The following is a 69310-nucleotide window of genomic DNA, read 5'->3' as shown; positions in this document are numbered from 1 at the left end:
ACAGATATGCTCATAGAGGCAGTCCATAAAATGCACACAGAGACACACATCCCTTACTGTCACCACACTCACATTCACACAAATGAGTACCCGGAACTACACGTTGGTCCTGCCAGAAATACACACACAGGAAAATACCCACAGTGTCACAAACAGACATTCCCCTGTTTTAGACAGAGCTAGAGCCACACGGGGGCTTCCCTGGCAGCTCAGACAGTAAAGAATCTACCTGCAGTGCAGAGACCTGGGCTCGATCCCTGGGTCGGGAAGATCCCCTGGAGAAGGGCATGGCAACCCAGTCCGGTATTCTTGCCTGGAGAACCCCCGTGGACAGAAGAGCCTGGCGGGCTGCAGTCCATAGGGTCACAGAGAGTCAGACACGACTGAGCAACTTGAACAGCACGGCACAGGTTGGCACAGACAACCAGACCCACAGTGACACTCACGTGTACAGTCTGGGCATGTAGACACCCAGCTCAGTACTCTTAGGATTCCAGGTGCATATGGCATCTGCCCTCCTTTGATGTCCACCTTGCAGAGGGTCATGCGTAGTGGATGAGAGCTGTGGCCGGGCATTGGTCTGAGAGAACCGTAGTGAGGGTCGGAAAGGACAGAACATATGTGAATACATATGTAAGCATGTCTGTGTGCATGTACCTCTAAGCATGTGTATCCTTGCAAGAGTGTGTTTTACCAGTGTATGTTTCTGTATGTGAGTGTACATGTGTCTACATCTAAATACCTGTGGGGTGTTGGCCTGCCGTGATGTGTGCACAGGTACATGTGCACCTTCTCGTGTCCAGCGGATCTGTGACTGCACACGTGGGCTTCCAGTTCCTGCGTGATGCTGTGCCGGTGCCCAGGTCTGGGTAATTGTGTGGCTGTTCCTCTGAGTGGCTTTATGTCTGTCCTGTCTCTGTGCTGGGGCAGATGAGGGAATTCTCTCTAGGATGCTTCCCAGGGAGCCTGCGAATTCTGATGATCCCGGGGTCTACCTCCAGGGGTTTGGGTTCAAGGACAGTCCAGCACCCTCCAGAACTCCTTGGTTTTCCTCCCAGGAACTTCCAGCCCCTGAAGTGGGACTCAGCACCATCGGGCCTGACCCAGGTAGGAGGAGAGGAATGAGAACAGTTCCTAAAGAAATAGACTTGAAGGGTAATTTCTCCTGGTTGAAAGTCGAGCCAGGGTTTCCCTGAAACCTTTCTCTCAAGGCCACAGCTCCAGTCCCCAAGGGGCTCTTCCCACTCCTGCCTCCACCTTGGAGCTTCTCATGGAAAACCCCCAGACCCAAGACTCACACACTTAGCCTACAGTCTGGGACATACTCCATCATGCACAAAAGCTCCCAGACTGCAAGGATATGGTCATGCAGACACACAAACCTAGATGGTCATGAATATAAACACATGACTATAAACACCTATTCACGGTCACACCCAGACCTGGCTGCCCACTCACCGTCTCCTAGCACACACAGAAAATCACACACTCATGGGTACACACTCATGGGTACACACACCTGCGCTCCCACACGCCCCCACTCCCATCACTGTCTGAAATGAGCTCAGTGCCAAGCCCAAGGGCCCAGAGGGTGAGCCTGAGACAGATTTCCCCTGCTTCTTCTAAGGTTAGCCTGGTTAGATGGCCCCAGGAGAGTTCTCCATCACTGCTCACCCACAGCTGACAGGCGGGGATGCTGAGGCCTGGCTTTGCCAGAGGGGGTACAGTGTAAATAAGGAGGTAATGAGGCTCACCAACATCCCCCACCTCCCCATCAGAGACCCAGATGCAGCCTGCCCAGGGCCTCTCATTGTTGGGCAGGGAGGAGCTTCTGAGCAGAGACAAAGACACAGGGATTCACAGGGAGCCATCCACACACACTCAGACCTCCACAGGACACCAAAGGACCCAGGCACAGGCCTTGTCTGGCACTCCCCCTTTGGCACCTCCCCCGCCTGCAGAGGCACCCCCTCACCGGGCGTGAGCCACTCGCCAAAGCCAGGGCTAACCTTTCAGAGTGTCTGGCTAGACCCCTCACTCCCCAGCAGCCACCCACCATCTAATGAAAGCAGACAGGAAACAGATCTGAGGGCCCCCGAAGCCAAAACATCCACATGTCAGTTTCTCCTTCTGTCAGTCAATCCAGCCTTCTGTTGGACTTTTATTCATTCAGTCTCTGTTTTTCATTTGTTCGTGTGTTCACTCATTCATTTTCAACCAAGAAGGATGTTAAACAAATCATTACTTTCAGGCTAATGACCTGGCTGCCCTTCTGGCATCCTGGCTTCCTGGCCTGGGGGCACAGTAGCTGGGTAGGGAGCAAAGTGGGGGCCCAGGGCTCTGAGGGAGAAAGGATAGGAGCGGAAAGGGTATCCCATCCCCTACTTCTTCCTCAGACCCTCAAAGTGAAAAGAAAAGGTGCTGCTTCTGCAGCTGGAAGGAAAAACTAAGTCCCAGGATAATAGATAATAATAGCTAACACAGGCTCTTACTCTGTGCCAGGCACTGTTCTAAGTGCTTTCCATGAATTAACTCAGTTCATCCTCATAACATCTCTATGAGGCAGTTACTATTATTAACCCCACTTAGGCGCACAGGGAGGTTAAGTAACTTGCCCAAGGTCAAACAGCTTGTCAGAGCCACCCCAAGCGTTTAGAGAGCCTAGGGCGGAGTATAAAGGGAGGCCTCTAGCCATCCAACGGTTCCCCTTTTCTCCCACCCTGCTCCCTGCGGCAGCACGAGGGGCCTTGTGTGCAATGCCTGTTGATGCCCCAACACTTGAGTTCCTGCTTGCCGTGGCCCTGGCAAAGAGCCACGCTTCTGCAACCCTTCAGCCTTGAGGAGAAAAGACATGGGAAGAGACCACTAGGCCCCGGAAGCTGGCTTAGGGCTGTTTGGGGAAGGAATTCCAGGATCCTAGGTTGGGGGTATGGTCTCGAAGTGGGCTGGAGTTTCAGATGGGCACAACCGTGTGAGCCTGTGGACCTTTACTTTTTTCTTTTTTAATATCTCTTTATTGAATTTATTTATTTGACTGTGCTGGGTCTTAATGTGGGCTTCCCTGGTGGCTCAAGACAGAGGATTCAGGTTCAATCCCTGGCTCAGGAGGATCCCCTGGAGGAGGGCATGGCAATCCATTCCAGTATTCTTGCCAGGAGAGTACCGTGGACAGAGGAGTCTGGCAGCTTTACAGTCCATAGCGTCGCGAAGAGTCAGACACAACTGAACCAATTGAACATGCAGCCACGCGCAGGTCTTAGTGTGGCATGCAGGATCTTCAGTCTTCGTTAGGCAGGCAGGTACTTTTATTAGTTGCGCATACGGAATTGTTTTTTTTTTAGTTGCAGTATGTGGAATCTTTAATTATGACATGTGGGATCTAGTTCCCTGAACAGGGATCAAACCTGGGCCCTCTGCATTGGGAGCACAGAGTCTTAACCACTGGAGCACCAGGGAAGTCCTGAGCCTGTGGACATTTAAATTCTTCACCCTGTGCAGAAGAGGGCCTAAGTGGGGTCATCTAAAATGGGGGGTTCAGGGCAAGGGCCTCGCTTGCCGAGGTCTGAAAATATAGGAGCTGGTAAACAACAGACCCAGGCTATGATCCTAGGCTTTCTGGCTGGAGTCAGCTCTTACACATGGGGGCTGAGGAGGGCAGGGGGCTGACAGGAGGGGCAGAGGTTGCTGAGTTCTACTTCCCCACCCCAACTCCCAACCCTGCCCTGATCAAATCCAGGCCCTTCCCACCATGGGAATGCTCTGTGCCCGGCTCTGTCTGGATGCTGCGGCTCCCAAGGATGACTTGATTCTTAACCTTGTTATCCCTCCCACCCCATTCTCATTGACACCCCCGCCCCTCCTGCTGCAGGGATTAGGGAAGGAATGGAGGCTCTGGGATTGAATGGGTACCAGTACATCGACACATCCAGCTCCCTGCCTCTGTTTCCCTGGCCCCAGGATTCCTGCTGGTCTCCAGAGGCTTTTTCACATAATTACCCAGGCTAGGAATTTCAATTTCTGGTGCCAGCCAGGTCCTTGTTATGCAAATATAGGCAAATGAGATGCAAACGGAGCAGTCCCAGATTAACAGAGAAATCCCCAGCAGCTGGAGGAGTCACCATAAAGTCAGCTCGCTGGAGCTTCCCCAAGTTCCCCGCATCCAGTCACTGTCCACCTGGGTGTGACTGGTCCCTCCAGTCCTTGCTGCCACTCTCGCACCCCTTCCCCGCCAGAAGCTATCTGCCCAGACTTGGGGAGGGTCTGGACAAGAGGAGACAACACGGCCCAAGCCCTCCGCCACCATTCCAGCTGAGGTCTGTGCCTTCTCCCCATTTTCAAGAGATCCAGACAAGGATGGAAGTTAGGGTGGGGGTGGTGAGTGGGCTGGGAGAGAAGGAGAACTCTGCTTTGCCCCTGCAGAAGAGAGAACTCACGCACACACACATACCCACGGACACGTGGGGTTGACGGTGAGAATCACCCCTAAGATGTACACAGGTGCACACTATTCAGACACAAGCCTCACACGCAGCACCACACAAATCTGGCCAAGCTCCATCTTTCTTCCCCCTATGCTGTGCTCAGTCACTTCAGTCGTGTCCGGCTCTTTGCGATCCCATGGACTGTAGCCCACTAGGCTCCTCTGTCCATGGGATTTTCCCCAAAAGAATACTGGAGTGGGTTGCCATGCCTTCCAGGGGAATCTTCCTGATCCAGGGATCGAATCTGTATCTCCTGTGTCGCGGGCGGATTCTTCACTGCCCCGGGGAAGCCTGTCTTTCTTCCCAGCATGCCGTAAATTAAGCCATAGATGCCAACAGGCTGAGATAGGAGGGCAGGCTGTGTCCCCATCCTGGGACCTGAGGTTAGAGGCTGGGCTGGTGGAAGGACCTGGGGTCTGTGTGAAGACAGAAGGGAGTAGAAGATCCTGCCCAGGGCCTGTCCCTGTGGAAGAGGCTGGGGGTGTGTGAAGGTCTCCGCAGGAGCAATGCCCACCTGAACCCCTGGGGACAGGGTAGAGGCTGGTGTCTATACCCTCAGGCACTGCCTGGGGAAGCCTGGCCCGCTGGCTGGCCCAACCAGTCCAGGCCCAACTTCTAAAAATAAGAGTCGAGAATCTAAGCCCCTGGTTGGTTCTGCAGGAGCCTGTTGCCTTGGCAACCCCTTCTTAGAGGCCTCCCTCCCAGCTGCCCCGTTTGGCTGCTGGTCGCTGTGCCAGTCCCCTATGCTGGCCCCTCTGTCCTGTCCTCCTGGGCAGGAAGGAGCGGGTGTGGGGCTGGGGGCAGAAGCCCTCGGGGGCTCGGGCTGAGCACAATAGCCTGAGTGTGCAACCTGTCTGGGACTGGCTGTGTCGGAGGCTGGCTGAGTGTGGGTGTGCGGCTGTGTGCGACAGGACCCGTGTCTGACAGCCTACGTCAGGCTGTGCCTCTGTGCGTCTCTTCTGCCTGTGCCTTGACTCTCAGAGTCCCTGCGGACGACTGTGTGGACGACTGTGTGGATCCTGGTCCGCGTGCGGCCGCGTGTACCTGTCCGAGGGAAGGCCTAGCCTTGGCCTTTCTGTGCCCGCCCCTGCCCACGGCTCCCCTCCACGTGGGCTCCCCCTTAGCCCTGCCCACCCCCGCTTCCCAGTGCAGCAGACCGGGAGCCCACATGTGCAGGGGGTCCCAGAATGAACCAGAGGTCAGGTGGTGACTGGACCAAGGTCGGCTTCTTCCAGGGTCTGCAGCCAAATGTGATTAAGGCCTGAATCTGCTCCTTTGGGAGAATGGGGAGAGAGCCACTCGTGAAGCCATGCAATCTAAATCTGAGCGCCTGCACGTGTGCTCCATAGTCGCTGTCAGAGGCAGCGCCTCCCCTCCCCCACCCCGCCTCCCCTCTCCAATTAATCACCGGGTCCTGTCAAATCTCCTCATAATCACTGCTCCAGCCCGCCCTTCCTCTCTTCTTCTCTGTCACTACCGCCCAGCCCAGGCCAGCCCCCTCTCACCCAGATGATGCAACAGACTGCTCGCGGCTCTCCCGGGTTCCCAGTTTCTATATCTTGCCTCCCCGTATCTCCCACGCCCCATGCTGTGGCCACGATGGTGATCTTTGTAAAACACAACTTGGATCCTGTTATGTTACACAACCACCACCACCCCCCACCCCCCGCAACTCCCCGCAGGGGAACATCCACTTTATTCTCAGGGCGAAGTGCCAGCTCCTCAACCTGCTCAAGGTCTCTGCTCACTGACTGGGCTTACCTGTTGCCCCTTCACTCAGCTCCACAAACTACCAAGAGTTTCCAGGAGAGGTCAGGATCTCTCTTGCCTCTGTGCTTTGCACATAATGTTTCTTAGCCTAGGACCAATCCTCCCTCCTATGGATAAACTTATGCATTCTGAGACTCAGCATAGGCATCACCTCCAGTAGGAAGCCCTCCCTGACTGTCCAGGCTGTGTTCTCATGACATCCTGAGCTGCCTAGCCCCCCAGCCTCCACCACCACACACGCTACATGTATTTCTAATGACTTTTGCCCCAAAATTTTGTAAAAAATTTAGAAGAAACACAAAAGTATTAATTGAAACAAAAGTCACTGATAATCCTCTCAGACTTAACTAATTTCTTCCAGACTTTCTTTAAGTGAATTGATTAAATATTTTTGTTATAAAATTAAGAATATCCTATAGGTATAGTTTCTTTTCCTGCTTTGTTTCATTTATCATTATATAATGAACCTTTCCCCAGGTTATTAAAGTTCTTTAAGAACATGACTTTTATTGTTTGCCTAATATTCTTATATATGGATATATTGTATTTTATTTAACCAGCCCTCTATTGCTAGACATTTATGGTGGTTGTGATTTTTTACAGTTACAAATAATTATAATAAGCATCCTTCTGCGTGGTTCTTTTTCAGCATCTTTGGTTATTTCTTGGATTGAGTTCCTAAGAGTAGATTAAGAGGGCCAAGGGGTCTGTCCTTTTTAAAAGCTCCTGACACCACAGCCCAATGGACTTCACCCTTCCATTGGGAGTCTGAGAATGCTCCAGATTTCAGTTCTCATCAACACTGATGCTATCTTTGGGAAAAAAAACAAAAAACTATTAATTTCAATAGGTAAAATTGCATTGTATTGTTGTTTTAATTTGCATGTCTTTGATTACTGGTGAGGATAAAGCTTTTATATCTCCTCTTTCGTGTCATGCACAGATCACGCTGAGCTATAATTATATTTTTACATCCTGCCTCTCCCTCACCAACCTTGGCTTCTGAGGGCAGAGTCTGTTTGGGTCCAATTCTCTGTATCAGGAGCAGGGACTGAGGAGGTGTTCCCAGAGGGCTGGATGGGTTTAATTGAAGACGTGTCTTCAGCCTACGCTTTGACATTGGGCAGACCTGGAGTCAAGCTTAACTTAGAGGATTGAACTTGGGCAAATTACTTCGCCTCTCCGGGCCTCAGCTTCTGTGTATGATAAGTGGGTTTGAGTGAGGCTTCAATGTGAAGAAGCATGTGAAGAGGCATATGAGCTGTTATTCGAGTTCTGCTCATGTTCACGTTCAGGGGGCTGAGGGAGGGAGGAATGTGCAGGAATGGCCAACTCTCCCCTCCCAGACACAAGATGGGGCCCAGATGCCTCTTGGTCCAGAGGTGGACAGGGAGCTAAGAGCCAAGGGTCCAGGTGGGCTGGGAAGGGCTGTGGCAGCAGTCAGGCCTGAGCTCCAGTTCAGTTGAGTAGGGCATTTGTGTCCTTGTGTTAAGTCCCAGAGGGGAATTGTTGGCACTGTTCCCATCTGGGAGGGTTTCTGTGTTGTGAGCTGCTACCCACACCATTGTGTGATATGGTTAAATCACCAGCACCAGAGAGGGACAGCACCTCTGCCCTGATGGCACAGCATCTCTTCCTGAGATTGGACCCCTGCCGCGGGAAGTGTCTTAGAGACAAGCCCTTTCGCTGGGAACACCCTCACCCATTCTGGCTCAGGACATGTTCCAAGACAGACACGCACAATTTCTCTGAACATTACCAGCCTAATGATACTGTCATTTGAAGTCTGGAAATGAGGAGAAATCGGCTTTTTCTCGGTAATTAACGTGAGTGATGGGCCTTGAGATGGAGTGGCAACCCCCTTTAAGTGAGAACCAAGCTCTTACGAAAGTCAGCCAGGTCATCCCTCTGCCTCCAGGAAGCTCCACATATCTACCCCTGGCCTCTGTTTGGTCTTTTTGGATGGGCCAAGGCCCCCTTACCCCTTCCCCTTTGCTATTCCTTTAGGGATCACTTTAGGGGCTGAGCCCTCATGGTCAGGAAGTTCCTCCTTTAGTCTTCCCACAGTCCTTCATGCTGCAGTTCAGTTTACTCTGCCATTGTCCTCCTGAGAGCTGCCTTTATTTTGGGGGGAGTATCCTTGGCTTAGTAGGGGCTTTCTTTATCTCATTTTTTGTAGAAAGCAGAGGTAAAAACACTTGGATAAGACTGGATTGAAATGAGGTACTCCAAGCTTTGCAGCAATATTCCAGAGAAGAACCTGGAGGGATGGGGTAGGGCTTAGCTCTAGTTAAGAGAGAGTTGAAAGCTGACCCAGCTCTTCTAAGTGAAACATCACCAGAGTCATGAATACTTCTCTGGGTGCCTGCCTCAGTTTCCCTACTACCCTCAGGGGAAAATGTTTTTATCCCATCCCTTTGTCTTCTTTGTTCACTTTTGGTGCTGAGGAAGGAGACACAGAGTAAATCAGCTTGAGGCCCTGCCCATGAACATCTCTGAGTCCAGTGGGACAAGAGACGCTGATACTAACGCTGGGAAACAGATCTACAGTGTCACAGAAGAAGGAGGTTACAAAGGGAGCCCAGAAGAGAGAATGGAGGAATCTGGGAGATAGAGGAGGGGCTCTGGAAGGATGCATTTGATAACAAAGGTGGGGTGTTGGAAGAGCAATCCAGGTAGAAGGAATAGTGTGGTCAAAGGCTGGGAGGTGAGCCAAGAACCTGGCACAATCAGGAAATGGGTCCTAGATCCTGGGACACAGGGTGGGTATAGAGGCTGGAAGAAAGGGAAAGCTGGGAGGTTTCCAGGGGTCAGAGGGTACAAGGCAGTGAATGCTGAGATAGGGCGTTTGAACTTTATCCTGAGGGCACCAGGGAGCCACTGAGGGTTTAACCAAAAGCGATATGGTTGAATTTGTTCCTTAGGTTGATCATTTGGGGAAAATATGGACAGAGCATACAGGACAGGACTAGCAGCCACTCTTACAGTGTCTGTGGTCCTGAGCAAGGGCAGCGGGTTCCAGAGATATTAAGAGGGAAGATCAGATGGGACCCCACAGCACCTGCAGGTGAGATAGGTGGTTGCTGGTGGTCCAAGGTCAGGAACCCAAGATGACTCTCAGCACAGTCTCCTCCTCCTCCCCTCATCCCCCAGTGGCTCCTTAGGCCTCCAGGAAAATGTTTCAGCTCCCCAGAATGGCATTCCCAGTCTGGCCCTACCTACATCTTTGAACTCAGCTCCTCCCACCTCCTGGTCCTCTGGCCCAACTGGTTTCTCCACTAGTCATGAGCTCACATCACCCATTCTAGCATCCAAGCCTTTGTTCATGTTAATTACTGTCACCCCCTACCCCATGTCTTCCCTCCTCCCTGCCTCCCCAAATTCTCCCCACCTCCTCAGTGAAGGAGGCCTTGTCTGCCTCTGCTCCCGCCACCCCCGACACCCCTCCGCGCCCCCCGCCTCGTCAGCCCACTTTCCCTCCTTTCCTCTGTAACCTTCACTTAGCAAAGGTCTGAGCAAACCGCGTCCTCAGCACAAACAGTTGTTCAAAGATCTTTAAAGGAGAACTGCAGGCTTTGGCTCAGGTCAGGGAGGAGAGCCGGCTCCCACCCTGCAGGGGCTCTGAGGGGGCCAGGCCAGCAGAGCGGCCTCCTTTGCAGCTATCTCCACTCGGCCAATGGAGTTGTCGTTATTGCTCCAAATTAGGCACCAATTTGCCCGTGTAATTGTTTGCTAATTGGCATGAAATCCTTATGTAATTAGTTGGGCCCCTTATCAGGGAGCCTGGGGAGCCAGAGGTGTTGGTGGGGGGCCACTGGAGCAGGGAGGGTCTAGAAGTCTGGGGAAATGTGTCTGAGGGAGGAGGCCCTGAGCTGCCATTGGGGTTGAGACAAGGAAAGGTAGAGACTGCAGAATCTCACAGTGGAAAGAACCTTTGGAGAGCCCGGGACTTGCAGCCCATCTTACAGATGGGGAAACTGAGGACAGGGGCAGGAGGAAACTCCTGGGAGCTGGTGGGAGAGCTGGACCGTTTATCTGGGTCAGCTGTCTACAGTGAGCATGGCTGTGGCCTGACTGTGGGTTTTTATGGCATGGCCCATGGCTGGCTGGCCTGTTTCCAAGTAAAGTTACCCCTTTGAGAGGGAGGAAGGGAAAGGGTAGAGGTTGTGGGTACCAGATCCCTTTTGAGTAGGAAATGCATTAGGTAGAAGGCCTAGGAAGGATGTCAAATGGTTAAAGTCGGAGGAGTGATGGGGGCAGACAGGAGGCTCTGAGCCTCCCCCTGGGGAACGACTTTGGTATTGAGAGGAAAGATGGGGAGGCTAGAAAACTCAGCTTTTTTCCCCCCTCCTCACTTGCCGGCAGATACCCCCATATCCCACCCCAGGCTTTTTGCTTCTCCGTCTCTGGAAATGGTCCAGCAAAGGTGCTGGAGCCAGCTCATCCCAGCTTATGAGAGCCCATTGTTAAATGTTTAGGAATTTTGCCAACCAGTTGACTTGGTGGTGGTGGTTGAAATTGGCCATCACGGGAGGATTTACACCACGGAAATGGATAAATGCTATAAATCAAGACCACACCTCCCTACACCCTACTCAAAGCCAGTTGGACAGTTACCAGTGGACCACTGAATTCATCTGAAATGTGATGAAAGAGCCTCAGAGACTCTAATCATGTTAGGGCTCGAAGGTCTCTCCAGATCCCAATACAAGGGGAAACTGAGGCTTAGAAGCCACCGAGGAAGTCTGCGGGTCTCCAGATTTTCAGTCCACGCTCCCCTATGCCCCAGGACTGATAACAGCAGAGGGGGCCGCAGAGTTGCTTGAGGATTTGGCTTCCAGAGAGAGGAAGGAGGCACTAAAAATGGACAGGCTGGGTGTGATGGCCAGGAAGGGGGCAGAGGGAGCCAGGGGACCACAGGAAGTCATGTTTAAAGGGGCTCCTATAAACAACCCAGCCTGTTTCCCTGACTCTCTCCCAGGTAGCCAGGTAGTTTGGCAAGTGAGAGGCTGTGGGCCCAGGCAGGATCAGGAGGAGGGGCAGCTAGTACCGGGACCGTTCTGAGGATGCCATTTTAATCACATGGTCCCACCCCCACACCCTATCTCTAGCAGCCAGTCTCCCCCAGAATTGACTCTCACGCCCCAGGTTGCTCTTCATCCTCTTCCCTGAAGTCTGTCCTTAATCTCTCCAGCTGCATCAGCTCCCAAAGTTCCATTCTCTCTAATCCCTATCTTTACCCAAATCTCTCCTGTTTCCTGGTCACCATCCCCAGATGTCCTGAAGGCACCTCAATGCAGTGTGTCCAAAATAGAAATCATCGACTTCCCACGAGTCTTTCCCCATCTGAGTAAATGGCACGCTTCCCCTTAGGGCTTTTGCACTTGCAATTCCCCCTATTTAGACAGCTCTTCCTCCCAATATCCCTCACCTCCTTCAGGTCTCTGCTCGGATGTCACCTTCCCAGAGACACCTTACCCCAAATTGACCTCATTCACCTCTACCTCTCCTGCCTGCTCACTCAACACTGTCTTCCTTCTTTGTACTTATCAACACTCACATCCCATATACTTATCCTTGTGTGTCTAGCTTTCCTCCCCCACTAGAAGGTCGTCAGTTCCACATAGCACAGCAGTTATGTGGTCAGGTTCTAGAAGTCCCTTGAGATCCTAGATTGTATCCGTTTCACTCTCTTAGTACCATACACTTTTAGTAAGCTCTCACTAAGTATTTGTTGAATGAATGAATGATTGAGCCTCTAACCAGTCACCTTCTCCAATCCTGGCTCTTCAAATCCACCTTCCAGTTGACCATTGTCATTCCTTTAACAAACTTGACTATGATTCTAAAATCTAGCTCTAGTTTACCTTAAAAGACCCTCAGTGATATATTTTCATTTTAACCTCCAGTTTCACACATCCTTCCCCAAACAACTGCACACACAGGCACTGGCACAGAGCCTAGATACACCGTTTCTGCCTGTGTATAGAGCTCCCTCGGCCCTTAGGTGGTCCTCTACTTTCTCCGACTCATTTACTGCTTTTCTTCCTTCAGTCCCTAGTGTTTCTGGAGCAGCCCCTTGGTGCCAGTCCCTTGCTGAGCCTTACTGGGAGGAGTCAGCCCCTACCCTCCTCAAAATTCTCCCCATCTCTCCGGGAATTCGTGTGTGTGAATGCTCAGCCTTGTCCAATTCTTTGCGATGCCATGGACTGAAGCCCACCAGGCTCCTCTGTCCATGGGATTTCCCAGGGAAGAATACTGGCATGGGTAGCCATGTCCTCCTCCAGGGGATCTTCCCAATCCAGGGATCAGGCCCATGTCTCCTGCATCTCCTGCATTGGCAGGCGGATTCTTTACCACTTGAGCCACCTAAGAAATAGGACCTGAAATCTTCTCATCCCTAGTTTCTCTTTTATTGTCATTTGGAGCCCCTGTCCCCAGGCAAGCCCCTGGAGGGCCCTCAGAGGAGGCAACCCCTGGCTCTCATCTGCCTCTTGCTATGGGATCACACATTATTAGAATGATCAAGAATAACTGGATCTGGGGTTGTTGTGCCCCTCCTGCCGGCTTCAGGGAGGCAGGATGCAGGGTGAACCCTCCCTGTCAGGGCCCAGCTTAGGGCCTAAGTGAGTAAAGGGAACAAGGAGTGATTCAGGCTACTTCTCTTCCCTAGGACTTCTGAACCTGGGTGCTCTTCACCCCACAGGGTGCGAAACCCAGGAAGAGCTGCGGTTCAAGGGAGTGAAATGTGCACACAAACTTGCCGGTCTCTGGAGCCTGGCCTCTTAGCCGGGTGTCAGGGGCCTGTCTCACACTCCTGTCTGTGTCAGGCGTGTTAGGAATGTGTCCAGTGCCTTTGCATTAGTGTTGTGTGCGCCTGGCCTGTTAGGAGCCGGCCCGCCTTGGTACCCCCGTGGTCCTTCCTGCGCTCTAGCTTGAGCCTCAGGGCAGCCACAGGTCGGCGGCAGCTCGAGACTGATGAGCTGCCCCTGCGCCCTCAGAAAAGCGCCAGCGTCAAACAGGCGCCGCTCCGCCCTTCGGGCTAATAGCCCATCCTCTCCAGCCGTTGCCTCCGAGAGCCCATTGAGCGCCCACGGGTCAGAGAGCCCGAAGGCCGGCGGTGAAGGGAGGAGCAGGGCTCGGGCGGGCAGTGCCGGGCGGCGGCCTGCCCGGGATCCTCCCGCAGGCGCCCAGAGACACACAGCGCTGCGGGAGGCGGTGGCCGGCGGCCGGGCCTGCTCCCGGAGCCCTGCGCCCTCAGCCCAGCTCACGGACACCCACTTCTGCACCCTCGCACGGACGCACCGACACTCGAGGGCGCCAACCCCGGCGGAGACGCAGTGACACAGACACCCGAGTGCGCAAACGCAAGGACCTGATCGCAGCTTCATGCGGGGGCTGGACGCGAACACACGGGGACCAACACATTCAGACAGACTCCTTACTGCAAACGCCCGCCCCCTAGGCTCATCAGACCAAACGCGGGACCACACAGGCGAGCAGACACACCAACACACCCTCAGTGACATAGCGAGCCCCCAGTCGCACTGGCACACTCGCAGACGCACGCAGGACCGAGACCACGGACACACACACGCGGGGGCGGACTCGTCCTAGAAACCACGCTCACAGAGGCGGAGGCGTGCCCACAGTGCGCACAAACATCCGACACAGCCCGGTGGATGTTCACGCAGTGACGGAGACCCCGACCCCCGGGCTCCCGGTCACTGGATCGCAGCCAACGCCGGGCTCGTCCCGGCCCCACAGAGACCCAGTCCCAAAGCGCGTCCACCCAGACTGCACGCCACACATGCAGGCGCGCGTGAGCAGACACACCAGCGCCACACACACAATCGCACAACGCAGACGCACTTGGGCCCCAGCTGCCTTTGAAATTCAAATCGGCGCTGTCTTCTGCCGGCTCTGCGACCCTGCGGCCCGGCCCCCCAGCCGCGTTATCACCACCCGCCCCCCATCCCGATCCCCAGCGGAAATTAAAATTCATTTCAGGGGAGACCTGGGCGGAGCTCAGGTCGCTGCAGCCTCTGCGGGGAGTGCCCTTTCTAAGTGAAGGGGTGCCTGGCTCCGAGGGACCAGGAACCCCTGCCCCTGCAGCTATGTGACCTTGACCTGGTGGCCAGCAGTTTCTGGGGCCCCTCAGGAGGTGTCTCCCTTCAAAAGGCAAGCACAAAGCTCACCGAGTTTGTTGAGAGTGAGGGGCACTGCCAAGGTCTCAGCGTGAGAGTGAGTACTTCCCCCGGGGGCTTCTTGGGAAGAATTAGTTCAAAAAGTCCCCCAAGACAAGAATCACCATGTCACGTGTCTAGATCTGCAGACACACAAAACACATATCCACACATAATCTACACTGCTCATCTAGACACACACACACACACATACATTTATAACACCCAGGTCCACAACCAGCCACAGACACACACCAAATAGTATCACACACACACACAGGCCCCCTGCAGGGAACCGAAGGCCTGCCAACAACCCCAAGCACACACAGGAACACACACCACAGGCTGGTACAGACAGGTACCAAATACTGATGCACAGACACACACAGGCCTGCAAATTGCACACACCCTAACTCATATGCCACCCCAAGGCACAGATACTCACAGGCCTCAAAACACTTTCTCCTACACCCACGTACACACACACACACACTGAACAGAAGCACCATACACTCTGATTGCACACAAACCAAACACTGCCCTGTCAACACCCAACACGTTCACCCAGGCTCTGGGTGCACAGATCCTAGTATCAGACACAGGTACCCATTCTATATCATATATATACCCAAACCAAAAAAAAAAAAAATCAGTGCACAGAAACACCACACACTCCGCATGCAAAAACATACACACACACACACACACACACACACACACACACACAGCAGAGATCCCCAGAGCCAGGCCCAGGCTTCTGACGTACAAGGCCTGGGCAGACACACCGTATACACACACAGATTCTGCCCCCACGCATTGACGCACACAACCACCCACTCGTGTACCCAAGCTCAGCCCCACTCACTCCTACTCTGACATGCAGAACACGGGCTTAGTGATGCGCCCTGGGGCCTCTCCCCTCCAAACACAACACTGGGGAGCCTTCTTGGCCCCCTCCCCTGAGCCCCAACCCCCTGCCTCAGTCACAGGGCTAGCCTCCAAGTCTGAGACCCCCAGAGGTGAGCGTTGCCAGGGTTGGCATTGAGCTGGCCCCAGCCCCTCACCTGGCAGTAGTCATTGCCTTCCTGCCAGCATGATGTGGCGTATGTTAAAGATGAGTGATGTCCTCCTGGGTTGTGTCCTTGTGCAGTGGTATCTGAGGGGACTGTGGTTGTACCAGCCAGGGAAGTGTGTAGGTGTCAGCCGGCATGTGGCATGTGTCATGTCCTTCCCAACACCCTCAGCAAAACCCTGGTTGTCTCCCCCAAATATAGGCAATCCAGCTTCAGCCTCTCTTTTCAGTTAGCAGGCCTTGGGAGTCAGACCCCTCTCAGATCTCTCACCCTGAGGGAGCTGGTCTTCTCCGGAAGATCATCTCTAATCCTGAAATAAATTATTTTCCACAGTTGGCCGTTGGTCTGTCCTCTGGGGGGCGAGGGGTAGCAAGGAGGCCGAAGATGAGGCAGGATTAACACAGGACGTTCCTGGGTGAGGGGAGGTACAAGTTCTCTCTCTGCCTCTCTCTGTAAGCCACAGTTTCCTCATCTGTGAAATGGGAGTGACCCTACCAACTTAAGGGGTTGTTCAGATCCCCTGGAGAAGGGAAAGGCTACCAACTCCAGTATTCTGGCCTGGAGAACTCCATGGACTATACAGTTCATGGGGTCGCATAGAGTTGGACTCGGCCGAGTGACTTTCACTTTCACTTTCCAGGGGCTAATTGTGACAAGAAGTTACAAATAGCCGGCACAGTGTCAGGCCCAAGCGGCTGAGCGGGTCCCTCTAGGTCACCGCCCCCGCCCCCGCCCCCGCCTGCTCTGCTCGTGTCCTGCTTGGCAGGAGCCCAGTTCAGCAGGATCCAGGTGGCATAGAGCCCACCTTGGGTGGGGGGTGGGTAGAGAGAAAATACGGTATCCCAGATGGTGGGAACACTCGTGTCCCCTGACTGCCAGTGTGCCCCATGCCTGCCAGTTATCCCAGGCCCTCCCCAAGGGACTTTCCCCCACACTCTGGAGCGGCTGCCAGGGCTCTTAGCCCCTAAGGCCTGCAGCAGCGGGTCGGTGTGGGGGGGAGGGGGGTGGGATTAGACCTCAGAGAGAATTTACCAAGGGAGTGCCCGGGCTGCCTCCTGTCACCCTGGAGGGACTGTGTCTGAACACAGCCTTGATCCGGAGGTGACAGGACTGATAGGTAAGCCAGACAGGTCTCTACTGCACCAGAAAAGTGGAGGGGGTCGCGTCCTGGGGTTGGGTGTGTGTGGTTAATTATATACCTGCGTGCCCTGGGCAAGTGTGTATGTCTGCGTGTCAGTGACTGTGTGTGGATGTAGTTTTGTCCGTATGTGCGTCTGTGTGTGCGTGTGTATGTTTACAGAGACAAGGATGGCAGAAAAGGAACCAGGTCTTCCAAATAAGGAGAGGAGGTGCTACGGAGACGTGGATCTGGACTCAGTTTCTCTACAGGACTCACACGTGCACACTGTCTTGGTCACACGCTGGCTCCAGCCACCTCCTTCGCTGCAACGATTTTAGCAGATAAGAACTTCAGCTGGTGTGGGGCAGCGGAGGGGGGCACTGGGAAGGCCTCAAGGTCAGGGCCCCATTCTGTGTCATCTCCATGACCCAGAACCTAGCACAGCCCACAGCCCAGAGTAAGCCTGAAAGGGGCCCATATTCACGAAGACGACACCTCCCTGCATCCGGCACTTTGTCTTTATTGTCTCACGTGACTTACATCAGTTGTCTTAGGTTAAGATCATTATTTCCATTTTACAGAAAAGAAAACTGAGGCTCGGAGAGCATAAGTGACTTGGCCAAGGTCACACAACCAGTGAGGAACAGAGGCAAGAGTCTAGATCTGTGTGATCCAAGGGCCTGACCTCCTTCTGGTTCATCACGTGGGAAACTGTTAAACACTTGTTTTATTGGTCAAGCGTTGATTGAAGATCTCAGATTGGAAGCTCTTTGAAGGTGGGGTCTATGCTTGTCCTTTCATCATTCACTCCCTCAACATTTATTATCTCCTATGTATCTGGCATCATGCTTTGTGCCAGGAGATCCAATGGTGAATGGATGGACAAGGTCCCTGCCTTTATAGGACTCATAGTCCAGTGGGGAAAACAGATGACATGAGGGGAAACAGACAACATATTTTCAGAGTAATGAGTGCTAGGAAGGAAATGCAGCAAGGCAATGGTCTCAAACGAATGGAGTGGGGTGGACAGGGGCCAGGAGGCAGGTGGGGGCGGGGAGGGGACCTGCTTTAGAAGTGTCATCACAGAGGCCTCCAGGAGGAGGTGATAATAGAACCATGATCTTCCTGATGAGGAGTCAGCCATGGGAAGTGCTGGGAGGAGGAGAGTTTGGAGTTTTCCAAGAGCAGCAAGGAGACCTGTGTCACCTGAGCTTTCTGTGGGGGTGAGGTAGTGGCTCTGGAGAGGCTTAAGGGCCAGGTCATGCAGGGCCTAGAAGGTCACAGTGTTCAGGGAGGTGGGAAGTCATTGGAGGCTTTAAGAAGGGGTACCCTGATTTACATGTTAAAAAGATGGCTCAAGGACTTCCTTGGAGGCCCAAAGGTTAAAACTCCATGCTTCCACTGCAGGGTGCATGGGTTCAATCCCTGGTTGGGGAACATGGCCAAAAAAAAAAAAAAAGATGGTTCGGTGAGCTCCAGAAGAATGAGAAGTAGAAGTGGAAACCTGGAAATTAAATAAGAGAGAGTTCAGGTACCAGATATTGGCAACTTGAACTCTGGTGTTGGCAGTGGGGATGTGAAGAGTGAATAAATAGATTTAAGACATTCTGGGAGGTAGAAACAATAGGACTTGCTGATGGTCTGTATCTTGATGCCTGAAGTGAAAGTGTTAGCTGTTCAGTTGTATCTGACTCTGCAGCCCCATGGACTGTATGTAGCCTGCCAGCCTCCTCTGTCCATGGATTCCCTAGGCAAGAATATTGGAGTCTGTAGCCATTCCCTTCTCCAGGGGATCTTTCTGACCCAGGGATCAAAGCTGGGTCTCCTGCATTGCAAGCAGATTCTTTACCATCTGAGCCACCAGGGAATAATCCCATCTTGGTACCTAGTACATAGTAAACACTCAATAAATACTTGTTGAATGAGTGAAGGCATCTTCTTCATGCCAGGCTCTTGTCCACATCCTCCAGTATAAGACATGTGTAAAGATCCCCCAGGACCCTAACATTCTTCTCTATCCTCCGCCCCAGGGCCTAGGGGCCAGAGAATGCAACCCCCAGGGTTGTACACAAACCAGACACTGACCTTCTGGGAAGATTTAGTTGTGTTGTGCTAAGTTGCTTCAGTTGTGTCTGACTCTTTGTGACTCCATGGCCTGTAGCCCGCCAGGCTCCCCTGTCCATGGGATTCTCCAGGCAAGAATACTGGAGTGGTTGCCATTTCCTCCTCCAGGGGATCTTCCCAACCCAGGGATCAAACCTGCATGTCTTACATCTCCTGCATTGGCAGGTGGGTTCTTTACCACCGGCACCACCTGGGATTTAGGTAGGCAGCAACGAATCCTCCCTTTTCTCCCTAACTCATAGTACCAAGAAAATGACAAACATTCAGCCTGGGTTGCCCCAGGATCCTAACTCTTTTGGCATCTGCAGCAGGAGGAATGGGAGCTAGATATGCAGGACATCCTGCAGGCTGAGAGGGCTGGCCCATCCATCTTTTCCAGGATACCCCGCCAGGATCCATGACAGCCAGAACACTGAGGTATTTGTCACATGAGCTCTGGGACAGATCCTGGTAGAAGACTGTCATATAGAAGTGGGTGTCTTTGGGGACATGTTATGAGCTTCTGATAAGTGTCTGAGGTGGGTGTGGGTGTCTGGAAGGAGACTTTGGTACCCAGAATTCTGGGTTGCTGTAGGTGCCTGGCTGGGTGGCAGTGAAGAGCAGAGGCTGAGGGAGGGGTGCTCCTAGGTCCCACTGGCTAGAAGGAAACCTGCCCAGGCTCTGGGCCAAATAAATCATTGGGAAGGGAAGAAGAACATTTTCTCATCTGTTTAAAGGGCAACGAAGCATAGCGGTTGCTAGCCCAGTGGGAGGCAGGGCTGAGACCCAGCGCACAAGGCTGGGGTTGTTCCCCCCTCGACCCACTGTCCCCTCCCGTGCTGTTCCACTAAGGACTATGCTGTCTCTTGCCTGGGCCACTGGTGATGCTTACTGTTAACAAAGATATATATTAATTGGTAATCAAAACTATTTAAAAAAGGCCCTCTTCAGGGGCATAGCTCTTGCTAATCCATGTTTTTTAATCCGAGCTCATTTATACCATTTCACAGATAAGGAAACAGAGGCTCAGAAAGCTGAAGGATTTTCTCAAGGTTCTCCATAGGAGAGCAAGCAGACAGTGTGACTGCTAGGTGCCCTTATGGGATCAGCCCCCTCCATGCCATCAGAGGTCCCAGAAGGGGGGTCCCAATGGGACTAAAGGGCTGGAGTCATTGTCCTTGTCCAGTCTGTGGAGTGGGGACCCATGGGAGATATCTTTTCACCCCCCACAAGCCCTCTGTGCTCAAGCTCTGGCTGATACCCCTTACCCGGCCCAGGTTCTGAGCCAGGTTCCCTGCAGGCCCTCCTGCGGCTAAGACTTGTTGTTCCCACCCCTGCCAGGGCTATCAGAGAAGTAATTTCTCTTCAACCAGCTGGATTTGAATATGGAAACGATTTGTAATTACTCCAAGTCCTCCTGGGTGGCATTATCACCAGAGTGAGTATAGAAGGGCAGGGGCTCCTGGAAAAGGAGGTGGGGAAGCCCCAGTGCAGAGACGCACCTTGAGAGAGCCTTCTGGAGGTTCCGCCTAACTCAGCCTGCTTCTGCACAACCCCTGGGAGGTCCTGCTCCCTCCACCCTGCTCCCACAGCCCCTCCTGCCTTGCTGATCTCCCCACCCTGCCCCAATGAACCCCCCAAGTGTGGAATACCATCTCTGCCAGTCCCTCTCTCTGTCTGACCACCTGTCTCTCCTACGGCATGCGTTTTTGTAACTGAAAGAACGGGGTCAAGAACTCTGAGGACTACCAAGGCACAGAGAAATAGACAAAAGCCTGCTGTCTCTCAGGAGCCAGGCCTCCCAATCCCCTGCACCCAGCTGCATCCTAGGGGAAGGGGGAGGGCCTCAGGGATCCAGCTGCATCACATCTGCAAGAGACCTTCCCCGGGTTTCTCTGGGCTCTGGGGCTCCAGTATGCTAATGTCATGAATATTCATAGGGAGGAAGGCAGGCTCTGGGTAGGAGTGGAAGGGGCTGGAGCCGTGAAGGACAGGGTCCTTACCTCGTCGTGGGCATCCCATGTCCTGAGGACTCTCTTCATTTGCCCATCTCCTTAGGACCTCAACTCCAGCCACCCCACTGTCCCTCTCAGTGCCCAAGTAAGGAGGCCCAGGATTGCCCACTGTCCTTGGGATTTCTCTCAACACACCATGCAGATGGCAAGGCCCACTTGGGCATAGCTTTCCCCACCGCAGCTGAACCTCCAAACCTAGAGACTTGGGGTGTGCTTGAAGGTGCCCAGTAAGAACCCAGGAGCCCTGCCTGCCGGTGCTAGGCCCAAGGCACAGGCCTCCTTGGGCTCTCGTTGGGAGAGGAAAGGTGCCAGCCCTCCTGCCTGCTTCATCCAACCTCATAAATTGCCTTAAGGTGACAGGTGAGATTCCTTCATTGCTCCTTATTACCTCCTTCTATTAAAGTCGATAATCTCTCACAATCACTCACAACAAATGTCACGGAGACTGCTGGAGAGGCGAGAGATGGAGGGAGGGAATGGGGGGGGGGGCTTTTTCTCTGGTACTGACCCTGGGAAGAGGTGGTCTTATCCTGCCCCATATCACAGGAGACACAAATTCAAGGTGCTCCCGTAGAGAGGTGGGGTTGGGATTGGATGGACTGGGGACTTCCTTGCTTCCCAGGTTTGGCCTCCTCCTGGTCAGAGAACCTTCAAGAAGTAGAGTTCCTGAAACCATCCCACCCTCACTGCAAAGCTGCCCCCTGCTGGCTACTCCTCTGACCAGAGCCCTCCGATTAACCTACTTGTCTTTGGCGGAAGTGGTGTGTCCCTGGTCTGCCCACCTTCCTGGTGGCAACAAGCCCAGGCCACAAACCGCCCCACCAGGGCCCGGAGCCATGGGCATCTCCCTGAGTGCTGTCTTTACTGTGTGGGCTCTGGCCCCACCCAACTGTTCCTGGGTGCATTGCCAGGATGGGGAGGGGGTGGGCCTGTAGGTTTCTGCTGCTTCTACACAAACAGATGCAACATGGGGGCGCCCCTGGCACATGGAAAGGCACTTGGGGGAATAGACAGGCACTCAGGAAAACATGTAACACACCGCACACGTGTAGCATCCCCGTGCCGAGGGACATGCAACACGGCCCAGTTTACACAGGAGTATGCACCAAACAGCACACTGCAGTGAACATGTGTGGCTCCTACATACAAGTGATGCGCAGCATTCGGCACATATGTGGCACTTGGAAGCGTGCACATCTATAGCATCCTTACCCACAGGAACAAGCAACATGCATGCAGGATCTGAGCACACACTAACGCACCGTGCATGTGTGTGGCGGTTGCATGCAGAGCCAGGCTACGTTGCAGGGCACACAGGGCACCTGTATGCATAAGCATATGCAAAGTTCAGTGCACAGTGAGGGGCACCTGCACGCACAGGGGTATGCAATTTGCCGTGCACACGGGGAAAGGGGGGTGGGAACGCTTCAGCCCTCAGGGCCCCAGAGACCCTGGTTGCGCGAGATGCCTCGGGCCTGGGGTATCTCCGGAGTGGTGTCGCGGATCGCCTCATCCTGCGGTCCAGGAGGCCGAGGGAGGGGCGGGGGCTTACCCGGGGCTTCTCCCGCGCCGGCGCCGGCGCCGGGGGCCCAGGGCGGGGAGGGGGAGGGTGCGCTTGGCTCGGCTGGCGCTGCTCCCCCTTTAACAGGAGGCGGCGCGCGTCGCCCCCACCCCCGTCACCCCCCTCCCGCCCCTTCTCCCGCGGCTCCTAGCGCCCAGCCCGGCGCGCGCCCCCTCCCGGGCCCGGCCCGCGCAGGCGCCGCGTCCCGCCTCGGCCGTCACTCGGCCCGGCGCGCGCTGCGGGCAGCGGCCGGAGCGGCCGGAGGAACCCGGTTTGGCGGCGGCGGCGTTCGGAGACCGAGGAGGATGCGGCGCCGGCTTCTAGAGCCCTGGGCTGCGGCCGCCGCCCGCGAATAGGAGGCGGCGCGCAGCGCGGGCGGTGCTCGGGGCGGAGGAGCGGGGAGCCGGGGGGTGGGGGGCGGCGTGGCGAGGAGGCGGCGGCAGGAGCCCGCGCCCGGCCCGGCGCCCGCCCGCCCCGCGCGGCTCCGCGGCGCCTTTTCTGCACCCGCCGCTCGGCGGAGCGGGAGCCTCGGCCCTCCGCGCGGCTGCAGCGAGCTGCCCCGCGCCCGGCCAAGCCCCCGCCTTAGGGATGGCAAACTTGCGCCCCGTGGCCGCCTCCGCCAGCGCCGGCCCCCGCTCCTGCTGCTGACGGCGCCCAGGTGAGTGCTCGGCCCCAGACCGCGCCCGGGCCCGCACTGAGCCCTCCCGGCGCGGTCCGATTTCCTCACCGGACCGGACTAGGGGCGCTCCCCCAGCCCACCTCTGCCGAATTCTCCCCCGCCCGAACTGAGTTCGTTCAGCATCTATTTACCCACTCGCATCTCTTTGGGAACTTACAAGCCTGGGGCCGAGGTCCCCTTCATCTCTGGTGAGTCCCTTTTCTGTCCCTCCTTACCCATCTCTGCCAAAGCCCCTCGCTCTTGTCCCCCAGCTCTGACCCAGACCTACCCCCATCGTTCCCTCAAGTCTTTTCCTGATCGGATCCTGGATCCGGGGTTGCGCCCCCACCCTTGAATAGAATCCCTCTCTCCAACCTGCAACTCGACTGTGTCTCCCCCGTTAATCCCCCCTCCTCGTCTGGGGCTGAAGCCTGCTCCTCCCCTCCACTTCATCTCTGCACAGAGTCCTTCCTGTCCTCGTCCATGTCTGCCCACAGTTACTGCCTTTCCCCGCACCGGTAACCCGACCATGCTTCCCCCTCTTATTTCTGTCCTGATTGCCCCCTCCCCCATATCTGCCCGGGCGTCCCGCTATCCCTCACCAATCTCTGCTGCAAGTCCCCTCCCCCTCAGCCTGGACTTGGGGCCGTGTCCCCCATGTCTACTCCGAGCCCCCTCCTCTCCAGCCTGGGATCTCGACTGGCCCCGCATCCCTGCCTCCCTTGTCCATCTTTGGTCAGAGTCTCTCTGTCCATCCCCCATTCCTCTTTTTCCACCCCCAGGGCATAGAGCTGGGCACCAAACGCACCCTCCCGCAGCCCCGGGGGCTGGCACGATGGGGGGCGGGGGGTGTTGCGGGTTGTAGGCTCTGAAGTTGGCGGCCACTCCCGCAGTCAGCTGGGTCCGAGAGAAGTCCTCCGCGCCACGGCCAGTGCGGAGCGGGCGAAGGGTCTGGTGCCCGCGGGGGGAGGGGCTCCCGGGCCAAGGGATGCTGCCTGCCTGCCCGCCTCGCCAGCTGCCGGCCGGGCCCCTGGGTGTCCTCTGGCGCCCCCTGCCCGCAGTCCTGGACCCGCCGCCCCTTTTCCTCCCGCGGGCAACCCTAGGTTTCCGCAGCCCGAGCATCAGCGGTGGCTGCGGGACTGGCGCTGGGAAGTCCCTGAGGAGAGGAGATTGGTGGGCGAGGCTGGGTGCTCCCTCGTGCTAGCAGTGCGGGAACAGTCCTGGTTGTCTGGCCATATGCTCTGGGGATGGGGTGTGGGGTGGGCAGGAGGGCTTATCCCAGGAGCCCTGTGAGCCCCCAGGTACAGACCAGCAGGACTGGCCCCTGGATTTGAGGCGGTCTGGTTAGGATTGTTTGGGCTTGGGCAGGTGTCCCCGGAGAGCCTCTGCCTGTCTACCCCATGGCAGTACCCACTAGATAGGGATGGGGGCAAAAGTGGGCTCTGGCTTGGGCATGAAGTAGGCAGTGGGGGAATCCACTTGGCCCTGCCTGGGACAGAAAGGGGACCTAGGGAGCATCCCTAGAGCTGCCACAGGGGTGAGGGTCAGTGTGGACCCTGCAGGGTATGCCCTAGTTGGATGGGGGCCTTGAGGGAGGGTCTTCCTTGGACCAAGATTGACAGATTTCTCCGCTCTTCTTCCCTTGTCTGCCTTCTCCTCCCCTTTTCTTTCCCCCTCCCCCATCACTCTTTAGAAGGAGCTAGGTTCAGTCTGGGGTGGGTGTGTGTGGCAGGCATTTCTCTAACCCACGGTGAGGTCCCAGCTAGTCCCTGCCCTCTTCCCTCTCTCCCAACCTCCAGGAAATGGAGCTGAGTAAGTAGTTAGAAACTCAGCTTTTGGTTGGATAACCTGGGTTCAAAACTGTGTGACCTGGGCAAGCTATATAACCTTTTTGAGTCTCAGTTGGCCCTCCATAAAATGGGTCAGTGGTATATCTAATGGTATATCTAATGGTATCTAATGGTATTAGGTAGTTTGTATAGAGAGTCTAGCACCTAATAATGCTTGACAATGATAGGTGTGTTGGGCTATTTCCTCTTCAAGGCCAAGGTCAAGCCCCTCTCCACTCCACACCACTCCTTATCCCAGAGGAGAAAGGCAGGACAAGTTCTGTGACACTGTTCCAGCCTCCAGGATAATAAAGCCAGAAAACAGCTCCAGGGCCCATCATGATGGGTCCAGGGAGCCAGTGACCATTAGTCTCCCCAACTACTCACCCATCCTTCAACATCCCCGCTAGACTCCTGTGTGATCAGAGGGGCATCCGTGAAAAGCCAAGGCCTCTGAAATACTGGCTCAAGTGCAGAGGCTGGGGAGGTGGAGGAACCCCAGCCAAGGTCCCCCAAGTTAGGCTGCCTCTTAGTGGGGGCTCATGCAGGGAATCAGTCCCAGAGGAGCAAATGGGGGCACAGAAGAGCCACTACCTACCCCCCTCGGGAGGAGAGATATCATCAGGAACTTTCCAGGGCAGTTAGTGCTCCAGGTCAGAGTTAGGGGGCAACTTGGCTAGAAGGCCCCCAAGAGCTGGAAGAAACCTGGCTTTGGCGGGCAAGAGGGAGAGAGAATGCTCGAACCCATGACGTTCTGCTGGGCCGGAAGCCCTCTGGGCAGCGTGGCTGGGTCTGGGGCCCACCGGGGAGTCGTAGCCTCCTGCCTGTCCAGGCAGCCCTGACATTGGGGAACAAAAGCTTTCGGTTCCTGTAGCAACGGCGGCTCCAGCTGCTGCAAAGTTCCGGGAGGCGGGCGGAGGGCGGCTGAGTCACCGACCCCTCCCCCGCCGCCTGCCCGGCACCGCCCCCGCCCCCCGCCCGGGGGGCTAGGGGACCGCATCCTAGCGGTGTGCGGGAAGGCCCTGGAGCACCCGCGTCCTCAGACACTCTGCCCGCCGAAGAGGGAGGGGCGGCACTGGGGAGGGTCGCCCCTCCTGTGTCTGGCTCGTCGGCTCTCGAGGCAGGATGGAGGGTGGGTGCCCTCCCGGGTGCCAGAGCTCCGCGAGAGGGGTCCTTGAAGACCCAGACCCAGGCCGGGGCCAGGGCGGGGGACCTCGAGGCGCTGCGTGGGGGTCGCCGCCCGCGTGTTGGCCAGGGCTCGGCCGCGCAGCGAGCGCCCGGGAGGCGGAGGGTGAGTGACGGGCAGGCGAATTGGAGCTGCCAGGTGGATAAACGCGACGGATGTGCGCGCGGACGCGCCCCTACCCCATCCGCCGCCCCTCCCCCGCCCGCGGCCCGGGGCAGCCGGCTCCCACCACCAAGCGCCCCTGCTTCCAGCCGTCGGGAGGCTAGGGGTCGATCCCAGGGATCCCGGAGACCCAGCTCTTTGCCCTGAGATGCCCCTCCCCGCCGCGCTACCCACCATGCCCCCTCCCGCTCCAGTCTGATCTTGGTCCTTCCAGCTGCTGGAAAAGCCACGGATTCCCTCACTGGTGCAGAAGGGACGCCCAGGCCTGTGGGGTCAGGGAGGAAGCGGGCCTGAGTGTGCTTGGCGAGAGGGTGGGATTCTCACGTTTGAGGGCGGCAGAGGGGCACGCTAGTGAAGGGAGACTGTGGCTGGAGGAGGGGGTCCCTGAAACTGAGATGACTCCAACCAGCTCCTCGCCCCTCTCAGCCCAGAGAGGTCTTGAGGGAGGTGGCCTTCAGATTATCCTCTCCGTTAACCTCTGGACCCAGGAAGTTCTTCCTCTGATCTGACCTCCATACCCCTCCTGTCCAGCTCTGTGCATGGAAGGTTTGGTGGTCTTCCTGGACTTGCAGGTGACAAAGCTACCCTGAAGTTTAACCCAAAGAGCCTTCAGAGGCAGCGACCGCACCCTCAGCAAGAAAGAGGAGAGACTGAGGTTCTGAGAAGGGGGGTAAAGGGGAAAAGATGGTGTCAGGGGTCTCCCCTACAGACTAGCTCCGAGTTGGAAATCCCAGGGCAGGGATTGGGTCTCTGCTCCACAGAGGGAGAAACTGAGGCTCAGGGAGACTACTCACAGCTGGTGACCATCTGAGCTGCCTGTGAGGCAGGGGTCCTCCTATGTCCCTTCCCAGGAGAGGCAATCTCTGACCCATCTTAGAATTGGGCTCCTGGCCTTGTTTTGTGGGTGGGGAGTGATATAAAGAGGGACCCCCTAAAAGGTCTTACGTCACTGCAGGAACAACAAAGGTACACACCCAGGGTGAAATGCCAGAACTGATGTGAGGGGAGGTGTCTGAAGGAGACTGGCTGGTGGAGGGGGCTTGGGCAGGGTTTAGAGGTGGCTCAGTTCTGGAGAAGCCAGGCTGTGGCTCTGAAGGATAAGAGACCTAGTGCGTTTTGGCAAGTTGGAGCCTACAGAGTCTGCGGGAGCTGGGGAGTCTCAGGAGGTGGGGCTGGAGGCCTGAGCCGCTGTTTCAGGAACACCAAGGAAGGAGCAGCAGGTCAGATACTGCGTGCTACTTGGCTGTCATAGGCTGAGCTTCAAAGAACCAAACACCTGTGTGTGTGTTCACAGTAGAGAGTACATTTGCCTCTCTCTGCATGTGTATGAGTGTCTGGCTCTTGACAGCCTTGTACATGTGAGTGTGTGTGCCTCGTGTGCATTGAGTTCACTCATCTGGGGCTTACGCTGATCTCTGTGCATGTGTTATCTTTTCACATGCAGAATGCCTGGCTAGACATGTGTCTGTGCATCCATGCTTTTGTGTGCATGTCTGCAGGGCACAGGGGTGTTGGTGAGTTTGTGCGTGGAGATTCCCTGATCTGCTCTCAGTGGGGGAGACAAGGCCAGTTATAATGAGCCCCCTCCTCCCCTCTACTGAACTGCAGCCATGGCCTGAATTTTGCAGCCTGCTTAAAAATAATTGGGGGCAGCGGGGGGATTGGATGTCACTCATTGTCAGCCGCTGGCTTTTGCTGGTGCCTGGTGCCGCAGCAGGCTGGCTGGGCTGGACGATTGGTTTGGGACAGGCATGATGTGAAGCGAAAAGGCCAGGGGTCTGGTCCCTTTTCTAGCTCTGGGGGCAGGTGGAGTAGAAGCACAGCCTATCCTGGCTTCTGCTGAATAAATCCAGATGGGTCTTTGGAGGAGGGTTGGGGCGGTTCCTCCTGAATCAGTGCTCCTGCCTGGAACCTGCTTCCCCTCCCGTCTGTGGCCCAGGATGGGCAAGTGTGTGTCTGTGGTCGGGGCCTGGGGCCTGGCTCAGAGTGGTAGCATATGGGATCTGGGGCAGTGAGGTGTTCCCTGGAGGCTGCACAGTGTTTGGAGTTCTGGGGTTCTAATTCCTCTCCATTGCCCCCCGCCCCCTCACCGCCTCTAGCCTCTATCTAGACCCCTGAACAGCCACAGCTCCCTGGGGGAGCAGCTGTGTCCTGGGACAGCCTAGCCACACCCTGTGAGTTATCCTAGGTTTGTGTAGGGCTTGGGCCGGAAGCCTGAGTAGCAGGGAAGGGGACAGAGCAGGAGGCTACAGGTGGATGTGGGAGAAACCGGGCTGGGGTCTTGGGTCCTGGACTCTGGTCTCAGCCAGGCTTCTTTGGGAGTGATCTTGCGCACACTGCCTCCCTTCTCGGAGCCTCATCTTTTCTCCTCTAATGTGGAACAACCAGGCTCTAGGGGCCCATCCAGTGCTGTGAGCTATGCTTCGGGCATGGAGGAGGGAGGCAGTGTGGATCCCTTCTGGGGGCAGGGCTGGAAGTGGGTCTCAGGCAGCCCAGGCGCAGCTCTCTGCCATCTGGACAGCTGGGGTGGAGGCCGTGCGCAGTGGCTCTGGCTGATCTGGCAGGTGAGAGACACCTGCAGCACCCCCACATCCCTTGTCCACAAGCGGGTGACTGTTTGTGTGCCCATCAACTCGGGTCCTAGTTACCTGCCCATGCCCTGAGTCCATTCACAGCTGCTGGGAGCTCAGCTTAGTGCTTTGGGGGGAGGTGGAAATCAATGAACTCTGGTCTCCCCTCCTTGAGCTTGAAGGCTCAAGAGACGAGCAAGCTAGCCCTAGGGAGACAGCAGGGGACAGTGGTCACAACTGGATGATACAGACTTTCAGGAAAGGGCTGTGGCAGCTAAGAGCAGGGAGACAGCTCCGTGGCCTCCCAGAGCCAGGCCCTAGCAGGCCAGGAGCCAGGCCTTGGAGGATAAGCCCTTGGAGGGGAAGAGGAGTCAGAGCGGAACAGTGCACCCATTTTGCAGATGCCTCTCCCCCTGGTTTCCAGCAGGAAGTTCACACAGCGGTAGTCATGACTTTCATGCCTGCGATGCCCTCCCATGGGCACGGCTCAGGCGGTGCTCAGTCCCTGGCACACAGGCGGTAACTCCTCCCCTTTGTCTCCCACTCAGTAAAGCAGAGTGAGTGAGAGTGACTTTGTTCCGGGAATAACCTTGATTTGCTCTGATTTATAAAAAAGCAAATCGTTGTCAAACATTGCTACTTTGACAATGACTGCTGGATTATGTGTGACGCGCCTCACAGCCGATCACGACACATTGCAACTCTGAGCAGCGCCGTGCTGGAGAATAATACAAGCTGTGTGGCGGGGCTGGGGCTGGGGCTGGACCTAAACATCAGCTGAGATGCTGGCAGTGAGTGGGACTGATGGAGGAATGGTATAGTCATAGTCACAACTAATGTTTCTTAGAGACTTAGGAGATTCCAGACCCTCTCCTGCGTGCCTCTGTTTAGGAAGTCAGGGAACTGGGACTCAGAGAGGTCAAGTCCGTTGGCTTAAGATCACACAGGTGGACCTGGGTGACTTAAGAGAAGTCAAGTCCGTTCTTAAGATCACGCAGGTGGACCTGGGTGACTTAAAAGAACCTAGTCTGCGCCACGAGGCTACAACCTGCAGCGGGCCACAGGGGAATCAGCGCCCATGCTGGCTGTGCTCGGGGCCACTGACCACTGTCTCTCTCCACAGGGCAAGGGACATAGGATGACCCCAGCCTGTCCCCTCTTACTATCTGTGATTCTGTCCCTGCGCCTGGCCGCCGCCTTCGACCCCGCCCCCAGCGCCTGCTCCGCCCTGGCCTCAGGGGTGCTCTACGGGGCCTTCTCACTGCAGGACCTCTTTCCTACCATCGCCTCGGGCTGCTCCTGGACCCTGGAGAACCCAGACCCGACCAAGTACTCCCTCTACCTGCGCTTCAACCGCCAGGAGCAGGTGTGCACCCACTTTGCCCCTCGCCTGCTGCCCCTGGACCACTACCTGGTCAACTTTACCTGCCTGCGGCCCAGCCCCGAGGAGGAGGCAGAGGCCCAGGCGGGGTCGGAGCTGGGGCGGCCCGAGGAGGAGGAGGAGAAGGAGGAGGAGGAAGCCGCGGGGTTGGAGCTCTGCGGTGGTTCTGGCCCCTTCACCTTCCTGCACTTCGACAAGAACTTCGTGCAGCTGTGCCTCTCGGCCGAGCCCTCCGAGGCCCCGCGCCTGCTGGCGCCCGCGGCCCTGGCCTTCCGCTTCGTCGAGGTCTTGCTCATCAACAACAACAACTCCAGCCAGTTCACCTGCGGGGTCCTCTGCCGCTGGAGTGAGGAGTGCAGCCACGCGGCCGGCAGGGCCTGTGGCTTCGCCCAACCGGGCTGCAGCTGCCCCGGTGAGGCAGGGGCCGGCCCCGCCACCACCACCGCGCCTCCGGGTCCTCCTGCTGCCCACACCCTGTCCAATGCCCTGGTGCCCGGGGGCCCCGCCCCACCTGCCGAGGCTGACTTGCACTCGGGGAGCAGCAATGACTTGTTCACCACGGAGATGAGATATGGTGAGTCTGAGCAGGGCCCAGGTGGGGCGGGAGTGTCCGGAGGATTGATGGTGCCCATCTCAGCAGATCCTGGGGTGTTCATATGGTTGTTCACCAGTGTCCCTTCTGGGTTCTGCTTTATCCAAGTGTGGGAGTCACCAAAGTGAATTGTGGGGGGGGCGGCGGTCAGACCTCCCTCTGGAAGAGTTTGCAGTCTGGGTGGATGAATGGGGGCACAGATCAAGCAAAGGAGTGTGATAAACCCAGGGAGGGGACCCCCCTAGCTGGGCAATCAGGGAAGGCTTCCTGAAGAAAGCGATACAGGAGCAGAGATCAAAAGGACAAGTGGAAACAAGCCAAGCCAAAGCAGTGGTGAGGGCATTCCAGGCAGAGAGAGGAGCGTGTACAAAGGCTCAAAGCTGGGAATGACCGTAGCAGGCCTTGGCATTGCAGGCGGACAAGGTTTCCTGGAGGCTGGAGTAGGCAGGGCGCAGGGACATCTTCCTGCCCACACGGGTCAGTGAGTTTTGCCTGTGGCCCCAGGGTCAGGGCAGAGGAAGGAGCAGAAGAATGTGAAGAGGCCTAGCTTCTTCGAGGCTGCCTTGGAGGGCTGGCCTGGCTCAACTCCCAGTGTCCCCTGTCTTCCCCCTCTGGGCCCACGTCTTCTGGGACCAAGGCTGCCAGCTGCTGGAGCTTCCTGCTGAGTGGGCAAAAGCTCTCCGAGCCCTTGAGTCCTGCCTGCTCCCCCTCCCACCCCAGCTCCTGCCGCCACGGCCACCTTCTGCTGACTCTCCTTCCTGCCACTTCAAGGCCCCGAGACCCTCAGCTGGGTCCTATGTGTCTGCTGAATGGGGCTGGGTCAGGGACTGGCCAGGGGGCCCAGGACGTGGGGGTGGGAGGGAGGCAGATTTGGGATGTGGTTTCTAGCTCTGGTACTAACAGGGAGTTCCCCCACCCCCAACCCTTTCTGGGCTTCAGTTTCCCCATTTGAGATAACAGGTGCTGGCCAACCGTCGGGAGGCTTCATGCACTGACGGAAGTCAGAAGGGACCTTCTGGATCAGGCTGAGAACATTGACAGGGAGACAGGGGGTCTCGCGTAAGGGCTGCTGGGAGCATTGGAGGAGTAGGACTGTTCCCGTGCCTGCTTTGGAGACAGAGCCTGGAAGTTGGGAGCTGTCTTTGTTACACTGAGTAGATACTGGTTTACTTCCATCAGTGTTTTTGGCTGTAAAATGGGAGATAGCCCTGGTTTAATTAGAGACGGTTTATCATGACAATGGCCTCTCCCAGGGCTCTGGGGGAGACGCTTCTCAGCCTCCCCCGTGAGACTTCTGGCATCACGCCCATCCATGGCAAGTGCCCAGTGGCCTTGCTCGGGCCTCTCCCCTAGGCCACCTTGGCCTCTCACAGCGGTCGATGAAGCCGTCGAAGTGACAGCCAGGCCGTGGGCAGGCTACAGGCCCTGGAGGCTGGCCTGGGATTTAGTGCCTGCAGGAAGAAATTGAATTTCGCTTCTTTGTCGAACATCAGCGGAGAGCGCCAGGCGTATATCAGGAGGTTTATGGCTCCTCCTGCCTGGCTGCCACCGCCTGTCACTGTATGGGGGCCTCCCCCATTGTGCTCAGCAGAGGACAGGTTCTTTTGTCTGGCTTTCCTTGTGGTCCATAGGCCCAGTGGTCCGCAGTGGATGGAGAGAGGCTCTGCCCTCCTGGGCGGGCACCATCCGGGCAGGCTGCCATGTGGAGCACAGAGCCAGGAGCAGCCAGCTGGGCTTGGCTGAAGCCGGAAGCAGGAGTTGGTTGGTAGCTGGGGTGTCTTTAGGGGTCAGAGGGGGCCGGTGACGGGAAGGGCACCATCGTTCCCACCATTCTCCGAGCCTCCGCAGGGTCCTCTAGGACTAAGGATGGCTGGAGATTGGATGCTGGTTGTTTCTGGGCATGAAGCCTGGTATCCTCTCTGAGTAGGGAGCCTTGGGCTTCCAGCTCATGCCCCTTGCCCTTCTTGGCATGTTGCCAGGCTGCTCCATGGGATGGTCTGCAGGCAGGGCTCTGGTAGGGAGTTGTATGGTGGGGGTGGTGATGTGACATCAGCTCTAAGTGGACTCACAGGCACACTGGTGCCCAGAGCTGGGCTGGCACAGCCCCTTCCTCTCCCTTGGTAGGCAAGAGATTCTTCCTGTTCACCACCTCTTCCCTTGGGCCCACCCTCTCTGGGGCAAGAGATGATGGGCACTTGATTCAGTTTGTTCCATGGGGCGGGGGGCATCTGAGCTGCCCAATGGCAACATCAGGACCTGAAGCGCTCTGTGCCCAGTGGCGGCATCACCTCGGCCAAGCCCCTGGCCTCACCTCCGTGCTTCCCCTCACCTCCTCTCCACTGGGCCAGGTGGGCACTTGGACCAGCTCCAGGAGAACTGGCTGGCACACATGGGGCTGCCGGCTTGAGGACAAGATCGGTGGGATGGTGGTGAACAGAAAGCGTGAGATCCCCGTGCCAGCCCCTCCACCAGGCACCGGGGTAAGGGGAGCAGTGCTCATTTTCTCTGGGGCCTCCCAGGTAGTTTCAACGCAAGGCCAAGCAGGGTGGAGCTGGGTTGGTACTGGGAGAGCGATGAGGCTGGGAGCGGCGTGGCTGGGCCCGCCTCAGAACCGAGTGCATTTGACAAGAGGGTACAGACGCCTGTTAATTTCACGCAAACTGCCTTTGATAGATCTCTTGTTATTTTTGGTGAGTTGAGCCATAAATTTGTGCCATCTTGCTGCCGCAATCTGTTAAGTGGAGTGGGGGGGAGAGGAAGAAAGGGAAGGCAGGCAGGAAGGAGCTCCACGGAGGACAGGCACAGAGGCTGGCTGAGGCCAGGGCTGGAAGGCGGGGGATAGAGGTGGTACCTGCTGTAGAGCCCAGCTTCCGGGAGCCGGGCCTCAACCCGCAGTTCCTGCCCACTGATCCTCAACTTGAGGTGTGGCTGCGCCAGGAGACGTCTGGGAGAAAGTGTCCTTGCACCCCCTTCCCTCCTTTGCCACACTCCCTGCCTCCCTCCAGGGCCACTGTCCCACCCTTGGCCGGATGCTACTGGCAGACCGTTCCCATCATCCAGGCTCCATTCTGGAGGCATAGCCACCAGGTGAGCCTGAAGCCCCCTGAGTGTTGGGCCTGGGGTGGGCAAGAATGGGTTCAGATCCCGCTCTGCCACTGCTGCTGGGTGACTTGGACAAGGCACGCCCCACTGGAGCCTCAGGACCCCCAGTTCTCTATGTGTGTCCCTTCCCTGATTCGGCCTCGGTTATGGCCTAGACTCCTCGGCCTGGCATTCCAGCCCCGCCCCTGATCCAGCTGCCACCTGCTTTCTCTCTAATTCTCTCTCATGCTTTCAACCCGGGCTCCTACTGGTTCTGGAACCCTCTGCTTTCTGGCTTCCCTGCCTTTGCTTGGGCTGTTTCGCTCACCTGGAATGCCCTTTACCCTGGGTTATCCTTTGCCCCATCCTTCCAAGCACAGCTCAAGCCCTGTCTCCTCCAGGAAGCTGCCCCTTACCTGCCTAACCCAGTCCTAGATTGGCTTTCTCCTCGACAGTCAGGCCCTGCTGTCTTCCTTTGACAAGCCTGGTCTAGTGGCAGGAAGAGGGCCTCTACCTGCCTTTTAGCGTGCAGACATGGAGGAGGCAGGGCCTCTCTCAGAGAGGGTAGTGGGCAGACCTAGCACGTGTGGTACATTTCCTGGAAGATCCTTCCAGCCAGATCTTTGCTGCTGGAAATCTGTATGCTCCCTCATGGGACGGGGAGTGGGACACAGGCCCCCCAACCCCGCCCCAGACATCTCAGAGAGGACCAAGCCCCAGCCCATCCATCACACATGTCTTTGAGTCTTCATCAGAGTGGAGTTTGTGCCAGGCCTTGGAGCGGCTCTGAGTGAATGAGATCCAAGGCGAACTGGACACACCTGCCCTCTGGTGGGAGAGAGTGACCACTAGTTCAGTGGTGGTCCAGGCCATCGGCTGAAGTCGCCAAGCCCTAGGTTCAATCCCTGACACCACCACTGACAAGCTGTGTGATCACAGGCGTGTTTCCCCATCCCTGTATCATCACCTATAAAATGGGGAGAGTGGAGCTATTTTAAAGAGTAATGGTGAAGATTAAGCAAGATAATGTGGGTTAATGCTTAGCACAGTGCCTGGCACGTGGTAGACCCCTAATAAATAGGTGTGTGTTGTCAGGACTTAGTGCAATAGGTATAAATATATGTGCTGGGTGTCGAGGGAGGATGAAGAGTGAAGGATTAAACCACAAAGGGGTGGGAAAGCGGTCTAAAGAAGGTGATTCTGAGTTGGGTTTTGAGGAGTGAATAGGAATTCACTGGCCTATGAATTTTTTTCTTTAAATCAAATGGCTTTTTAAATTTAATATAGTAAAAAGAAATACCATATCATCAATGGAAAAGAAGTATCACTTATCTGAAATAGGAGATAACCAAAGAAAGTAAAAGATTCTAGCTTGACGCTCATCCTTTCTCTCGATTTGTTAGAAAAAGGAACCATCAGGTACTGGGGATGGTGGTAATGTCTCAGAGTGCACAGACACCTTCTTTCTCATGCATTTAGAAGGATTAAAAGTGACATGGGTCATATAATTTATCATCTAGACCAGGACATTTTCGAGGTTATAAATGGGGGAAGGGATATGGTTACTTCCATCAGGGCGGCAGGCCCAAACTGGACTCTCCCTGGCAGACTGGCAAATCGTCACTCTGCGGGAAGGAGACCTGGAGAGGGGCCCAGTGTTATTTCGTGGCACGTTTACGCACCTCCCCAAGTCATAGCCCCGTGCAAGGGGAAGGGCTTTCAAGGTAAAGAAGCTGCTCTTGCTGGGGCATGATGTGTGAACATGCAGGGGACTGGGGGCTATAGTAGACCAGCCTTTACTAGATGGTAGCCCCAGTGGTGGGAGATGGGGGCCAAGGCTCTGACTGCTGCCCCCAAACACTGGGACCTCATCCTATTGGTGGAGGGCCTTAAGGAAACCAGAAGTTAGGTAGCGTGGGGGAAGAGGGATGAGTCAGACGTAGTCCGTGCTCTCAGGGAGCTCCTGGCCACGTGGGGAACGTGGCAGAGACCCAGCTAGCTCTGTCAGGAGGCTGGGCAGATAGGCCAACAGCCTGGGGAGGAAGTTGTTGGAGGGGGACTGGCATTCTTGTGGGGTGTATGTACCTAGTTGCATTGTACTGCAGAGGTAGAGCCTGGAATTTACAAGAGGCACCTTACTCTGCCCTGGCCTTCCCCACTACACACCCCCCCCCCCACCCCCAGATCCTGATATACTGCTGGGATGGGGAGCCATGGAGGGACATGACAGAACTGTGTTTCAGGGGGTCAGTTGGTCCTGCTTGGGGCTCTAGGGCCAGTCTCAGGGAGGATGTAGAGAGCCCTGGGAAGAGGGGACTGCTTTGTAAATTGCATTGCTGTCTCCCTATGGAAGAGATGATTATCATGGTTATTTTTAACACGTTCATGACAAAGGAGGCTGAGGGGGCTGCACTGTGTAGAGTTTGGGGGGGGCAGGGTCTGTGGAGCGTGGAGTAGCAGGTGTGTGTAGTCCTTCTCAGGTGGCAGAGCGCCTGTGCCCGCCCTGCCTGCCAGTACTTGGGGTGAGACTAGACTGGCCCTGTGTGGTTGGGGTGGAGGAGCCCTCATGAATATTTGGTGTTTGCCGGATGCCTGTCCTGTGTCTGGAAGTTCAGAGCTGAGCCATTTGTGGAAGAAGGTCAAGGGAGATTGAGATCCTCCCTGAGGGCCCAGGAGAGAGATGAGCCCAGGATACTCACAGCTTCAGCTGGGGAGAAGGGACCTACACACACAAACCTTTGTGTAGTCAGTCTAGGGGGGCTTCCTGGAGGAGGTGGCATTTGGAATCTAGAAACTTTTGACAGATTGAGGTAGAGGAAGGGCATTCCAAGAGGTGGGAACACCATTAACAGATGAGTGGAGGGAGGAACACATTTGCATGTTCAAAGGATAACAGGAAGGGGGTGGCAGCTCCTTTTCATTAAGAGCTTATTATGCTCCAGGTGGCCCATATCTCTCATCATTTAATTCTTATGATGAATTAGGAAGTGTCATCTCTATGTTCAGTTGGAAATTCTTAAGCTCAGAGAGGTGAGGCGACTTGCCCAAGGGCACACAGCAAGACTAGGCATGCTTGGGAATCAGACCTGCATCTGTCTGGCTCCCAAATCTGTGTCCTTCCCACTGGCCCACTTGGCCTCACAGTGAGCTTGGCTGCCTGGGGGGAGGGGAAAACAGGACTGGACAGGTCAGCAGGGGCCAGAGCATGCCAGGCTCAGAGATTTGTGGTGGCTGTAGCAGTGGGAGGCACTGGTTTCCTCAGCAGGGGAGTGTGTGTGGCTGGCCTTCCAGAGGGCCACTTTGGAGGCTACAGAGGAGACTCAAAATTGATGCTTTTGAACTGTGGTGATGGAGAAGACTCTTTAGAGTCCCTTGGACTGCAAGGAGATCCAACCAGTCCATCTTAAAGGAAATCGGTCCTAAATATTCATTGGAAGGACTGATGCGGAAGCTGAAACTCCAATACTTTGGCCATCTGATGCCAGGAACTGACTCATTGGAAAAGACCCTGATGCTGGGAAAGATTGAAGGTGGGAGGAGAAGGGGATGACAGAGGATGAGATGGTTGGATGGCATTACCAACTCAATGGACTTGAGTTTGAGCAAGCTCTGGGAGATGGTGATGGACAGGGGGGCCTGGGGCGCTGCAGTCCATGGGGTCGCAAAGAGTCGGACACAACTGAGCGACTGAACTGAACTGAACGGAGGAGACTCAGGCTCGCCTGGGGGAGGGAGGGGTCTATGCGCAAAGAAACGATTAGGAAGAGGTGTAGGGAAAAAGAGAACAGAGGCAGGTATATGGGAGGCAGGGGTGGGGTGAGGGAGTAAATGGGTTCCCGTGGGAATTAGGAAAGGTGTCTCTGGGGAGGCCTGAGTTGAGCTGTATTTTGTCAGAGCCAGCACAGTTCAGTGGAACGTGGCCATGGGATGAGGCAGGCCAGAGTTCGAATCCCATATGGGCCTCTGCAGAATGAGACCTTGGAGCCTCATTAGTAGCTCATTAGTGAAATGGGCGAACCCGCCCTAATGAGGATTAAATGAGCTGATGCAGAGCACACAGTGACTGGCACATAGCAGTAGCATGGTGAATTACCTACTGCGTTATTCAGAACCAAACAGGACAATGAAGAGATTGTTCAGGATTGAGCTGGGAAGCGGGTCCCAGGTGGCAGTCAGGTGGGAAAGCTGATCAACTGTAGGGTGAGGAGCACCCTAGCCCCTGGGCCAGTCAGCTCATGGCGCTCACAGTTTTGGGGTGCTCATACCCCTTCCTGGACCGCTCTGTGTCCTCTTGGCCCAGGGTCCTCTCGCACCCTGCCCTGGTCTGGGCCCAGAGCCGGCTGGGACCCGCACGTGGCATATGTACAATAAACGTGTGTTTCAGTGGCTGACACCCTGGTCTTAGCTGCCTTCTCTCCTGGCAGGGAGAACTGGCTTTCTTCAGAGGGGGCTGGGGTAGGGATGGGGAGGGGAGGGCAGTCAATGCGGGCCCCGCTCTGTGGCCTTAGGCTTGTCCCTTACCCTTTCTGGCCCAACCCAGGAGGCTAGAAGAGGGGCTCAAGAGCTGGACCTGGAACATGTTCTGATTTTCAAATAGGGTGGATTCTAGAACCACCTCTGGTTATATGGTGAGGCTGGCCAGCAAATGGGCAGTAAGTGGTTAGTAGAGGGTGCAGTCACCACAGGAAGCAGCGTGAGCCCCTGACAAGTCAGTCAGGCTGGTCTATCATGTGGCTATGCTTGATGGGCTTAGTGGATGCCAGGTCAGGGATGGGAGGGGGTGCCACACACAACAGTGATGGCCAAGGCACTAAAAATAAGCTGGATGAGAGAACTCTCAGCTGGGTTCGCAACAGGTCAGATGGCATTTCCAGAATATTTATTAACAAATGGATGTCAGGCTTGGGGGTGGTCTTGGTGGTGGGCTGCAGGGCAGAGCTGCTACTCAAGATTACAAATGACCATTTCCAATGACCCCCATGGGGTGGGAGGAGCTAGGAGCAGTGTGTCCAGTGGTGTTTAGTGCTGTTTCTCTGGGCTGGATTCTGTTTTTGTGTTCACTGGCGGTCAGGGAGATGGCTCACCCAGCCTGCCTTCAAAAGGCTCATGGGTCAGGGGAAATTCAGTTACCAGATGGAATCATCTGTGATGAGAGCACATGTATAAGACAGGGCAGCCAACTCTGCTAGGGGAGCGAGGGATAAGACTTCAAAAACAGGGGGTCATTTGAGCTGGGTTTTGAAGGTCAAGTAGGAGTTTTCCAGTTGAAGAAGGTGGGAAACAAACAGGTTTGAGAGAAGAAGATGACCCTACTTTGGACGTAGTGAGTTTGGGGCCCCCCCCCCATCAGGGGACCTGTTTAGGAGGCAGGAAGCTGTACAGGAGTGAAGTAGGGAGGGCTTCACTCTGTCTCAGGGGAGACAGTGATGTGGGAGCAGCCATTTTGAGGGGGTTAATGAAGTCTGGGGGAGGAGGGAAACAGGACAAAGTGTGGATGCCTGATGTGGGAAGCAGCAGGAAGACCAGCCCAGTCAAGGAGGCAGGGCAGGGTGAGGAGAAAGCCAGGTGAGTCGGGGAGAGAGTGTTTCACGGCTGGAGAGTCTGCGGGGCCAAATGTTGCCGAGGAGTCATGTGGGACGAGGCCTGCAAAGTGTCCATAGGATTTAGCGACAAGGAAGGCGCTGATGACTCTGTCAAGAACGGTTTCAGCAGAAGGATGTGGTCCAAAGTCAGACTGCAGTGGATTTAAGGTGACATTTGAGGCAGGATGTGAGTGGCAGATGAGAAACTGGAGTGCCAGCCACAGACCACTCACTGATGGTGAAGGGAAGCCAAGGGCAGTAGCCAGAGAAGGCTGGAGGGTCAAAGGAGGGCTGCCCTCAGAACGGAAGAGGCATAGATCTGCTCCCCGGCTGCCACGAGGAGAATGCTGACGAGATGCTGAAGAGAGAGAAGGCAGGCGGGAGGAGTGAGAGGCAGCACGGGGCTGGGGGGCTGGCCTCTGAGAGGACAAGGACTGCAGGAAAGTTGGGAGTTGGGGGCGCTGGTAAGAAGTCAGGATGTGTGTGTGTGGAGGGGGGTGGTTTCCGTGTCAAAGCTTCTGCAGTTTCTCAGTAAAGCAGCTTGTTGCAGAGAGGGAGTAGGCGGAGGTGGGCTTGAGGAGAGAGGTCGAGGTCTGGCACAGCCGCCAAGGTGGGGGACGGGGGAGGCAGGGAGCCCTGCATGCCCAGCGGATGTGCGGCCCTGAATCTGTTGTGGTGCCAGTTGGCACAGCTGTGGATTTCTTCAGCAGCCTGGGGGTGGGCATGGAGAAGGCAGTTTGTCACAGGCTCCAGGGCCAGGGAATGGCTGAGCGGGTGTGGTGGAAGGGCTGGGTGAGGGGATTCAAGAGCCTGCCAGACATGGCTCCAGCATCTTCCTGGTGACCTCGACAGAGACAGGGCCCAAAGTGAGGCCAGGAGGGATGGCAGATGCTGTTCGAAGGGAGGAGGCCCAGGGGGCTTGAGGGGTTGGTGAGGGGAGATGGTGAAACAAAACCAGATAGTAGTGCCTTGTGAGGATTCTCCACGTCCAAGCAGGGTGCTGAGGGCCTCAGCAGGGGGTGTATACTGAGTATTGTTCTCCGGAAGTCAGAAAACAGGGTCAGAGAGCCAAAGACACTTGCCCAAGGTCACGCAGCTGGTCAGTGTCCACGCCCCAGTTAGGACCAGAGCTGACTCTGAAGCTGTCCCAGGGACAGAGGGCACACAGGTTTCAGAGATGTTGGAGAAGTTTGAGGGATGAGGCAGATCAGGTGCTAGGACTGGTGGCTGAATTGGAGGGAAGGGTCCGGGAGTGGATGAGACCGGAGGCTGGGCTGAGTGGCAGCTCAGGGCTCCTTGGACCTGCAGGTTTGCTCAGAGTGGCCACTTTCATACCTGGTCAGGAAGAGCTTTCTCTTAGGCTGGGCGGCAGGGGGCAGGAAGAGTACAACCTTCTTGAATTCCTTCCAACACGGAGTGCCTGTGCTGCGCTGACCTGGCGTTCAAAAATAGGAGAGGGAGGGCCTGGGGGTGGGGGAGAGGAGTACCTTCTAGTTTGGGGACGGTGTGGGCTGAGCCCTGTCCCAGAATTATGTTCGGGTCCCGCCTGCCCCAGCAGCCTCTACATGGGCTGGGTCTTTCTCCCCTGTATTCATGTTTGCTGCCATGCCCGCTACCCAGCCTGTGAGAGGGGGCCTGATGAGCTCATGTCTGAGCAGGAGGGCCTGGCTTTGGAGAAAGGGAGCTCCCAGCCTCTCCTCCAGGGCTGGCGGTGCTTCCCAGGCCTAGACCAGACACATAAATCAGGGCAACCCAGAGCCCAGTGAGGCGGAGCCGGGGAGCAGCTGCAGACCCCAGAGTGCCCGCTGCTCTCCGGCCATAGGGCAGTGGGGCGTTGGGTCTGCTGGATGGAGGCACCTGCCCTAGGTCCTTAGGTCTTGGAGGAGCAGCATTCTGACCTGTGTCTCCAGGTCACAGTCCAGTGCTTCTTGGGCCCCAGGCCCAGCCGCTGGCTTGGCAGGAATCATGTCCCACAGGCAGGACTGGGGGTGGTCACGGCTGCTCACCTTGGCTGTTTTTCCACCTTCGGGTCAGCCCTGCCAGGGGCAAGAGGCTGGACTTCCGGCTTACCAAGCTGTGTCATCTTGGATGAGGCACTTCCCCTCTCTCATCTTTAAACGGTGGCAATGGTCCCTACTTCCCAGGCGAGGAGGGTTTAAGACGATAGGTAAGGACAGCACTTGGCAGAGAAGCCTCCCAGAGCTCATTAATATGAGCGGCCACTCCCCTCCAGTCTCCCCTAGTCTGGCTGAGGCAAGAGGCAGAGATAGTTGTGAGGCTATGTGTGAACCCGGTGTGGCCTTCTGAGCCTCAGCTTCCTTATCTGTAAAATGGTGGTGGTGGTGGGGCAGGGGGCAGGACGTGATGCTCTCTCAGCGTCGCCTGCGGTTGGTTCCAGACCCTCCGGCTGAGGGCAAGCAGGGCCGCTCTGTGCCACTCTGGCAGGACGGAGCTGGCCTCTGCTGAGCCCCTGCCACCACCTCCGTGTTCCAGGTGAGGAGCCGGAAGAGGAACCGAAGGTGAAAACCCAGTGGCCAAGGTCTGCAGATGAGCCTGGGCTGTACATGGCGCAGACAGGTAACTCGGGCCCGCCTCCCTTCCTCTGTGGCGGGGGCCCGACTGTGTGGCGTCTGGTGGCATGTGTGCTTGGCGTGTGCCCGTCTGTGTCTGTGTCCTGGCGCTCAGTTGTGTCTCTCTGCCATGTGACGCCTGTTGGGGCAGGGCGGGGTCGCCTCTTGAAGAGCCTGTCGCTCCGGGGTCAGGGTAGGAGGATTCCTAGGAGACAGTGCTTGGGAGATACCCCCTGCCGCCGACGCTGTCCCTCTCTCGTAGGCGACCCGGCAGCTGAGGAGTGGTCCCCGTGGAGCGTGTGTTCCCTGACGTGTGGGCAGGGCCTGCAGGTGCGGACCCGCTCCTGCGTGTCCTCCCCCTATGGGACCCTGTGCAGCGGGCCCCTGCGGGAGACCCGGCCCTGCAACAATTCAGCCACCTGCCCAGGTATGCCCATCCTCCCCGCCTGGTCTGCCTGCAGGGTCAGGTCCTGTCTGGGACTCGGGCAAGTTCATCTTCCAAAGATGGTTGGTTGCCTCCTCCTTTCATTCAGCAAAGTTGACCGTCCACCCCCGCCCCCCACCATCTGTGCCCAGCCCCCACCCAGGGCACTGGGGACACAGATGAATCAGACCAGGGCCCGCAGTAGCGGGCTTGGTTCTGGGCACGTCACGCCCCTAATACCTATATCCTGGTAATCAAGGCGTGTCTTGTTACCTTCACCGTCCTGCCTGTCCCCTGTGCTGTGGCCACACTGGCACCTCTTGCACTTTTCCCACCTCCCTGCACTGGCTTATTCTCATCCTATCCCCTCCACCTCCCCCTGGGCTATTAAAATTCAGCCTGTCCTTCAAGATCTGGGAGAAATGCCACTTTAGAAAAAAAAAGAAAAGAAACTTTCTCTGACCAGCCCCTCCTTCCTCTGACTGCCTATCCTACTCCCCAGGGAGTCCCCTCTAGACCCTGAAGCCTTCCTTGGTTCAGCATGGAGTTGTTGGGAATGCGCATGCGCCTGAGGGGCCTGGCGGCTTTAGCAGTCCTGCCCGCTGTGCCTGAGGGAGTGAAGTGGTGCCTAGGCCAGACAGACTCTTGGCTGGGAACTTAAGAGTAGGGCTACCCCGGGGAAGGGGGTCTTGGCCACTGGGGGTGTGCAGGAGCTTGCAAAGGGCTGGGGCAAAGCTGTGTTCCGATGTGAGCTCTTTGTGTCAGTGTCCATGTAGAGGGTCATGTCTATTTGTGTGTCCACGTGCTTGGGATCGGGAGGGGCATTGTCTTGCCCCTGCCTGCCTTGTTGGATTCTTGCTCTGGGTCTGAGGTGGGGAGGGGTAGGGATGGAGTAAGGCGGGGTAGATCTTGAGCCCTTTCCTGGGCTTGCCTGTGTCCCTCCCCAGGAGAGGAGGACCCCTGGCTCCCCTCCTGGGTTGATTCTAGTCTCCCAGGTCGGGTGTCCACAGGCAGTGTGGCCTATGTGAGTTGGGACTACAAGTCTGTGTCTTCTACAATCACCCTCAAAGGGCGGTGTCCTGGGGTCCAGGACAGAGCCAATGAGGAGCGGGGGCCGAGCCGCCGGAGCTCCTGATTGGTGGGCGGATGGCAGTGGGCGGGGCCAAGGTGCCGCCCAGCCACCGGCCACATGCTTCCTTGCAGTGCACGGCGTGTGGGAGGAGTGGGGGTCCTGGAGCCTGTGCTCCCGCAGCTGCGGGCGGGGGTCCCGGAGCCGGATGCGGACCTGCGTGCCCCCCCAGCACGGCGGCAAGGCCTGCGAGGGTCCCGAGCTGCAGACTAAGCTCTGCAGTATGGCCGCCTGCCCGGGTCAGTAGCACCCGTGGGCTTTCAGGCGGGCATTGCCCAGCCAGGGTGGGGGGTCGGGAAAGGGGAGGAAGTCAGGTCCAATGCCCTGCCCCTGGGGGACCCCAGGACTTTGACCAAGCATGGGGAGACCGGCAAAGTCTACCTGCCAGTGTGGTAAGTGACCTGGCCCGGCACGTACTTGGAGTTGGCACCCAGGGACCCCCATCCGAGGGGGCTGCTTGCCTGTGCCCCTTCCCCTGAGCTATGCCTTGTTGTTCATAGCAGTTTGGAGCTCATGGCCGGCTGGGCTCTGAGAAGACCCAAAGCTGGGCTTACATGTGGGCAAAGATCAGAAGGTGGCCCAGCGCCCATTTCTCTAGCCAGAAGAGAGTGTGTGTGCCTCAGTGCCAAGTGGAGAGGGTCCTGTGTTCCTGGAGCTGGTGACAGGCAGGCCCAGGCCCAGGCACCACCAGCTCCCTCTAGCCCCCCCTTCATCCACCCCTCTCCAGTGGGTCTGGCCTCCTTCAAATCTGAATGCCATCTCCCTGCAGGGCTTTGCCCCCACCCATCCCCACACCCCTTGCTCAACAGCCATCCCTGCTTGTGTCTCCCCATGCAGTGGAAGGCCAGTGGCTAGAATGGGGTCCCTGGGGCCCATGTTCCACGTCTTGTGCCAACGGGACCCAGCAGCGCAGCCGGAAGTGCAGCGTGGCGGGCCCAGCCTGGGCCACGTGTGCCGGGGCCCTCACTGACACCCGGGAGTGCGGCAACCTTGAGTGCCCGGGTGAGTGTGCGGTGCAGAGGCAGCAGGTGGCGGCCCTGGACCAGGGGGTGCCTGGGGCCACTCACGCCCCCCGTCTCTGCAGCCACAGATGGCAAGTGGGGGCCGTGGAACGCGTGGAGCCTGTGTTCCAAGACATGTGACACAGGCTGGCAGCGCCGTTTCCGCATGTGCCAGGCCACGGGTGCTCAGGGCTATCCCTGCGAGGGCACCAGCGAGGAGGTGAAGCCCTGCAGCGAGAAGAGGTGTCCAGGTATTGCCTGCCGGACCCTGGGGCTTGGGGGGCAAGTGCCTGGGCCTGGCTGAGCCCTGCCGCTCTACCCACAGCCTTCCATGAGATGTGCAGGGACGAGTACGTGATGCTGATGACGTGGAAGAAGGCGGCCGCTGGCGAGATCATCTACAACAAGTGCCCCCCCAATGCCTCAGGTCAGGGGCAAGTGGCTCTCCCTGCAGGTTCCCCACTCCCCACTCCGCTGACACCCACCATCCCTGCTGTTCCCTTCCAAGCCTCTGGCCTCCTTGAGTCTCCATCCTGAGGTGTGGAGTGAAGTGGGTGAGAGCTGAGCCCCCACATCCAGCCCTCTCTCCTGTCCCCCTGCAGGGTCTGCCAGCCGCCGCTGTCTCCTCAGTGCCCAGGGTGTGGCCTACTGGGGGCTGCCCAGCTTTGCCCGCTGTATCTCCCACGAGTACCGCTACCTGTATCTGTCAGTGAGTGCACCCTGCTGGGCTGGGGGGACACAGGGTCTGCCCCAGACTCTGGTGGGGGAAGGAGGGAGCTTGATTCTTGCTCATGCCCATGTGCCTTGGCCTATAGACGCGTGCCCACTTCTACCCAATTCTGCCTCTCCTTGTCTGGCAAACTCCTATTCATCCCTCAATGCTAGACTCTCTTGCCTTAGCCCTAGTGCCTACCTCTCTGCACCTGCAGCCCCCCTGAGCTTCTCCATCATTAGGTGTTGCATGCTCATCACAGTGTCTGTGTCCTGTGAGTCTGTGAGCTCCTTGAGGGCAGGAACAAAGTTGAAGTTATTTTTAGGTCCCCAGTGCCCAACCCAGGGCTCCCCATGGGGTAAAAATGTTGTTCGCGAACCTGGCCTATGTGTACTTGTCTGCCTGGAACTGGTATTGTGTTTGTGCTTGGAACTTGTATTTGAGAGGGAGAGAGCACAGCGCACTTCAGCATGGGTTGACTCCTTTCCGTTGGGGAGGTCCCTGAACTGTGTTTACCATCTTTTATATGTGCATCTGAGCTCCTTGCTTCTCTTGCTACTTCTATTTCAGTCTTTTTTTTTTTTTTTAAGTATCTTTAGGGATTCTGTCCCTGTATGTGTCTCTTTCTTAGATTCTGTCTTCCCACAGTCTGAGCATCTCTATCTGACCTCCCTCTGGATGCACATGGTGGCTGGACTGGAGCGGGATGGGCCAGGGGCTGGCCCCAGCTCTTGACGCTTCCGTTACAGTGGTCCCCCTGTCACCTGCAGCTTCGGGAGCACCTGGCCAAGGGGCAGCGCATGCTGGCGGGCGAGGGCATGTCTCAGGTGGTGCGCAGCCTGCAGGAGCTCCTGGCCCGGCGCACCTACTACAGCGGGGACCTGCTTTTCTCCGTGGACATTCTGAGGAACGTCACTGACACCTTCAAGAGAGCCACCTACGTGCCCTCGGCTGACGACGTGCAGGTACCCCTCTGCTCTGTCAAGAGGAAGAGGGGCTAAAGGTTCAGAAGCCCTGTTGTGAAGGAGAGAGGCCAAGCCCCTATAGCTGAGTCTGCCGGTGGGGGGGTGTGGTGGCAGGTGTGGCTGTGGTGGGGAAGCTACTGTCCCTGGGGTCGGGACCAGCCAACACCCACTGCTCTCTCCCCAGCGCTTCTTCCAGGTGGTGAGCTTCATGGTAGATGCAGAGAACAAGGACAAGTGGGATGACGCTCAGCAGGTGAGGCGCTGGGCTACTAGGCTTCTTCCCCCGTGGCTCACCCCACCTCGGCCCCTTATACCCTTTCTGTCCCCAGGTGTCTCCGGGCTCTGTGCACCTGCTCCGGGTTGTGGAAGACTTCATTCACCTGGTGGGCGATGCTCTCAAGGCCTTCCAGAGCTCTCTGATTGTCACAGATAACCTGGGTACAAAGAGGCAGGCCGGGGAGGGGCTGCTGGATGGGTCCGAACACAGGACACCACAGGGGAGGGGATGGTTTCCGAGGGCTCTTCCTGTTTTCCTCTCCTATTCTCTGGATCCTGTCTTCCCTCATTTAACTCCTTAATCATATCCCTGTCTCCAAGTTTTCTTCCCGTTCCTCCATCTCTTTGCTGTTTCTCTATGTGTCCGCCCCACCTCTGTGTCTGTACCAGCCTTGATGTCTCCATCTGTCTCCCCCATGTCTGTCTCTTCCCCATGACAGTTCTCTCTGTCTCTTGTCTCTCTCGGTCCATGGCAGTGATCAGCATTCAGCGAGAGCCCGTCTCCGCTGTTTCCAGCGACATCACGTTCCCCATGCGGGGCCGCCGGGGCATGAAGGACTGGGTGCGGTACTCAGAGGACCGCCTCTTCCTACCCAAGGAGGTGCTCAGCCTCTCCTCCCCAGGGAAGCCGGCTGCATCTGGGGCAGCAGGCAGCCTGGGCAGAGGGAGAGGCCCAGGAACCGTGCCCCCTGGCCCTGGCCACTCCCACCAGCGCCTCCTCCCGGCAGACCCCGAGGATTCCTCCTCCTACTTTGTGATTGGTGCTGTTCTCTACCGCACCCTGGGCCTCATCTTGCCACCGCCCAGGTGAGTCCCTGGGAGGAGGGACCTGGATGGGGCTGCTGTAGATCCCGGCAGCCCAGGTGAGGAAGGAGGGCTGAGCCCATGCTGGCCACAGAGAGATCTGTCCGGAGCCTCCCGCAGCCTCTTGGACCTTTTGCCTGGCTCTGGACACAAGTGCTTCTCAGAGATGTCCATTGCAGCTCCCAGAGACGGCAAAGGGGTCCGTGGGGTGTTGGACTCGGTTCTAGACCTTACTCAAAGTCTTAGGCCCCACTGAACCCTAGGCCTTCCTCTAGCCTTGGCCCCATGGTAGCCTCCTGCCTTTGGTCCAAAGCACCTTTCAGGTTCCTAGCTAGGTGTGGGTACCTGCAGGCAGGAGCTGACCTCAGCATCTGTCCCCCAGGCCCCCGCTGGCTGTCACATCCAGGGTGATGACAGTGACCGTGAGGCCTCCCACCCAGCCACTAGCTGAGCCCCTCATCACAGTGGAGCTCTCCTACATCATCAATGTGAGTAGGGCCTGGGCAGGGGACCCTGGGGTAATGCAGCAAGGATAGCCAAAGGCCTGTCTGGGAACGTGGTCTCCCCTGACGGTGGGCTGTACCTCTGACCCATAGGATCCTGCCATGTCAGGGTGGGTGGTGGTCAGGGGTGGTGAGCTCCTCACCCCACACTGGTCTTCTGCTCCCCAGGGCACCACGGATCCCCACTGTGCCAGCTGGGACTACTCCAGAGCGTGAGTTGGGCAAGGGCTCAGTGTGGGGAAGGATGCAGCCACAGGACTCCTCCCTTGGGTGGGGGTGTCCCACCTGGAATCCCAGAGGGCAGGTTCCTGGGCACCATCCTTGGCCTAAGGGATCAAGGGCAGACCCCGGGGTTCTGGCTGCCTACCTCTTGGATGTGGCCTTGCCCTGGGTCTCACCTCTTCTTGGGCAGCAGCCGGCACTGGGGGTGGGACTGCCGAGCCAGGCTGGGGCTCATTCCCCCTCTCCCTGGACCCAAGAGATGCCAGCTCAGGGGACTGGGACACCGAGAGCTGCCAGACGCTGGAGACGCAGGCAGCCCACACCCGCTGCCAGTGCCAGCGCCTGTCCACCTTCGCCGTGCTGGCCCAGCCGCCCAAGGACCTGGTGAGTGGGAGGGAAGTGCCCGGGCTGGACAGGAGAAGAGGTTCCTGGGTGCCAGGGGCCATCTGTGGTGGTGGTTGCGGGGGGACCTGGGTGATCCCACGTGGCGTCTGAGTAGGTGTAGTTGTGGGAGGGCACAAGGAAGTCTGTGCCCCCGGGATGGTGTGCACAATGATGACACACTCCTGGGGGTGTGTGGCAGTGGGTGATTGCCTGCATGTACACACACGTGTGCATCTGGTTGTGAGCGGAAGAGTGTGGGTGACAGCATAAATACGCGGCTACATATGTGACTGGGTCTGCTCCGTGCACGTGTGAAGGCAGCAGTGAATCCCCTCTGTGTGGGCGTGACACAGATGGAGGTGCCAGTCTGTCCTAGACAGGAAGTGGGGGAGGGCGAGGGCACCCCTGCAGCTGCCCCCCACCCCCGTGACCCTTCCGACTGTCTGCCCCTCTACCCCCAGACCCTGGAGCTGGCGGGCTCCCCCTCGGTCCCCCTTGTGATCGGCTGTGCCGTGTCCTGCATGGCACTGCTCACCCTGCTTGCCATCTACGCTGCCTTCTGGAGGTAGGTGGGATGGTGGGGGGTAGGGGTGGGGAAGGAGGTGTCCAGCCACCCCAGGTTGGGCGGGGCAGCTAGCTTTTCTGTCTGTGCCCACTGTGTCCCCCACCTTCGCCCCCAGGTTCATAAAGTCGGAGCGCTCCATCATCTTGCTGAACTTCTGTCTATCCATCCTGGCGTCCAACATCCTGATCCTTGTGGGCCAGTCACGGGCGCTGAGCAAGGCAGGTGCAGGCTCACAGGGGTGCCGGGGTGTGAGAGTGGGGTGAAGCGGGGGACGGCACGCACGTGTGCGTGCGTATGAAACTGAAGTGCTGGATGTGTGTAGACTCTCAAGCTGGGGGTTGTGTGAGAGTGTGAGTGGGAGCTGGTGTGTGAGCATCCATGCAGGCGCTGGAGAGGGTGGGGGTGTGTGTTCCAGGGAGAGATGTCTGTGTACATCGGTGAACTGAGCGAGTGTATGCACGTGTGTTGGGTGTGTCTACGGGCACAAGGGAGCCCAAGTGAAGCCTCTTGTGCCCCTTGCCCATGTATGATCTGTGCTGGCTGTCCCCTTGTGCCCCCACGGCCCTCTCTGCCTGTCGCCAGCCCTGGTGGTTCCAGACGTGAGGCCCGCCTGGCCGTGACGTCGCAGGCCCTCCTGTTTGTCCCCCTCCCTGGCAGCCCCGTCTGTGCGTGGGCAGCCTGCCCGCCCGCCTGCCCGCCCCTGGATGCCGAGCACCGTGTGCGTGTCACTGGGCCCGTGTCGTGCTGTGTGTGGGTGCAGGAAGACGGGGGTGCCTGGCAGGGCTCTGTGGGGGGGTGGAGCTCAGGTGGGCGGCCGTGGCAGCGCCCAGCAGCAGCGGGCGTGGGAAGCCCGGCGCCTCCCACCCTGGTGGCTGCTCAGGGCCACTCCCTGTCTTTTGTTGTCCCCGCAGGGTGTGTGCACCATGACCGCCGCCTTCCTGCACTTCTTCTTTCTGTCGTCCTTCTGCTGGGTGCTCACTGAGGCCTGGCAGTCCTACCTGGCTGTCATTGGGCGGATGCGCACCCGCCTTGTCCGCAAGCGCTTCCTCTGCCTGGGCTGGGGTGAGCAGGGCCCATGCTGGACCTTGTCCCTGGGCCTTGGGGGCAAGGGCAGCTGGAGAGCTTCAGCTTTGGCCCCAGCCCTGCTCTCTGGGCACAGGGGTCAGCTGGGCTGGGGGTCTGGGAGGATGAAGGACCCCGAGGACGGGCGGCCGTCTCACTCTGGCTCCCCCGCTCCCCAGGTCTGCCTGCCCTGGTGGTGGCCGTGTCCGTCGGCTTTACCCGCACCAAAGGATACGGTACATCCAGCTAGTACGTGGGCCTCCCAGGGTGGGCGGTGGGGGGTCCATGGACCTGATAGGGTTTCAGACTTCTTAGACTGCGATCCTGGCCCATGCCCGCTGTGAGCCTTCGGGCCAGTTGTCCCATGTCTGAGCCTCAGTTTCCCTGACTATAAAAGGCTGTGCTGGGATTGGATGATCTCAGAACCGTTTACTCAGGGATCAGCCTTGTTTGACCCCCGCAGTAGCCTCAGAGCCTTTGTTAGAGGGGTGACCTAGGCTCTGCCAGAGCCAGTGGCTCACTCTCACCCTGTCTGGGTCCTGGCCCCATGTGTGATGTGACCTGGCAGCTCAGGGAGCCCTGAGGGATGGCGTTTGAGGGTGGTGGCAAGCCTCCCTGGGTATCTGATGCCCACCTGGGTATCTGATACCCCGTTTTCCCTTCCCCAGCTGCTGGCTTTCTCTGGAGGGTGGCCTGCTTTATGCCTTCGTGGGCCCGGCAGCTGTCATTGTCCTGGTATGTGCCCCTGCAGTGTCTTGGGACGGGCGTGTGGCCCCAGGGGGTCTGCCTCCTCCACCTGGGGTGTCCCTGCCAGGAGGGCATCTGGTGATCCTGTCTTCCCCAACTCCCACTCCACTGGGCCCCCAGGTGAATATGCTCATCGGAATCATCGTCTTCAACAAGCTCATGGCTCGCGATGGCATCTCAGACAAGTCCAAGAAGCAGAGGGCCGGGTAAGGGGAGGGGGGTTGTCTGTGCCATGGCCTCGTGGGCAGTGCTGTAGGCAGGGTGGGCCACAGCCACCCTTGGAGACTCAGGGCTTGATGATGCGACTGGGGCTCCCTGGCCTTGGGGCATCAAGGGTGCAGGCAAGGTGGGCACCCGCTGTGCTCAGCTGCAGCCCCTCGCCCACCCTAACCCACCTCTCTCTCTCTCATCTGCCCTCCCCCTCCCACCCCACTCGGGGCTCACACCGCCCCACCTCCTCCCATTTCCTGTGTGTCTTCCCCGCCTTCTCCCATGTCTGTGCCGCCCCCGAGGTCGGAGCGGTGCCCCTGGGCCAGCCTGCTCCTCCCCTGCTCAGCGTGTGGAGCGGTCCCCAGCCCCCTGCTCAGCTCAGCCTCGGCCAGGAACGCCATGTTAGTTGTGCCCCCGTGGGGAAGGGGGGGTGGGCGGGGGCAAAAGAGTGGGGGGCAGTGCTCGTGGTTGGGGGGGAGGAGGGATATCAGCCCAGCACCCTGCCAACTCCTCCCACTCTCAAGGGTGATAGCAAAGGGGGCACAGGGAATGAATGTCTGTGCCTTCCAGAATATGCTGGAGTCCTGTGCCGCGCCCCCACGTTGCTCCCCGCCCCTGCCCCCCACCCCCAGCTTACAATTTATTCAGGCACAGCCATACCCTCCTCCTTACACCCCCCAACCTACAGAGGCTCATAGAATCTTCGGCTCAGAATTTTTGAGCCCAAAGAACCTTAGAATTAGAATGATAGAATCTTAGAATAAGACAATCAGAAGCTAAGAATGTTCGAATGAGTGAATCAGAGAGTCTTATCATCTGTCATAGAATCTGAGACTTAGAATTTCAGAGGCATTGAATCTCACAATCAGTTGGAGGACAGAGAAGCTTAGAGGTAGGGAATTATTAGGCTGAGATGTCCCCTGGCAGCTGAGACTCTTAAAGTCCCAGCCACACAAGAGTAGAATGAATGAATGAACTCACAAGTGTTTCAGGCCCCACCTTCCACTGAGGGCCAGAAAGGCAGCTAACACTCCCCTGACCAGTGGGGGCCCAGCCCTGGCTTGCTCACCTCCAGGGTCAGGGAGCTCACTGCCTGTGGAGGTGGCAGGGACCGTCTCCAGGAGCTCCATGTAGTAGAAAGCTCCCTCTCACTTGGGCTGCCATCTGCTTCTCTGACCCAGTCTCTCAGAACGAGCAGTCAAAAGCCTGGGCTTTGGAGGCAGCCAAGTTGAGTCTGCATCCTGGCTCTGGCTCTGGCTCTGCCCAGCTGGGCACACTCCAGTTTTCTCATCTGTAAATTGGGATAATAATCCCCACGCCTGTTTATTAGAGTTGTTTGGTCACAGTATGACTCATGTATGTAAAGTATTCGGTGTAGGGCCTGGCAGAGCATTGATGGTTAATCAATGGCAGCTCTCATGACTGTCATTAGGCCCTCTCTTTGGTCTTGGCTTTTCCCCCGGGGGGTTGTGGAGGCCCCTGTGCCCGCCCCCTGCCAGGCTAAACAACCCTCGACCACTCTTCCTAGGACAGGTCTTGGCCCCCCGCCCATGTCTCTGCCTGGCCAGAACCGTGCCCACTCCTGCCTGCCTCTCCCACCCCAGTTGTTCGTGAGGCAGAGTGGGCAGGGTGTGGCGCGGAGGGCAAGACTGCCCCCACTGTGCCCTCATCGACTGTTGCTGGTGGGGGCAGGCTGACACTGGTGCCCGGATGCCAGGGACCCTCTCCCTTTTTTCTCTGCCCTCCTTTGTCAAGGAGGCTGGGGACGTGTGGGTTTGGCCCTGACCCCACCCTCCCCCCCCCCCCCACCCCACCTCCTCCACCCCTGCCAGCTATGGTCTTTCTGCCCAGCTCTGAGCAGGTGCCCTAGAGCCTGGCACCTCCTCCTTGGGAAACTGAGGCGGAGGAGCCTCTGCCGCCCCGGCCCCCTCATCTCCCCCGAATATTTGTGCTCTGTGATGTCCTCCGTCCTCTCTGCCCGTTTAAGCTTCCAGTGTGTCTCTGCCCGTCTCATCCCCGCTCTCACGTGTCTGTCGTCTCGCTTTGTCCCTCTATCTCTCCTCCCCTCCCAGAGTCTCTGGGGATGCGGCCCAAGGCCTGTGATTTTGTGCAAATTGGGGCTGAAACTCACAGCGTCTGTATCTGTCTCCCTCCTCCTCTTCTGTCCCACTGGTTCTCTCCAGCTTCTCCGTCTCTGCCCCCCAATGCTGCCTCTGGCTCCGTCCCCTGTGTCGGTGTGTCTGTCCCTTCCTCCCTCCTGGTCCCCCAGTTTTCTGCTCTTTGTCTTTGTTGTTTCTCTGCCCTCAGCTGCTCAGCCCCTCTCTGCCTGGGGATGTTACTGGGGTCATACCGTTGGGGGCCCTGCCAGTCTCGGGCAGCTCAAGGGCCCCAGGCTGAGTGCAGGCCCAGGCTCAGTCCAGCCTGGCCCCCGGGAGGGTCCCCCCCGACGGACTGTCTGCCTCATCCTCAGGGCCTCGCTCTGGAGCTCCTGCGTGGTGCTGCCCCTGCTGGCGCTCACCTGGATGTCCGCCGTCCTGGCCATGACAGACCGCCGCTCCGTCCTCTTCCAGGCCCTGTTCGCGGTCTTCAACTCTGCACAGGGCTTTGTCATCACCGCCGTCCACTGCTTCCTACGCCGAGAGGTGGGCTGGGCTTCTCCGGGGCCCCGGCCACCCCTGCCTGCAACCCCACACCGGTCCCTTGCCACTCCCCATGGTGCAGATGGGCACAGCTGGGGAGGATTGAGGCCCTGAGCAGGCCCCCATCTGGGCAGCTCTTGGTGTGGAAGCTGATAACCTGGGCAGCCGTGGCCCCCCTGGGGCTCCTTCTACCCACCCCCCTAGGCTGGATACACCGCTTTCCTTTCATGCCCACATGGGTGCCTGGGGTGGAAGGCACAGCTCGCCGTAGCCAAGGCGCCCTGTGGTGGCCTCAGGCCCAGCAGGCACCTGCTGCCCCCAGGTCCAGGACGTGGTGAAGTGCCAGATGGGCGTGTGCCGGGCCGATGAGAGTGAAGACTCCCCCGACTCGTGTAAGAACGGGCAGCTGCAGATCCTGGTGAGTGAGGAGGCCTGGGGAGGACACAGGTGGGTTCTGAGTGCCCCCTGCCCTAGACCCCTCACCTTCCCCCTTCCCTCTTCTCTGTCCCCATCTTTCTGGGGACTGAGATCAGGTTTGATTCTGGCTCAGCTGCTGACAGCTGAGTGGCCTTGGGCAAGTCCCCGCTTCAGACATCTCCCCGTCTCGGGTGGGTCTGGAGGAGACCACACCGGGGGCCCCTCTGCTCTGCTGGGCAGTGTGCCATGGGCAGACCCTCTGGCTGGGTAGGGAGGGGCCTAAGTTCCCTCCCACCCTGATACATGGATCCTCTCTCTGCCTGTCTGCTCTCTCCCTCTCTGCCTATAGTCAGACTTTGAAAAAGATGTGGATCTGGCTTGTCAGACAGGTGAGTGTGCCAGGGCAGCGCTGAGAATGGCCCCAGAGATGGGGATGAGCAGGGAGCCCCCGAGCCCTCCCATGGGATGCTTTGATGGATTCTGGCTGTGGGGTCAGGCAGCCCTGAGCTGGAGTCAAGGCTGTGAATATCACTCACTGTATGACTTTGGGTGGACAGCTTACTCCTGAAATCTCACCTATAAAGGAGAGAAATCTGTTCTCCTAGAGTGGATAGGAGCCTTAAATCAATGCACTTCAGTTCAGCTGCTCAGTCGTATCCGACTCTGCGACCCCATGAATCTCAGCACGCCAGGCTTCCCTGTCCATCACTAACTCCCAGAGTTTACTCAAACTCATGTCCATCGAGTCAGTGATGCCATCCAGCCATCTCATCATCTGTCATCCCCTTCTCCTCCTGCCCCCAATTCCTCCCAGCATCAGGGTCTTTTCCAATGAGTCAACTCTTCGAATGAGGTGGACAAAGTATTGGAGCTTCAGCTTCAGCATCAGTCCTTCAATTAGGGGACACCAAATGCCTAGCAGGGTGCTCAGCACAAAGTGGCTGTTATATTATTGTCATTTCCGTGATTCTTATCAGAATTTCCAAGTTCTGTCACCTAGGGCAGAACTGCCCAGGGAGCAGGGAGGGACAAGGCCCTTTTGACAGCCTTGGGGCTGTGGGGTCAGAGGTCAGGACCTGCACCTGGACACTGTGGGAGTGGGGACCTTGGCTTCGTTCCTTGCTCTGTCTGGCTTTGGGCCCTGGGGATGGTCACCATCTTAACCCCTGTGTTAACCACCCAGCTGTCACTCCGGGACTCAGTTGCCCCCACCATCCAAGCTCAGGGCCTTGGTACCTGCCCAGCCTGGGCAAGGGGACATCTGGGGGCTCCTGCTCCCCCGGACTGACTTCCCTCCGCTCCTGCCCCCAGTGCTGTTCAAGGAGGTCAACACTTGCAACCCATCCACCATCACGGGCACGCTGTCCCGCTTGTCTCTGGATGAGGACGAGGAGCCCAAGTCCTGCCTCGTGGGCCCTGAGGGCAGCCTCAGCTTCTCACCACTGCCTGGCAACATCCTGGTGCCCATGGCAGCCTCGCCAGGGCTGGGGGAACCACCGCCCCCCCAGGAGGCCAACCCCGTGTACATGTGCGGTGAGGGTGGCCTGCGGCAGCTGGACCTCACGTGGCTGCGGCCGACCGAGCCGGGCTCCGAGGGGGACTACATGGTGCTGCCCCGGAGGACTCTGAGCCTGCAGCCTGGCGGCGGGGGTGGAGGTGCCGAGGATCCCCCGCGGGCCCGGCCTGAGGGCACGCCCCGCCGGGCCTCCAAGTCCCTGGGCCACACCGAAGCCTACCCCAGCTTCCTCTCTGTGGAACACTCGGGCCTGGGGCTGGGCCCTGCCTATGGGTCTCTACAGAACCCCTACGGGATGACCTTCCAACCGCCACCACCAACACCCAGCGCCCGCCAGGTGCCGGAGCCGGGGGAGCGCAGCCGGACCATGCCCCGAACTGTACCCGGCTCCACCATGAAGCTGGGCTCCCTGGAGGTGAGGAGCTGCCGGGCCTGGGGTTGGGGGTCAGAGGCCCCCAGGGTGCCCGTGACTGTTTGGCAGCGTCCGGGAAAGGACAGCCAGCAGCCTCCCCATACAAAGTCCCAGGAAGCATATGTGCTATGGGTTTCTCCTCCGTTGATGCCCATGGCGGCTCCAAGGGAATCCTGGCTCCTCTGAGCTCCTCAGATGGGCTTGGTCTCCACACGCTGAGGGTGCCCTTCTCGAAGGTGCTCACATTTGCTTGTGCCTGTTTTGGGGTGAACTGGTCAGGGTGGGCCCTCATTTAAGGGGCCCGTGGCTCAGGCCTGGTGCCTTATTGCTAGGGAAGCCATATCTAGGAGCTGAGAGCCCGGGCTTCCAAGTTCCTGAGTTCAGATCTGAGCGCTGCTGGATCAGCAACAAGATCTGGTGCAGTCTCCCCTCCCCGAGACTCATGTAATCTCTCTTTGCCCTAATCTCTCTGAGCCTCAGTCTCCTCATTGGTAAAGTGGGGATAACGTAGCAGCCTCTTGGTAGAGTTGTCGCGAGGACTAATCGACGGATATAAAACATTTATCTCTGTGTGGAACAGGTAGAAAGTGCTCGATAACTGGGGAGTGCTACTGTTACTGTTCCTGAGATCAGCCTCAGGCACTGCCCACAGGCCTGTGGTAATTGCCTCGCTCTACCCCCTCAGAGAGAACAGAAGCCCCTCTCTTTCCCTGACTGTGTGTTTTCTGTGGCTGCCCTGCCTTCTGTCTGGCTCCCTCAGGCCTGCTCCCTTCAGGGAATCACTGGCAATAAGCAGTTGGTAGTGACCCACTGTAGAACTCTAGAACATTCTAGAACTTTCATTGGCAGGGTGAGGAAGGTGTGGATGAGGGAAGGGGCAGGAGTCACCGCTTGGGCACCATTGGCTGCTCATGTTTGGGCCCCAGAAACCGGCTCCCCATCCTCCCTACGGAGAAAACTAAGTTAGCAGCTAGAAGGTTCGCAAGTTTAGTTTTTTCCTCCCAAAATGTTTCTTGAACATTTGGTGCCTGCTCCTGCCGCAGATGGCAGAAACAGGAAGGCGTCACAAAGACAGAAAACTCTCGACACGGGCAGCGGGGAGGGGAGCACTCAGCATCATGGCAGGTTTTGTTCTGTGGACACCTGCCCATGCTTTGAGCCCTGAGCAGGGGCCAGCGCTGGGCTCCTTGTGTGGGTGGTAGCAATAAACGTGGCAGAGTCTTGAGGGGTCAAGAATGACGTCCAGAATTCTGGTGTGGGCAACTGCGATGGGGCGGGGGCGGAGGAGTGCGTTTGGGGTGGGGGAAGTTAGAGTTTATTCCGTCGGGCACAGCTGTGTGTGCGGTGCCTGTGGACATCAGGGAGCAAGGAGTGGGAGTCCCGTGGCCTCTGAAAGGGCAGTGTGGCCAGAAGTGGGGAGGACACGCGTGTGCACGGTGAAGGGCCGGGGAGAGTCCCGGGCAGAGCGCAGGGGCCTGGAGTTGGAGAAGTCAGGGTGGGTGGCCGAGAAAGAGCAGGCAGGGAGGTGGAAGGACCAGGAGAGGCTGTCACCAACCCCTGTGGTGGTGAGTGTGTGTGCCGGCCTGGGACTGGGGAAATCCAGATGGTGGTTTTAGCCACATCCTTGAGGACTGTGGGCAAGTCCCTTCTCCCTGGACCTCAGTCTCCTTGGTATAACCTGGGAAGGTTTGGTCTTGGTCTCATGAGTGCTCCCGGGCTGACATTCTGGGATGCTGAGGACTTCTTGAGTGGTACTGGACGCGGCATAGGCCACTGGGGCCTTGAAGGTGGTCTTGGGCAAGAGAGAGCTGGGAGAGGCATGAGGGAGGGCGGCCAGAGAGGCGGGGCCGCGTTTGGCTGGCAGAGGGGCAAAGTGCAAGCAGAGGAAGGCTTCTGTGATGCTGAGTCCTGTATCTGCAGCGGGGTGGAGGTTTCCAGGGAGAGGGGAGCCTGTCGGTGTCAGAGAGGATGGGGCGAGATGGGCCAGGACAGGGATTGCCTCGAGGGCACAGAGGGTCTGCCCTGCGGTCGGCGGTGGGGACCTGTGTCCCTGCCTTGTTGGAAGTCTGCGCTGTGGCATCTGGCCGCTGTGTACATGCACGTCTACACGTGTGCCTGCCTGCGTGTACCTCTTGGGGTGGGATCGCACTTAAGCGCCTCATCTCTCAGGCCTCCACCCTATTTCCACAGCCTCAAGGGCTGCCCTTTAAAGGATTCCTAATTGCTGGGCCTAGGCAGGGGGACAGACCCCGGGGGAGCAGACTTCCTGTTTCTCTAAAGCCCCTGCACTTGGTTAAAAAGTTCTCTTCTCCTTCACTGCCTCCTGGTTCTTCTCAGCGAAAGAAGTTACGGTATTCAGACCTGGACTTTGAGGTAAGTGCTGCAGTGCATGTGTGTGTTGAGTTGTGTGTGTGTGTGTTGGGGGTGGTGTCTGGCCGTGGAGGGGCCCCTCCTAAAATTCACCCAAGCGCCAGTGCACAGCCTGAGCCCATGACAGTCCCTCTGCTGCCCAAGGCCAGAGCTCTGGGGTGAAGACCAAACCAGGCCTCGTCCCAGAGGAGCCAGCAGCAGGCAGGGATGTGGGGACCCGGGTGCTGAGTGCCCCGTGGGGAGCACCTCCCCTGACGCCCTGTGGCTCCCAGAAGGTGATGCACACCCGGAAACGGCACTCGGAACTCTACCACGAGCTCAACCAGAAGTTCCACACTTTCGACCGCTACCGTAGCCAGTCCACGGCCAAGGTGAGCGCTCCTCCCGTGGCTGCCCCTGCCCAGAGCCGGGGGCCCGACCGGGCACAATGGCCCCTGCAGTCAGACCCTGAGCCGTGGTCCCCTGTGGCAGAGGGAGAAGCGGGGGGTGGGGTGTGTGTGTGTGTGTGTGTCCCCGGGTGGGGCAGCAGAACGGAGCGTGTCCAGCATAAGTACCCCGGACTGGGTAGGGGTGCGGCGGCCTCAGCCTCAGCCCGCCTCACCAAGGGCCTGCCTGTGGCATAAGCAACAGTCTGGGGTTTTTCTGGAGGTGGCGGGTATCGGTGGGGGCTTCCCCAGGACCTTGAGAAGGATGGGCAGACAGGAGACATGGTCTCAGGGGGCCGCTCTGAGCACAGGAGTCAGGAACCCAGCTCTGGAGCTGGTGGGACTGGATTTGAACCTCACTGATTGGTGGTAACGTGGGACATCACCAGCCCTCCCTGGGCCTCCTCAGTTGGTTCTTCTGTACACTGGGTGAGAGGGTGTGGGCCCATCTCCACGGGCCCTTTTTGCTCCACCCACAGGAGAAGCCCAGTCCAGGGGAGCGTCCCGGCTTGTCCCAACAGCGGCGACATCAGAGCTGGAGTACCTTCAAGTCTATGACGCTGGGCTCGCTGCCCCCCAAGCCCCGAGAGCGGCTGGCCCTACACCGGGCAGCAGCCTGGGAACCCACAGAACCACCGGATGGCGACTTCCAGACGGAGGTGTGAGTGCCACGCCGGACTGCCCACTGCGTATAAATATTATATATCTCTCTATTTTCACACTCCACTTTGGAACTACCCAGGAGCCAGCGCCCCCTCCCCTCTCCCGAGGGCTGGGCAGGGAGGCACAGTGGACTCGGCCAGGCTGGGGAAGCCAGACACGGTGTGGCCGGGGGGCCGGGGTCCTTCCCTGTTTCTCAGAGGCCTCTCAGCTCCTGGAGCCCCATCTTCACCCCCAGCCTGTCTGTCCCTGTCCCGGGCTGGGGAGGGGGGAGGGGAACTTTGTTGGGAATAAACTTCACTCTGTGGATTTTGCTGCTGAGCTGTTTGCTTCTCCAGGAGAAGGCCCAGCCTTGGGACCCCCAGCTTTGTTCCTCTGTCTCTGTGATTCACCTCTCTTGGTCTTGACACATTGTGATGGGGTCCAGCTGGGAGAGGGGTGGCCTGGGCTCTGACCCCATCTTTGCTCCGGACTCTCTGGGTGACCCTGGACCCTGTTGGGGTATAGGGTAACCAGATTGGGAATGTAGGGTGGGGCCCCTTGAAGCTAGACTTCCTCAGTAGCTGTGATGGTCATGGCTGCCTTGCACTGAGACCCAGAGGCCAGGCAGAGCTTAGTGACCTCAGTTTCCTCATCTGTGAAATGGGGATGGTGACAGTACCTACCTCATAGGGTTGTTATGAGGATAAAACAATTTAACAGATATAAAGAGCTAATATATGTGCAAGTGCCTGGCACATTAGCTGTTTAAGTATTAGCTGTTGTCTGAGAAACTTGGTTTCCTGCTGTGCTCCGTGTTAGGACCTCCATGCCCTCGGCCTGGACCCCTCACCACAGCTTTGCAGGAAGGTTTTAGGCAGCCCGTTTTGCGGATAAGAAAATGAAGCCAGAGGTGGGAAATGACTTGCTCAAGGCCACAGTCAGAGGCAGGGCCAGGACTGCATCTTTATCAACACTCTCCTAGTAGGACTGGAGGCTTGAGCTCAACTTGCAGGGACCCAACCTTCATGGTTGCAGGAAACCAGTCAGGGAGCTGGGTGCTGGGGGAGCCTCAGGTTCCAGGGCTCAGGTGGATGTGGGGAGGAGGGGCCAGGCCGGCTTGGTGCCAGAGGGCAATTTCTAGGGCATAATCTTTACCGGCCTGAGTGAGTGGACGCTGCTCAGTTCCCAGGAATCTAGAAGTGACCAGATAGGATCAGTGTGGAGACGTGTTGCTCTGGCTCTTCTGTGGTTAAGCAGCCACGGGAGCAGAGGCCACAGGTACATCTTTCGGTCACCCCTTAGCAGCAGGGGTGCCTCTGGGCCCTTCCCCAGGGACTCGGAGACACGGGCGCAGCCCCTTGGGGAGCTGACCGTCTCTGGGGTGGACATGTCAGAGGGAGGGGCTAGGTGTGGCAGGAGACTGAGTGGGGGAGAAGGAAGAAGGGACTGGCTACTGGGGTGGGGGTGGATGTCACAGATAATGACTTCCTGGAGCAGCTGGAGGACTGGGGGTCGTGGTGGTACAGGCTCCCCCAGGCTCTGAATCCTGCCACCTGTGGGCCCAGTCAGAGGAGAGAGTGGACCACCTCCCCTCAGATGATGGCTCATCAGCTGGCCTTCCCTCCCCTCCAGCACCGCCAGCACTTCTGGGCGCAAACCATTCATTCAAGTACCACCTCACTTGAGTCTTCAAGGTAGGTACTGTGATCCTCCCGTTTTACAGATGAGGAAATCAAGGCTCAGAGAGGGGCCAAACTCCCATGGCTTGTAAGCGGCTATATTGGAACTTGTGGCTGGAGGGAGAAGAGCCCTGGTACCAGCCAGTTTAGGCAGACGGGGACTTTGGTTGAAGCTGCAGCATGGGGGCAGTGGGTGGGTGGTTAGTCTTGGGCGATGAGAGCCAGGGTCAGGGTGTGGCCAGATCTGCCATCCCTTCCAGCTGCTCTCTGTGTCAATGCCATTCTTTCAGGCAAACGTCCTCACTCCCCTGGGCCCCCAGGCTTCCTTCTCCCAGCTCATATGGCTCAACTCTGCCCCCAGAGGGAAAGAAACTTTCTCTTGCATTCCAATCAGAGAACCCCCAAGGAAGGACTCTGATTGGCCCCAGGCAGGGGGTGGGGCACTGTGATTGGCAGCCCCCCTGAGAACCTCATGGGAGGGGGAGGGGGAGTAGGTCTCTAGAAGAGGGAATCCTATTCCCAGTTGTGCTTAGTCACTCAGTCATGTCTGACTCTTTGCAACCCCGTGGACTGTAGCCCCCCAGGCTCCTCTGTCCATGGGACTCTCCAGGAAGGAATACTGGAGTGGGTTGCCATGCCCTCCTCCAGGGGATCTTCCCAACCCAGGGATTGAACCCAGGTCTCCTGCATTGCAGGCAGATTCTTTACCGTCTGAGCTATTCCCAGAAGGGGGTTTAAGGCTCACACAAACAAAGCCCCCTGTCCCTGACCTTGTGCCAGCAGACGCCACCCCACATTCCTGGGCTAGGCTTTTCTCTGAAACATCACCTAAAACTCTCTGGGTGCCTTTCCTTTGTTCCTGCCTTCCTCCTTCCCACCGCTGTGCTCCACTGGCTCCACTAGGATCTCTCCAGCTGAGGTGCAATGTGCATCCCCCCGCCCGCCCCCCTTGCAGTTTCTTAGTTTCTTGCTTTGTATCTGGTTTGAGGAGGAGGGTTAATATTCACCTGATTGATTCTGCTCCAACAGTAGAGCTGCAGCAGAGGCTCCTGGAGGGCTTTGAGACTCACCACGTCCATGGTCAGGGGCAGAGCTTTCCTGTGTGGAGGGCTGTGCTCCTCTCTGCCCCTGAGTCCCCACTCCCCAGGCACTGATGCACTGTGTCTCCTCAGACAGGTTGCCGGGCCCTGTCTGACTTGGGTTTCCTTACCTGTAGTCCTGATTGCCCTTTCATTTGGGCTAATATCTAATAACCATTGTGTCTTTCTTTCTTTTTTAAGAAAGTCTTTATTGAATTTTTGTTACAGCATTGCTTCTGTTTTATGTTTTAGTTTTTGGCCCCTAGGCATGTGGGATCTTAACTCCCTGACCAGGGATCAAACCTGCACCCCCTGCATTGAAAGATGAAGTCTTAACCACTGGACCTCCAGGGATGTCCCCTGTCCTGTCTTTCATCTCATTGTCTTCCTTATTCTTTCTGCCTCCAGTTACTACCTAGCTCTAGTGTGATCGTTTCAAAATGCAGATCTGGCCAGGCCACTGCCCTCCCTACTAAGAAGCCTTCCATCGACCCTGGAATTAGCCTAGAATGCAAGGCCTTTGGTGATGTGGCTGTTGCCTGCCTCTCCTGACCCATCTCTCTCACCTATGTGCCTTTTGCATATGCCATTTCTTCCGCCTGGAACTCCTGCTGGCTCCCGTCGGCAACTTCCCCTTCAGCCTTCCAGATCCAACCGCAGTGACCCCCTCTGTGAAGCTGCCCCTGAACTCCCCACCTCAGCCTTCAGCACTCACTGGGACACACATTTCCCACGGCCCTGGCACACATTTCCACTCTTGCACTGGCACTGGCTGTCATCTGTGTCAACCTGGTTTGGGTTTGTGTATTCAGCTGAGGGCTCCATGTTGAACTATGGCTCTTTACTGAGAGAACAGAAAGTGAAAGTGTTAGTCACTCAGTCCTGTCCCACTCTGCAGACCCATGGACTGTAGCTCGCCAGGCTTCTCTGTCTCTGGGATTTTCCAGGCAGGGATACTACCGTGGGTAGCCATTCCCTTCTCCAGGGGATCTTCCTGACCCAGAGATCAAACCCAGGTCCCCCACATTGCAGGCAGATTCTTTACTAAACCACCAAAGAAGCCCTGAGAGACATGGAATGCACAAATCTCTCCAAACAATGGTTTTCTCATCTGCAAAATGGGGATACTGATCATTCTTACCCAGCCTTCCTGTATCAAGAACATGGCTTGAGATTATTCCCAGGGAGAGTTTTGCAGGTGGTATCCATTCCTCCCTCCCGTTATTCCTGAGGCCCACTCAGTGCTAGCTTGGGACCCCAGGTGGGAAGCCAGCCCAGATGCTGTCCAGGGTGCTGAAAGAGACTTGCCACCCTTCCAGGCAATAAGGAGACAACCTCCTGAGCAGCTCACCCAAGCTCACCTGCAGCCTTTCCTTACCCTTCAGACTGTGGCAAGGTCATGGGTGAGTAGACCATCCCTGCTTTCATAAGATCATACCCCGGGAATATGCAACAAAAGTATAATGCAAACTCTAGCTCTCACTCTCAAAGTTGCTCAGTCATGTCCGACTCTTTGCAACCCCATGGACTGTAGCCTGCCAGGCTCCTCTGTCTGTGGAATTCTCCTGGCAAGAATACTGGAGTGGGTAGCCATTCCCTTCTCCAGGGGATCTTCCTGACTCATGGACCAGACCTTGGTCTCCCACATTGCGGGCAGATTCTTAATCTGTCTGAGCCCAATGCAAACTACATATGTAATTTAAAGCTTTCTAGTAGCTATTTTTAAAAAAATAAAAACTAGTGACATTCATTTAAATAATCTATTTAACCCACTATATCAAGAATGTTATTATTTCAAGAACACATAATCAATATAGAAAAGCTACTTTACATTCTTTTTCCATACCTAAGTCTCTGAAAGTGTGTGCATTACATATACAGTACATCTCAATTCAGAACTGAGGACTCAGTAGCCACATGTGGTCAGTGGCTATCATATTAGCACAGCTCTAGATAGAATAAAGGCAGTGACCTTGGGCAAATCAATTCAGCAACCTCTGAAAAGGAGGTAGGAATACTACCTGCCTCAGCTGGTCATGGGAGGGTTCCTGGAGGTGATGTAAGGAGGGTCCCCAGCTTGGTGCCAGGACTGAGTAGGTCCAAAGTCGATATTCCTGAGATTTGGGTATTCAGGGGACACTAGTGGGCAGAGAGGGGGTGTTGGGGATGTAGGAGAAGGTCCTGAGGAGACCTGGTATCAGGCCTACTTATCCCCCCCTCCCCTCCCCCTCTACAGCCGCCCTCACAACCTGTCTTCCTTTTTCCCTGCCTGCAGCCCCAGATCCTGGGATAAGGCAGGCAGGTTAGGAAAGGCACTTGAATCAACATATTAAAACTCAATTGAGTTTAATTCACTTCCATTAGGCACCAATTAAAAGAAAATTAGGTGGCCTAGGTGGCCAGAGGGAGAACCTGGGTAGAGGATGCTGCCAACTTCTGTCTCTCTGAACTCATCTCCCTTGAGGCTTCTTCTTGAGCCCCCTGTGCAGTTCATGGGGTCCAACAGTTGGGGCTTTTTAGAGCCAGTCCCCAGTCCTCCCTATTACTTCTCCTTGCACTCTTCCAAGGACACCAACCCCAGGAACCCTCCTACCCTCTCAGGCCCTCAAAACACATGCTGAGTGTCCAGGGCAGGGGAGACTCTAATAAGGGTTTTGGTATTTCAGACTAGTGGAAATCCAAGAAGAGTGTTGGGCAGGGGGTGGCAGGATCAGATTTAATAGGATTGCTCAGGGTGGATGGGAAGTGGACGGGGGCAGTTACTGAAGAGTGAGATGGATGCGGAGAGACCAATGAAGAGACCACCCATAAGAAGGAAACTTGAATTAGGGGGATGCTACAGAGGGGGCACGGAAACTATATGTATGCAGCAATGGAATTATCAGCCCCTGGTATGGGCATTATCAGAAGGAGCCAAGGGCGACTTGTGGGCTTCTGTCTTACATGGCTGGATGGATGACCATGCCATTGAATTTGGAGTCCAGGAAGAGGACCAGCTGTGGGGGAGACAGTTATGACTTTCACCTTGAGCCTGTTAACACTGCAATATGTTGGAGATAGTCAAGGGGGAATTTCAAGTAGGAAGTAGGTGGTTAGACATACAGGACTAGAATTCAGGAGAAGGGCGGGACTAGAGTTACTGACATGGCAGGAAGCCGTACTGGAGCAGGTTGCAGGGTGATGGGGAGGTGAAGAAATTAAGGCCGGGTAGACAATTCCTGAAGTGGAGCTATGAAAAGAAGGAAAGCTCAGGGGCCACTGTTGGCTCTGAAGGTGAAGTTACCTGGAGAAGATGATGGAATGTTTCCAAGGATGGAGAGGCCGTCCTTACCCTCTCCCCAAGATCGTACATAATGATAGACCAAAAATAACCAGCCTTACCATCCTGGGAGGCAGGGTCCTGAGCCCTGGTAATGGATATCATCACAGAGATTGATTCTGCTCATTTGCTGGGCAGCAGGCCAGCCACAGTTCCTAAAGGAGGGTGGGAGAGGAGAGGGGTGGGCATTCAACGAAACCTTGGCTCTAAGGTCTAATGGGAAGAGGAACTCTGGACTCTATGGGGAGCTCACAGGCACAAGATGGACAGACAAACCCACTGCCTTGGGCTCTCTGCAGCCCTTGTGCCTGTTCTTTCCAACCAGGCAGGAACAGGGGCGAGCTCACCCCACAAGCTTCAGCTGCCCACTGGTATGTCCCCATCCCTGGCCGTGGCACAGCACAGCCCCAGCCATCAATCTGGGCATTCCCAGGGTCAACCGAGAAAGTCAATATTTAATTTGGGCACCATGTTAATGCCATCGATTGCTGACTCCCCTCCTCCACTTCCTCAGACTCATTTGTCACTTCCCACCCATGGGGGGCGGGGTGGGGTGATGCAGTACTGGAACCCAGGGGCGGCGGAGCTCAGCCAGGGTCCACTTGGGAAAACTGGCTGCATGTGGGGGCGCTGCCCTTAGCCACCCAGCCTCCCATTCTCCCTGAAAACCACTGATCTGCTTTGAGTTTTCCGAGCTCTGTCTCCAGCGAGGAGGAGGTGGGGAGGTCCACATTCCTTCCAGGCAGGAACTGAGCCGAACTCCCTGCAGGGTCCAGGTGTGGCCGCCGGTTGAGCAATGAAGGGAAGGATAGAAGCCGTGAAGGACCTCCCGTGGGACTAAAGCAAGGGCCAATCCTGAGAGCCAGAACCTGAGGGCTGTGCTGGCTCAGGTTTCTGAAGCTCCTCCCAGGTGCCCGCCACTGTGCCCATGTGATGCTGTGGAACCCACACAGGGACTTTATATGGAGTCCATATCTGGGCCCTGGAGATGGGCTTCGGGGAGAGTTGAGCTTAGAGGCCTAGAGCCCCTCTGAGCAGTGAAAGAGGCCGAGGGGAGGGCAGAGCCCATCTCAAGGCTGGGCTGGGTCCAGCTCCTGTGTGTTCTTGTCAGCTCTGTGGATCCAGATATGGACTGGGGGGCTGTGCCTCTGCACCCAGCCCAGCCCACCCACCCTCAGGAAGGGCATGGACTCTGCTTTATGGGCCAGGCCTGTGTTCACAGCTCCATCCCCAACTTCTGATCGACCCTGGGCAAATTAAATAACCTCTCTGAGCCTTAGATTCCTCTTCTGAGAAGTTTCTTAGGGCCTGGATCATTTTTTATACTTTCAGAGGGTCAGGGATGGGCAGGGGCAAACCTTGGTGGCCCAAGGGAGTATTATGAGAGTTCTCACACCGGGCAGTTGTCACATCTGGTGCAGCCTTGAGAAGCTGCTGGCATCGATGCTCTGAGGCTGCTCACTATCAGTTAGGCCTGGGCCACTGTGGCCCCCTAGGTGTTCCTCATTATGCAGAGCTCAAGAGCCAAGGCTGTGTCACCAAGGGGACAGTTGGGTCAGGCCAGCCATGTGGCACTGGGTGTGACCCAACAGGCAGTCCAGCTTGGGGCACCAGCAAGTGGCAACAACATAGGTATACACACACACACACACACACACATACACACACACACACACACGTGAAGAAATACTGCTTCGATGAACTTGTCCAGAGTTTTGTGATTGAAAAATCCACAAGAAGTTGTTTTCATTTCAGCAGACATGTAAGTGTTATGCCTCATGGGTTATTGCTATTTCAGTTATGAATCATGTATGGGGAGTATGAGGACATCTAAATGTCTTAGTCTGCCCCAGATGACTCCCATCCTGAGCTGCCCAGAGACTTCACAGCAGCCCAGATGACCCACTCAGAGCCACTCAGTCAAGCCTAAAGCCAGAAGAGCCTGGCTTGGTCATTCATTTATTCAGTAAACATTATCTGATGTCAAGTTGTGCTAGACCCTGAACTGGGCACTGACAATGTAAAAATAAGGAAGACATACTTCTTAAGAAGGACACAGAGGAGGAGGTAAGCAAGACAAAGGGATGGATTTTGTTTTCTCTGCCCCAAACCTTCTAGGGGCCTCTTGTTTCTCTTAGAATAAAGTTAAATTTCCTTCCTGTGGTCCCTGCCCATCTCTCTGATAGAGCTCCAGTCACATGGCCTCCTTTGTGCTCCTTGAACATAGTTTCTCTCACCCCAGGGCCTTTGCATATGCTATACCCACCACTTGAAAGGTTCTTCCCTGGTTATCTGCTTTGCTGGCTTCTCATCTTTTGATTGAATCTCTAATGCACCTCCTGCATACCCCTTGCCCTTCTGGACCATTTTTAATCACATCACCCTAATCCTTCTATAGTACCGCTTCTCCTGGTGAAATTATGGCACCTATCTTCTGTTTGGGTTTCCCTGGTGGCTCAGGTGGTAAAGAATCTGCCTGCAATGTGGGAGACCTGGGTTCAGTCCCTGGGTTGGGAAGATTCCCTGGAGGAGGGCTGTCTCCTCCACCAGACTGTAAGCCTGTGAGGGCAAAACAGGGTGAGTCTCTGACATTCACACCATTGCCTGGCACATGATGGGAACTTCATAGCTAATGTTGAATGAATGAGTGAATGAATGTGCAATTTAAGGTTCCCATAGGAGATCAAGGGGCAGGTATCCAGGAAGCTGGTAGAGCTAAGGCTCTGGCCCTTGTTTCCCTACCGTAGACCAACTGCATCTGCGTCTCTAGACTTGGGGGTGGAGGGAGGGTGTTGCATGTACAGTCCTGGAAAGGGGAGAGCCCCAGAGAACACCAGCCTTCGAGCATGCATATTGCAGGAGGCTTCTTCCTTGCATATTAACTTGCTGCTGGACTGACAGCTCCAGCTGCTGATGAATTTTTTAGTGTTAGGGCCAACGGTTGATTGGGGATGAAGGCCACGTCCACTTGTGTGGGGGAGAGTTATGTTATGTGCAGCTATTTAGGCAGGGGTTTGCTCCCGGGTGGTCCCTGGGCGCTACCATGTGTAGCTACGTGTCCGAATGGGCTCTGCCCTTAGCTGGCCGACAGCACACATGGGTGATCGATGTTTTACATGCCATCACTTCCAATCCCAACCCAGGGAAGGAAGGGTCCTTAGAAACCACGAGTTTCACTCCCCCTCTCCACATTGTGCAGAGAGGGAAAACAGGCCCACAGAGGGGAGAGGTTGCTCAACATTACACCAAGAGTCCATGGAGGGGAGAGTCAGGACTAGTGCTCAGTGGACATTGAGCATTTATGGAGAGCTATGGTGAACCTGGCACTGCTCTGAGCACTGGGGACTCATCACATGAGGGAAGCTCACGATCCAGGAAAAGGAGCCTGGGAAGAGGGAGTCAGACCTGGACATGAGCAATAGGCCCAAGAGCAGGAAGCGTCTCCTCTGCCTTTAGGCAGAGGGTGTCAGGGGAGGCACTTAAAGAAGACCACACTTGTACAGAGCTTTGAAGAATGATTGAAAACTCAGCAGGCAAAGAAAAGGGAAAGGACACTGCTGGTGGAGGGTGCCATGTAAGCAAATGCACGGAGGTATGAAACAACCTGGAAAGTTTGGAGAATTGCAAATCATGAGGTTTGGGTGGAGAGGAAAGTGTGAGGAGGATGGGCAGCAGAGATGAGGTGGTGAAGGGAGGAAGGTTCCGATGGAGTGGGCCTTGTGGGCCACAATAGGGGTTTGGATTTTATTCTGAGGGCTGCTGGCAAATCACTGGAACAGACTTGGGCTTTAGAAAGACTTCTGTAGCTCCCAAGGAAAAATGAATTCAACAAATACATTTTGAATGCATCCTTACAATGTGCCAGGCACTGCGCTGGGTCCTAAGAAT

The 69310-nt window shown here is 56.8% G+C and overlaps 1 protein-coding gene across 1 annotated transcript; it reads left to right on the top strand.

Moving 5' to 3' along the window:
- Positions 1 to 22923: 22923 nt before the first annotated feature.
- On the top strand, positions 22924 to 59665 carry ADGRB2 (adhesion G protein-coupled receptor B2). The gene is made up of 30 exons (XM_061148437.1): positions 22924 to 22967; positions 29838 to 30669; positions 41844 to 41927; positions 42183 to 42347; positions 43548 to 43712; positions 44311 to 44475; positions 44558 to 44725; positions 44800 to 44901; positions 45077 to 45183; positions 45957 to 46151; positions 46336 to 46404; positions 46481 to 46589; positions 46904 to 47234; positions 47614 to 47719; positions 47903 to 47946; positions 48214 to 48340; positions 48802 to 48905; positions 49021 to 49123; positions 49817 to 49967; positions 50147 to 50216; positions 50636 to 50702; positions 50835 to 50920; positions 51227 to 51325; positions 53395 to 53566; positions 53886 to 53981; positions 54330 to 54369; positions 55292 to 55911; positions 58246 to 58281; positions 58551 to 58649; positions 59183 to 59665. The coding sequence occupies exons 2-30, from the start codon at positions 29853 to 29855 to the stop codon at positions 59366 to 59368; spliced, it is 4683 nt and encodes a 1560-aa protein (XP_061004420.1). The 5' UTR covers positions 22924 to 22967; positions 29838 to 29852; the 3' UTR covers positions 59369 to 59665.
- Positions 59666 to 69310: the final 9645 nt, after the last annotated feature.

The sequence above is a fragment of the Dama dama genome, chromosome 8, assembly GCF_033118175.1.
Source record: "Dama dama isolate Ldn47 chromosome 8, ASM3311817v1, whole genome shotgun sequence".
Classification (NCBI taxonomy): domain Eukaryota; kingdom Metazoa; phylum Chordata; class Mammalia; order Artiodactyla; family Cervidae; genus Dama; species Dama dama.
Note: the sequence above shows the minus strand (reverse complement) of the source record. Positions and strands in the feature narration are given on the sequence as shown.

What these genes read in the sequence shown, in the direction of transcription:
- ADGRB2 (XM_061148437.1), top strand. Translation starts at nt 29,853, where the DNA reads ATGACCCCAGCCTGTCCCCTCTTACTATCTGTGATTCTGTCCCTGCGC. An exon ending in CGGCAACCTTGAGTGCCCGG is followed by an intron (nt 44,476 to 44,557) that starts GTGAGTGTGCGG and finishes CCGTCTCTGCAG; the next exon opens with CCACAGATGGCAAGTGGGGG. An exon ending in GGATACGGTACATCCAGCTA is followed by an intron (nt 50,217 to 50,635) that starts GTACGTGGGCCT and finishes TCCCTTCCCCAG; the next exon opens with CTGCTGGCTTTCTCTGGAGG.